Source organism: Prosopis cineraria, unplaced genomic scaffold (assembly GCF_029017545.1).
Source record: "Prosopis cineraria cultivar Desert tree isolate PC_DT_omini unplaced genomic scaffold, ASM2901754v1 PC11, whole genome shotgun sequence".
Classification (NCBI taxonomy): domain Eukaryota; kingdom Viridiplantae; phylum Streptophyta; class Magnoliopsida; order Fabales; family Fabaceae; genus Prosopis; species Prosopis cineraria.
In genome coordinates this window covers 21311840-21383928 of record NW_026555342.1, presented here as the reverse complement: position 1 = coordinate 21383928, position 72089 = coordinate 21311840, and the positions used below count along the sequence as shown (strand labels likewise).

Here is a 72089-nt window from a genome sequence, read left to right as displayed (position 1 = left end):
GTTTGAATCTGTGCCTAAAGCTATTTAAACAACCTCATATCATTTCTCTGTTTCTTAGTGAGTTGAGATGGTTGGATTTTATTCATGACATGGGACATTAAAGTTGTTGCAGAAAACAAAAGAATGGATGAGGGATACTGGCCATGGTCTTGGTGGATGATCTTTGAGGTCGGAGATGACTTCGTGTGGAAGGAGAGAGAAAGTATGGAGGAGAGAAAGGGGAGAAGGAGATGGAGAAGAGAAGTGTGAGGAAGTAAAAACTGCTTAGGTGGATTAAATTTATTATTAAAAATGAAAGAAAAGGAGCTAGTTGTACAAATCACAAGACCCATTACACATTCAACGGTTAATAAACAGCAAGTTAACAACAGGGTTACTATAATATCCTCAAATTTCAAAATTTGAATTTAAAGTGTTATCAAGGACAAAATAGTAAATTTGAGTAATTACTGAATTAATGATAATTTCATATTACTAATGAGTTATTGGACCTTTGGATAGCTTTAGAAGTGAGCTAGTTTAGTATTCAGGTAGATTGAGCATCTTATAAGTCTCAAAATCTTCTTAGCGCACTGGACGTGCAAAAATATGTTTTTATCTGATACACTTGAATGTTATAATTAGAGGGAAAGGAAGAAGAAAACAAGGAAGGTGACAGAGATAGGGCATTTCTCTACTATGAATTCATTCTTTGGTCTTTTTGGAGGCAATCTATACTAGTTTAATACTTGGGTAAGTCTCTAAACTTTCCTCCTTCCTTCCTATCCAAATTTTGAGTTTTGGGTATGGTGGGATGATAAATTTGTCCTCCCTTAGGTTATAATCAAACTCATTGTGTTCTTTAGATTTATGAGGAGTACAATAAGTTTCTAAACCTAGGCTAGATGATTTTATAGTGATTTGGAATTTTGAGCTAAGGTTTGGACAAAACCTAGGTGCAAATTTGAGTTTTAGGAGCAATGTAGGTAGAAACTTTAGGTTATCTAAGTTTATGGATGCTAGTTAAAGTTAATAAAATATGTTGAGAGTATTGATTATGTTAAAGAGGTGATGACTTCTAATATTTTATTGAATTTATTAGTATTTTAAATGTAATTAGAAGTCATTTATTTGAAGTTTGTTAGCAAAAATATGATTAAGTGGATGAATTTGTGTGAAATGGGTTTGGAAATATGTTAAAAGTTAGTAAACTAATTCTATTATTTATTTTGGATTTTATACATGTAAGGAGGCCCAATTTAGGGGCCCAAAGAAGAAAATTTTAGAGCTCAAGTCAAAGGAATTAAATTTAAAAAGAACATCTGAACAGGTCATATTCGCTGTAGTGAAAATGCGTTTTGCTGCAGCGAAGCGCGATTTTAGTAAAACACATAGTTTTGACTCTTAGCGAATTTTTAAGGCTTGGGCACCTCATTTTCGACCATTCTTCACCTCCAGCAGCTACAAAACATCCAGAAAGAAGGAAAAGAGCCAAAGAAGGGTTGGAGAAGCTTGGGTTTAGTGGAAAATCAAGGGTTTTGCTCAAGATTTCTCCGATTATGCTTTTCTTCTCCTTCTTCTCTTTACTTTATTGTATATATTGTTGATTTTGCCATCATGAAAGCCATGTGTGGCTGATTTTCTCTTAATCTAGGGTGGTTGATTTTCTCTTAATCTAGGGTAGCTGAACTGATTCTTGGATTAGAGCATGTTTGAACCATTTATTTGAGCTTAATATTAGTTTTGTTTACTTAATCTTGTGCTTATTTGTCTACTTAATGCTTGGCCACCATTAAGTGTGAATTTGAGGGCTTGGGTTTTGCCTTGGAAGAGGAAAATCTGAACTTGACCATTAGATTGAGTAATGTGGGATTAGAATTTATTCTAATTTTTCAATAGGATAGAAATATACCTATTGGACCCATATAATCACATTAGAGTGAATTTGTACCATTTTGCCTCTTGGGTAATTGTTAGAAATAGCAAAATTAATTCAAGAGAGGGGTATAATTAATCGGAAGATAATTATTCCTATTAATACTCTAGATTAACATATTAATGTTAAGTAAATTTATTTAAATAATTACATGCTCTATGAATTGAAGAAGGGATTAGCCACCCTAGGTTGCCTTGATTGTTTGTGGTTGTTGGAATCTTAATTTCAATGCATTTTTCTAAGTTCAATCCTTATTTTGCAAAAATCAAATTCATATCTTGCTTTACTCAACTTAAATAAAAATGGAAACTTTATTGCTTAATTACTAATTAATTTGATTTCTTGTGGGATTGACCTTGATTTGCCACTTATAATTACGAACAATACACTTACGGTAAAACATAACTGTGTGCATCAAGAGAAAATTGGGGTAGTGTGGGTACCCACATTTAGGCTAAAGGGTGTTTATTAGAGTTGTCAATTAATGATTAGTACTTAATCTTATAGATTAAATCTTGATTGGACCCTTTTGTGCTAGTAAAGGAAAAAGGAGTTAGTAATTGCCATGGTAACCCTTTTAATGATAAAAGGGTTAAGGTAACAGGATAATCTAATCCATTTACTTATACATTTGGATAGTTATGAATTTGCAAAAATATATATATATTTACTCTATGGTTTAAAATTAGCATTTTGCATTGATTAATGTTATTTAGCGTTTGGATATTCTATGTGAAGTAGAGTATGCATTTAAAATATTTTTTAAGTTAACACTTATATATATAACTATAAATATTTGCAAAATTGATTATGAACTTTGATATACTGGTGATTGGTTTAGGAAACCTTGTGACTGGTTGTGACTATGCATGATTGAAATGTATGAGCATGATCATTGTGAAAGGTTGAGAGTTCACCCTAAGGTAGCTTTTATTTGAAATCCATATGGTACTCACTGGCACCATGGAGGCCCTAGTGCCCAGTTATATTTGTTTGAAAGTCTCAGTACTATCCTTGTGATAGATTGGATATACGACACCCTAGAAAATTAAAAAGGGGGAATCTATGGTTCGAGAATGGGTAAAGATGCCTTGATCGGGCTGCCTCCCATAATTGGAGAGCTTTGGCTGGTTTAGTCACTTAGACTTAGTCTTGTTTAATTGTTAGCTCACAGATTCGGTCAGAGGAAATAAGGATATAAGGTAAAGTGTTGATTATCCATTGCTTCATATGTGAATATATTTATATTTTGGATGTGAATCTGTATAACTTATTTTCTTACCACCTCACATGCTCATGTACTATTTTAGTGAGACTTTGTTCTCACTCCCGTGGTTATATTTTATAAGTGAATGCTCTAATAAGAGCAAAGGAAAAGATGATACTACTAGGAATTAGAGGAGCTATTGACTATATAGCTCTATTCTTTTAGTACTTATGTAACTATATGTGTGTGTGCGCGCCAATCTAAGACATATTTTACTTAGGTGCACTTACATGATAATATGCTATTTTAGTGTATTTCGGCCTAGGTTGTTATGTTATGATGGAAATTGTTGTAGGAGGCTAAAATACTAGTACAAGTGTCATTATTACAATAATCATATGTTTATGGACAACCATAGAATTGTTGTATTGAATTATGCTCTTATCCCTTTGATGAATGTAAATTTGGGGTTTTTATAGCCAATTTGTGCATGAGTTTGAATGCTTTATTTGGTGCATTGTGGTCCATATGAGTTGGTTTAAGTAAATTTTAGGTTATTGGCATTTGGTTTGTAGTTTTGGACACCTTTGGGCATGTTTTGAAAAGAAAAGGTATCTTTCTGCGCCAAGTGTCCAATTTTTAAATGGAATTGTATTTTGCAGTGAAACTGGTGCCAATAGTTAGATGGCTAAATTAGCTATGCATGGACTGTTAAATTGTTCAAATCAGATGTCTGATGGTGAAACAATGCTATTTGAAAGTTGGTTTTAAAGTATTATCATGATAGCAAAAGTGTACACGGCGCAAGTCACAAGCTCCCCCCTCCATGCCATCTACCACAACAGATGACATACGCATTGCGGTGGATGGAGCAAGTTGGACCTTGTCTAATTTTCCCTTATTTGATGCTTAATTGATGTTCTCCTTATTGCCATGCTTCTATAACCTCTATTTTGATAATTTAAAACTATTGTTTGAGCCAAAACATTTTCTAAAAAGGGTTTTCTTAAGTACTTTCAAATCTAAACCATTGTCTACTTTTATTAGGATTTTCTTGGTCCTGGTTATCATGATATTATTGTGTGGTGTGTTTTAGTAATATCAAGGCAAACATTACAGTTACAAGGTGATAAATTTTAAACATTTAAGGGCAAAAATGACCCTTCTTTGAATTCAAGGTGTCTAGTGAACTTTAGAGTAAAGTTGAGAGGAAAAAATGACCCTTAACTTAACAAATATATATTATATAATAGTTTTTCTTAATAATTATATGTTTATAAATAACCATAGAATTTTTGTGTTGAATTATGCTCTTATCCTTTTGATGAATGTAAATCTAGGGTTTTTATAGCCAATTTATGTATGAATTTGAATGCTTTATTTGTTCATTGTGGTCCATATAAGTTGGTTTAAGTGAATTTTAGGTTATTGGCATTTAGTTTGTGGTTTTGGACACCTTCGAGCATGTTTTGAAAAGAAAAGGTATTTTCTACACCAAGTGTCCAATTTTTAAATGGTAATATATTTTGCAGTGAAACTGGTGCCAATAGTTAGGTGGCTAAATTAGCTATGCATGGACATTTAAATTGCTCAAATCAAATGTCGAATGGAGAAATAGTGCTCTTTGAAAGTTGGTTTTAAAGTGCTGTTATGATAGTAAAAGTGCACTCGACACAAGTCACAAGCTCCCCCCTCTATGCCATCCATCGTAATGGATGACATATGCATTACGGTGGATGGAGCAAGTTGGGCCTTGTCTAATTTTCCCTTGTTTAATGCTTAATTGAAGTTCTCTCTATTGCCTTGCTTTTGTAACCTCTATTTTGATAATTTAAAACTATTGTTTGAGCCCAAACATTTTCTAAAAAGGGTTTTCTTAGGTACTTTCAAATCTAAACCCTTGTCTACTTTTATTAGGATTTTCTTAGTCCTGGTTATCATGATATTATTGTGCGGTGTGTTTTGATAATATCAAGGCAAACATTACAATTATAAAGTGATGAATTTTAAACATTTAGGGGCAAAAATGACCCTTCATTGAATTCAAGGTGTCTAGTGAACTTTAAAGTAAAGTTGAGAGGTAAAAATGACCATTAACTCAACAAATAAATATTATATAATAGTTTGTCTTAGTAATCACTATATATGTAACATCCTCAATTTTAAATCCAGATTAATTAATCTTAAATAGATTAGTAAAGTGAATCTTTGAGGTGTGTGGCCAGAGAGGCCTAACAGGCATGTTTGATCTCAATTTCAGTACTAAACGCGAGTCCGAAGGAGAATCGGGTCGCCCAGGGATAGAAGAGGAAGAATTTTTGAAGGGAGTAGTTCTATGCCACACACTGCGGCGTGGGGTTGGTCCGCCATGGTACATGCATGCCAACACACCTGGGAGAAGCTCTCTGTGCCATGAGCCACGATATATTGTGCATCCGTCGCGGTGCATAGCCAGAATTTTGCAGTATTAAGTCGCGAATTTGAAGTGAAAATGAAGAGAAAACAAAAGAGACTGAAGGAGTGGCGAAAAAGCTGAGCTAGGGTTTGAAAAAACTGATTATTGGGAGTAATTTGGAGCTCATAAACACCCAAAGTAAGCTTCCTAGCTTAAATCTTCCTCTCTTCTTTCATTTTCTTGATGGTAGATGTTATGGTTTAATTTCTAATGGTGATTTTCGATCTATAAAGGTTATAGATTTGAACCTATTGACTTAAATAGAGTTTATGGGGGTAAATTGAGCTAAGTAAACATGATATTTATGATTTTATGAAGATTGATGGTTGGAAGACATTAAATGTCCGAAATTCCCATAAATTTGGTGGTTGAGAATAATGTGGCTTCATTAATACCCATTTAAGAGCTTAATGTTATAGTAAGAGTTAAAGGAAGCTAAAAAACTTTATAGATACTTCTACATGAGTTTAGAATAAAGCTTGAGTATTAAGAAATGATGAAAATACTAGTGAAAAATAGTTCAAAATAGATATTGATGTTTTGCATGGTAAATGCTTGTAGTGTAATTACCATTGGTACCATTCAAGCTTCTTAGAAGCTTCAGGAGCGAATAGTTGAGAGGTGAAACCTTTGACTTTTCAAAGGTTTGAGGTAACCGAGGGAATTATCTCTTATGCTTATGTGTCTATTAGTTTATTGATTTATGAATTATTATTGAAATGTATAAACTAGAGAAAATGCAAGTGTGGCTTAATTTGTAAATAATTGTGAAGAAATCCATTAGATTAAATTTGTAAGTTTTATGTCTTAAAATGCAAAATTTTCCTTGAGAAGAATAGTGGTGGATTTTCGTATTAATATTTATTGAGAGTACAATGATTTTTACAAATTGAGAAGCAAAATGAATATTTGTTTATGAGGAGTTCAATGATGTTTGAAAATAAAAAAGTTCACTAATTTTGAAAGTGTGAGGTACAATGATTGTGATTTGGGGAGTTCAACAACTTGTTTGGCTTTGAAGTTCCATGAAATATGTTGAGAAGTTCAATGATTGTGTAATGATGAAGTTTAATGATTTTAAAAATGTGAAGTATAATGATTGTGATTTGGGAGTTCAATGACTTATTGGGTTTTGAAGTTCCATAAAATGTGTTTGAGAAGTCCAATGATTGTGTAATGATGAAGTTCAATGAAAAATGATAATGTGAAGTTCTATGAATTGTATATATGTGAGTTATGGCATGAATGTCTATTGCATGATCTTGAGAGGCAGGAGTTCGCCTAGGAAGCAAAGTAGATGAGAAATCCACGTGGTAAGGCCCCATCCATGTGATGGACTGCCTAGATTAATTCTATCCTTACTGTCCCACTGGTTCAATGATGGACTCGAACCTAACTAGCTATCCACCGATTCAATGAGAAAGTTAGTCTAGGGTGTATGACACCCTATAGTGTGAGAAATGGGGAAAACTGTGATCCATAAGTGAGTTGGATACACTTTGGTCGGGTAATCCCCTCACAAGTGTTTAGGCTAGGGAATTCAAAGAATATAAACTATCCCATTGAGTTATAGCCCACGGTTTCGTGTCAAAGGAATAAGGAGGTGATAAGTGAGGTGTGATCATGCATATAGTAAGTAAAGGAACTTGTTGTCTATATTGAGTCCATAATGATGGAATTTTGAGTTGAGTATTAATTTCTGCTATTATGCTTGTCAATAATTTGCTTGATCAACTTTATCTCTACGAAAATTGCTAAAAGCAATATTTTCCTAATAGTTGCTATTATGTGAGCTGAACTGTGAATATTAAGTTTTCAAATGTCTCACATGGGTTAGAGTATTAATATTAATAGCCACTTGCATTTAAACTAGATGTCATGCATTAGCATGGGCTAGTTGGACCTTGGTTACTGAGTAGTTATACTCACCCCGTTATCTTCAAAATTTCAGGAAATAGCTCAAAAAGTGTGCACAAAGGAAAATAACCTGAGGCTTAGGATCATGATCATTTTTAATAGGCCTCTTTATTTTGGGTAATTTATGTATATGACAATTTTGATTGCCAACTAGGATTTTCCTTTTTGTTTCTTACTTGTATTAAGAGAAAAGTAAATTGTAATGGTATTTTAGGCCCTAGGGAGAGAGTTGATTATTATGTGTTATGTTGATAGGGCCAAAATACTAATGCAAGTAAAGGTAGTGCATATTATGTGATAATTTAGGAAATCTTGATGAAAATTGTGGTAAACTCGCCCTTCCTATAATTTTGAGTTAAGGGGTTGAGTAGTGAAAATTTGATTTAGAAATATTTCTTGTGTTTTGGTGCTTTGCACGAGTTAATTTTGTTGAGTTGTATGTGGTCATTTGGTGTCGGTGGCCATTGGTCCTTAATTTTGGGATATGACACTTGAAATTTGTGAAAGTTGAGGTAAATGAGTAAGTTTTGAAAAGAGTATCCAATTCTTGTTTTTAAAAATAATTTGAGCCTGAGACCAATGCCATTAGTTAGAGCCTGGAAAGAGCTTTTCGTAAACTCCTAGTTCACGACATTCAGACGTCGAACGGAAATTTAGGGAGCGTCGGAAGTTGGCCCTCAAACTGTCAAATTGACAGCAGAACTCACTATCAAAGTTCATGCATTTGCACCACAGAGGCGAACACGCTGTGGCACATGTCCAACGAGCCACGGCGTATGCCTTAAAATTTTTCAGAATTTTTCTTATTTCAAATTCTTACACAAATGCACTCACTTATGAAATGATCACTTGTTTCCGCGTATTTGTGAACTTTGATTTTCCTCTTTGCAAGACTTGATTTGACTTTAAATTTATAATCTTGGGGTTCCCAATTTGTTAACCAATGAGAATTTTATATTTGATATTTACTATTGTCTCATTTCCCTAATTACTTAGGATTCGAGTCTAATTATGAGACTAAAAGGAGGAGGATATTGCAATATAAAACCAAAGACTATATAAATATAATAGTTATATTCTCCGGACCCCAATCCTACCTCACCCATATAATAGTTTTTGTAATAACAATTATATAGAGGATGATACGCTATTTTTTAGTAGTGGTGGCAATAATTAAAAATTCATGCGTGAAGCCCATTTGACCAAATCAACATGGTTAAGTCCTTTTATTAATTGATGATTCTCTATATTTTCATGTATTTTGAGGAGTTTTATTGGTTAATTAGAGAGTCATCTAGTCTTTTTTTGTTAATTGTCTTGTGTTTAGAGTTTATTTTAGTGTTAGTTAGTTTATCTTGTAAATATGGTGTTTTGTTTTATTTTACAATAATTTCTTTCATTAATTTGAGTCATTTTAATTTTAAGAACCCTTGTAAAAGCTTAGAAGATGTGGAGGAAGGAAAATATAATGATTTTAACAAAGAAATTAGACTTTAATGATCACCCATTACAGCAACTGTTACACAGCAGGTCAATATTATAAGGCAAATTCTAAACTAAAAATAGAGCTCGCTATAGTGGGCACTACAACGAATTTGCACCAGAACGCACTGTTTCAGTTTTTCTATTTGATAAAAGAGGGAAACTAGGGTTTTTGAAGGGAGATTTGTTTTTATGTTCTCTGAAGGTCCAGAGGTGATTTTGGAGTGCTTGGAATGATTTTGGAGCTTGGAATCAAGATAACTCATCACAATTCACGCTTTCATTGAGTTTTTCTTCACTCTTATCCTTCTTTTTCCTATGTATTTGATTTAGTCCCATTATTCTGTTGTTTTGAGATTGTTTTTAGCTATGTGTGGCTGAATCTTGATGCTCTAGAGTCCTATGAACTCATTTGCTCTGATTGTATCTTGATTTATCTATTACTTTGTGATTAATGAATGTTTTATGTTTTAATTCTAGTTTTTATTTGTGTTGCTTGATGATTGGCCACTAGTAAGTGATAATTTGGAGGAATAGAATGAATTTGGGAAAGGAATTTCTGTTTGGACTATTGGAATTAAATGCTTAGGATTAATTATAGTTAATTTGCCTCTAGAACAAAAATATACCTAAATGACCTAAGTAGTTAGAAAGCATTTGAAATTAATGCTCTTAATCTAATTTTGGTAAAGAATTGTTGGGTTAGAATTAAGAAGGATTTTGGATAATCAGAAGATATTCAAAATTAATTTTTGTATTCCAACCCTTAAAACTAAAATTATAATCAATTTAATCGATAAGTTGAGTGTAATGAAGCAAATGAGGGATTAGAACATTAAAATGCTTTCCCAATCATTTATTGACTTTTGAGTGCTTCAAAATCTTAGTTGCTTTCTTTACATTTTTTTTATTTTAAATTTGAATCATTCACTATTATAGTTTGCTTGCTTAATGTGAATAAAATTGAAAATTTAATGCCTATTTATCAATTTACTTAATTCACTAAAGGATTGTCCTTGATTTGTTATTAGCTATAATTGCAATTCGTACACTTGCCATGTTCCTTTGATTTTTGTGTGCATCATTAGTCTACAGCAAAATTGTACCAATTTTAAAAAAAATATTAAAGTGACATTACACTTTTTAAAACGTTAGGATGTCAAATGCACTTTCTTGGAAATGTCCGAGGCATATTTGCACTCTAATCCTTTTTTTAATAAAATCATCAGGTTAACTTGAGGGTTTTTTAAAAAAAATAAATAAATACCATCAAGTAGTGTGTCCAGAAGCATTAATATTGATTTGAAATCCAATAAATGCTTTATCATGCAAGCACCTAAATATGACAAATAGAGACTTTAATTCACATGAAATGAGAAACAAAATCCTTAATATATGAACGCAAAGCAGAGAACAACTTCGCTCTTTTCATGTGTACGTACTACATTGAATTATAGTCAAACATGTATACTACAATCTCTCCTCTTCTCTCCATGCTTTTTCCCTCTCTTCACCTTCACTAAACTCATTCTCTCCATTGCACTCGCAAAAGCTTGGAAAAACTTCTGCTTATCTTTTGCCAAAGCTTCGACCAACAGCTTCGTTCTCGGATCTGAAAACAAAGCTTGATCTGAGGCTAGCAAGCCCATCTTCTTCTGCAAGTTCCCATAGTAGGCATGGTCGAACAGGAATGGAGTAGTGGCATCAAAAGGAACCACAGCATCTGAACCTCCATAGCTGGGGCAATACATCCTCAATGCATACATGAGTTTCGGATCCATGTTTGGGTCGGGTTGGCCCCTGGCCTGGTAGTTATAGAGCCGGGTCACGAAGTGGTTACAATGGGCAAACCCAATCGTGTGGGCACCCGAGAGAGCAACCATCTCTTCTAGGGTTAGGCCTTTGGAGGTGAAGAGCTTGATTAGTTGATCAACGGTGGAATTAGCATGAGGAAGATTGTTTCCAACCCTTGAAGCCATTGATATTTTTCCATCCCATCGACCCTTTTTTACTTGGTAATATGGCCCTCCTGCCTGTAATTACATTACGAAAATTAGTATTATTAATTTGTGGGTTTTTTGTTTGTATAATGGAGCATTTGAGTGCAATTACTAATTGGAAATGAAATTTGATTATTCAATGTGGTTCAAATTTTACATAACATCATTAGCATTACTAGTTGAAAGAAGGGAAATAAGAGGGTGTTGAGAGGTAATAATTCTTATTATATAATTGTTTTTAATCGAAGGTTTCTATGTGTTATAAAAGATATACATAATATGTATATTATTTATTTGTTGCTTTTAAAATAACGTGACTTCTTTTGAATTTAATATATTAATTACTCCCTCCATTAAAAAATATAAGATATTTTTTAAGAAGTTTGATATTTAAAAATGTAAGACATTTTTAGTCTTTTGAGGTGTAATTATTGTTTTTTTTTTAAACTGCCCTTATTGATGAATGACTTTATATTTATTGTAAAATATTTAATAGAAATAAATATAAAAAAATAGGATTAGTTTAAAAGTAGGTAACTATTTTATTGAGATAAAATTTGATTAAAAATATCTTTTATTTTTAGACGAAAAGAGTATATGATTTCAAATAAATTATATGATGTAAAAAATATACTATTTTTAATTCATAAATAATACAATTTCAAATAAATTTTATATTATATTTTATTATAATATATATATATACATGAGTCAATATATGCATTGACGTATAAAACATAGATCTCAAGACACGTGTTCACTTATCCCAAGATCTAAACTGAAACATAATAATAGTTGGTTAGATTGATAATAAAATAAAAGTGATTTAAATGATGATCAATATTTAATATATTATACTTCCTCCATTTAAAAATATAAATTATTTTTAATAGAATCTTATCCCTTAATAAATTAAATTTTATTTTTAAAATAATCTTATCTTTTTATATTTATCCTTATTAAACACTCTATAATAAATATAAAATTATTATTAACATGGATACTTTTAGAAAAAATAATAATTATATCTTAAAAGATTAAAAATGTCTTATATTTTTAAATATTTAACTTTTTAAAAAATATCTTATATTTTAAACGAAGAAAGTATAAAGTTTAGAACAACTCAAAGCTACTTTTTTTTTTTTTGGATACAATCAACCTATATTATACTATATACTAGTAATGAATACTACAATTTTGTATAAAATATTGGGGGAGGGACAAAATAAACAATGATGAATGTTTGATGGTTGTGCCAAAATAATCCAAAAGTAAAACAAGAATAGGGCTGATTTGGAGGAAACTTTAGCTAAGAGCCTAAGGCCCCAATTAATCATTGTTTATGACAATAAGTTACTGTGAACAATATTAATAAATAAAATCCACTAGTATTATTTTATGACACAATCCGCTCTCTGCTGCAACTGAAGTTTAATATTAATTAGTAATTAGTACATTAAGGCCAAGTTGCCTTTTAATATGAAGTTAAATTATCATAGGATTATTTAGAAGGGGCATAAATTAAAGAATTAATTTTTCCTTTTAATATGAAGTCAAATTATCATAGTCTTATTTAGAGGGGCATAAAGAACTAATTTATGACCTAAATTGACATAAGTGATTTTGATTTTTGAACAATCTAGAATCCTGACCAACCTTGACCAATGTGGAACATATTGTCTTTTTGTGTTGTTTTCCCCAGACAGCGAGCACATAGAAGGACTAAATAAGTAATTATATACCAGAAGCCTAACTGTTTTTTTAGTTATTTGTCTTGGTTCAACTAAAACTTTTTACTGTCTCTTTGGTTTTGTTTCCACTTATTTACTACTCTCATATTTTTATTTGTAACTTTTAGCAAATTTATAGACTAATTCACTATAAAATTTTTTTCCCTTATTTTATATTTTCCAAATGTTTTGATACTTTTAAATTTAATTCAATCTTTTTAGTCTTTTAATTCTCCCTTGTAAGATTAAGAACGGAGAATGCATGAGACTGGCAAATAAAAGTTTCTCATGAGATTAATTTGTAAGAATAATCCTTACAAACATGGTTAAAGTCATGAATTCTGCTCTAACAATCATGATGAGTTTTTTGGACTAATTGGTTAAACTTTTTAATTATATTGAATAAGTTTTTTAAAGTACTTGTACATTTTGGCTAAAAAAAAGTAGTAATTAAACGCAAATTAAGAAATAAAATTAATAAATATAAGAGTATTAGTCATTTTGCCAATTTTACCCTTAAATCTTAATAAATGTTGTTAAATAATAATGAGCATTTTGTAGATATAACAGACCAAACCAAACAAACAGCTTAACGTTTATTATATTTTACATTATAGTTAATTTATTATATTTGTTAATAATTATATCATTATATGTCAATGATAAATTCATTGTAAATTTTTTAATTTTAATAACAAATTCTTTGCATATCAATAATAAATTTTTTATATGTTGATATGAACCAGCTACACTCTCAAATTTTAAAAAATTTGGTTCATATTTTCTAAGCACAAATTTTTTTCAACTAACAGTCCAATTTATCCAGTAATAAATAAGGATATAACAAAAAACTTTGATAAATACTATTTTGTACTTCCTTCGTCCAAATTTATTAGACATTTTTTATTAAAATTATGCATACTAATAAAGTTTATTAAATTCACTTTAAGATCTTTTTTATTTAAAACACCAATATAAATTTTTAAAAAATACTTTTCATTTAATATAATTTTATGTGTGAAATATTAAAAAAGAGAGAAAATATAATAAAGAGGAATTGAAAAAGTATAATTAATGAAACTTTATTTTTATCAAAATATCTTATATTTTAAAATTTTTAAATCATATAAAAGAGTAGTTCTACTAAAATACATATTAATTTTGATAAGCGAGTAATAAAGAGATAGATGGATAGATTACTAACCAAATGAACAAAATCTCTGGCAGCGATGGCAAGAATATCAGCACAAGACACAACGCCTGGGCACTTACTCTCCACTAATTCCTTCGCCTTCCTCACTGTCTCGAACCCTTCTTCTCTCAGATCTCTGTTCTGCTCCGCCTCCTTCTCCGCCTTCCCTCCGCCCTTCGACGCCACCAATATCGACGCATCACAACCCTACATATACACACACATGTACATAGCCAACCCCATTATTCAACAATCCTTCACTACTACTTCATCGATCAATCCACATTACCAGCAACATCGAATATTGAGATCAATATTAGCTTACCTCCACGAAGCAGTCATGGAAGAAGAGGTTGATGGTGGCCGGAGCAGAGACCGGAGTGAGCTTGAACTGCTGAGAGGTGACGGCGCCGACGAGGTTTTCAATGTCAGGGCAGGACTTGGAGTAGTAGTCGACTGAGAGCTGGCGATGATTACTACTACGACGGCGGGGATGGCCGGAGGAGGAAGAGTTGGTCAGTGATTGGGAGGAGCAGAGAGGCTCTGTGAAAATGGAGAGAAGGAAGAGACAAACGAATAGAAACAACAAGGACGAAGGAGGAGGAGGAGAGAGAGACATGGGTCTGGATTGTGGTGTGTGTATGGTTGGTGAGAATGTTGAAGAAGACGACGAGGTTGAGACTGAGTTGTGAATGTTTGTTAAGAGTGATGGGTTTGGAAATATGCAGCTAAGAAAAAAATTTGAGGTAAGAGAGACCCGTGAGTGTCAGAGAATATAATTCGAAGAAGCGAGGGGGCCAAAAACAAAAAAAACAAAAGAGAAAATAAAGAACTCAATGAAAGGAAAAAGAAGAGTCGCTTTTGCTTTCACGTGTACTGATGAGTGTTGATTGAAATGGTCAAGTTGCTAGTTAAAAGGTTCATGATCTATAGTTAAATTAATTATGAACAAAATAATTTTTTTTAAACTAGTAAATACATTAATTCAATAACATACCAGTTCAATTGATTGGGTTGGCTCAATCTTCGCTACAATGTTCCTATCTATATGTATACTCCTCTGATTTTATTCATAAAGCAGAGAAAGAATATTTATTTTGATCATATTTATAAAACATTTCAATGATTATTATATTTATTTTTACTCTTTTGTTCCTATTCAATGTTAAAAAGATTATTAAATATTAGAGTATTTTATTTTTAGAGTAAGTATATTTAATAAAAATAAAGATGAAAACTTGTTGAATTTTTAGACAAAATTAATGAGGTTTAATATTTTTTTTATTCTGATGAAAATATTAAAAGTGACTTATAAATAGAATAAGAAAAAATACATCAGTACTCATTAGAGAAAATTGATCTTCTTATAAATTACTATGTAAAAAAGTTATTTTCTTTCAATTTTACCTTTTTATAATTTTTCATGAAGAGGGTAAAGGATTGCATGTGGAAGATAAAATGTTTGGACAGATAGATAACAGGAGGAAGTATTACTGCCGATCAAAAATATAAATACAATATATTTAATTTTTTTAATGAGTTAGATGTTTAAAAATATAAAATATCTTTAAATCTATCAAAATATAATTAATGTGTTTTTTTTAAATTATTCATAATAAATAAATTATTTTATATTTATTTCAAAGTAAAATACCTTTATTTAATAATTACAAAAATGATATTGATTTAAAAACAATTAATTAGTTTATGGGACAAGATTTGATTAAAATGTTTAATGAGAGAGTAATTTTTTATACTCCTCCTATCTCAAATTATAAAATAATTTTAAAAAAGTTTTTTTATTTTAAAATATAAGAAACTTTAAGTAAATTAAAAATTCATTAAATGCTTCAATTTTGATATTATTCTTCCTTTTTTATAATTAATTTTTATTTTTTAATATATTAAATGATAAATATTTTTAAAAATTTATATTTTTATTTTAAAAATATAAGATTATTAAATTTATTTAATAAAATTTATTGATATGTAAATTTTTATTTAAAAATATTTTATAATTTAAAATAAAAAAATTATTTTATTTATTTATTTATTGTGAAAGTAAGGGGCTTTGAAGTTCGAGGACATTGAAATTAGACATGTAACAGCATAGTGCATCCACCTGAGTCAGCTCTCTGACATATCGTTGTTCATAGATCAGAGATGTCATGCGCGGTTGACTATTGTCTGCCTCTTCGGATTGTTATTCAACAAAATACAAGCCAAGTTTAGAGCCGGTAATTCAGGCGGGCCGGACTTATTTGAATCGGGCTTAATTCAGATCAGGCTTATTCGGATCGGGCTTAAAGTATCCTACCCCTTCTAAAAAGCCCATATAGCCAAGCCCGGCCCTAACACCTTTGGGCTTCGGGCTTATTCGGGCTGGCCCGAATACCCAAAACTTTTTAAAAATATTTTTTCTGCATTTTTGAACCAATTTTAATTTTTAAATAATTCTATTAATCGTAAAATATTATCTTAATTTTAAAAGAATAAAATAAAAAATAATTTATCAACTTTGTATTTAAGTAGCTCTGTTATTATTTTATTGTATTATGTATAATTTATTCATGAATGTTTCCTTTACTTGTAAATTAATGTCTTAATTGTTTAAATATTGCTCTTATCATAGTCATATATAAATATTTTATATATTTTAATTAAATTATATTATTTTAATTATGATTAAGCTGATCCCAATTCAATCACAGTTAGACTACTAACTTAAAATTATTATTTCAATTAGTTCAAAGTTTTAAATAACTTTTAGGTAAATTATACTTTTCATTTTTATGAATATAAAAAAATTGCCATCATTATATTATATAAAAAATTATTTAATTATGAGTAAAATATTATTTTTTTTGAAATCACTTTTCTTTAACTTTTTATATTGTTTAACTCTTATATAAAAGGAATTCTTACTCTAGTTTACTCTTAATTTTTAACCAAATCTAGCATGGACAATAACCAAGTAATTATTCAAGAATATTATTCTATTTATTATGTTTATCTAGTAGTAGAGTCAGAAATTCGTGCATGCCTAAATTTTATTTTTAAAATTATTTTCAATTTTATTTTTACTTTAAAATTAATTCTCTTAATTTATAAAAAATATAAAATTATTTTTTCACATGCAAATGATTTATAGGACTCAAAATTTTTTTTAACAAAAACTGGGTCTTAAAATATTAAAATCAATATTAAAATATATTTTAAATATTATTTTGAGATATTTTATTGATTAAAAATAATAAAAATATGAAATATAACTATTTTAATTTTTTTAAAAAAATAACTACATTAAAACACTTATATATATAGTATTTTGATATAAAATGATATAAAATTTTAAAAATTAATTAATTTTTATCATATTTTATATATTTTTTTAAAAAATTATTTTTTTTCGGGTATTCGGGCCAAGCCCGAACCCGATCGGGCTTGGCCCGAATTTCCTCGGGCCTATTCGGGCCGCCCGAATAGGCCCGAACAATAAAAAAATAATTTTTTTTCGGGCTTGGCCCTAAATTTTTCGGGTGGTTTCGGGCTGGCCCGTCGGGCTCGGCCCAAATTACCGGCTCTAGCCAAGTTATTATGAGGCAAAATAATATAGACAAATAATCATGGTTCAGCTTCAAATATCTTAGACACAAAATGATAAAAAAAAATATAATAAGAAAGAAGGGTTTAGAAAATCTAAGCCCCAAAAAAACATAAATGCAAGTTACGAAACATACTCCCTCCATTTAAAAATATAAGTATTTTTAATCAAATCTCACCTTCCAATAAAGTAGTTATCTATTTTTTAACTAACTATATCTTTTTATATTTAATTCTATTAAACACCTTATAATAAATATAAAGTCATTATCAATAGAGACACTTTTTAAAAAAAAGATAATGATTACACCTAAAAAAACTAAAAAAGTCTTACATTTTTTAACATATAATTCCTCAAAAAATGCCTTACATTTTTAAATAAAGAGAATATTTAAATGATATAAATAAATAATTTAAAAAATTGATTAATTATAATAATTATCGGTTAAATATGAAAATTTTGACTAAAATTCCCTAATAATTAATCCTTAATTTTTTAAAAAAATTAATGAAATTATCATTAAATGAAAAATGGAAAATTTTTTTGGCCAAGAAAAAATATTATTTTACTTTAAACAAAAAAATAAATCAAAGTTTTGATTGTATTAATGAAAGGGATTCCAAATCATTGAGGTATGAAGTACTGTATTTTTCAAAGTAAAATAATAAATGAATAATATCCATTTGATTTAATTAAATTTTTATATTTACATTGTACAAATTAAATTTAAGAAATCATATTAGTAATAATTTATAAATAACACAAATTATTACTCCCAATAGTCTTTAATATAAATTAAAATCTTTTTACTTGATCCTAAGCACGACCTATTTGAGAAATACCTCTATTTTTTTTTTATACAAATACTTCCATTTAATTTATCTCAAACTACAGAAAATTGACCCCACTTACACTTCTAGGAAAGTAATTTTTCAAATATATTGCCATTTTTTTAAAATTTTCAGATTGTTAACTATTTTAACTATTTCCACCTTAATTAATTCACATAAACTCTATTAAAAAGTATTATTTTAAAATACGAGTATTATAGATTAACACATTGATGTTGATAAAGTTGCCATAAAAAAAAGGAAAGTATTCAACCTTGCAAATCAAATTGCATTGAGCCTGTTTGTTTTGTTGGCAATTGTGAGAGTAAAATCATAATCTGAATCGTGTTCAAAAATATTATTCTTAAAAATTATTCCTTCACATCGGATTGATTGCAAGGCAACTTCTTATAATTAAATAGATTATTCCTGCAAAAAGTAGAGACACAAAGCAACAAAAATTTCCTAAATAGACTTAAGCATTACCAGCATTGAAGCAATGTTATAGAGGAGGAGAGAGAGCCTATCTTAAACGTTCATTTAAAACATGTGGCAAATACTGTCTTTTATATCCAATATCTCAAAATTGGGTAATAAAAAGACATTATAGGTTACAACATAAATTTATTTAAAAAATAATTAATATTATTAATTTATAATAATTTTTTTGAAATATTCATTAATATTTTATAATATCCAACATTTTTTGTTTTCAAATTTTTTTCTATTTTTAAAATAAAAAAACTCATTTTAGTAAGTTTTTGAATTTAAATATTTCTAAAATCATCTTTATTTCTTGTTTTTAAAACCAAAAAATTGAAAATATATTATAGTTGTTTTCATTTTTTTTCTAAAGCACACTACATTCAACTATTAGATATTGCCTTCAATTGTGACTATTATAAGCCATCATTATTAACTACTAGTGACTATCACTATCACTCAATTTTTTTTAACTATTTTCAAATTAATATAATCAAACATATTTTCCTTTTGCTTTAATTTGTTCTACATAAACAATTCTAAAGACTACACTACAAAACTGCATTTAAAAAAAAAATTGGAACACTATCAAACAATCCCTAGATGTGTGTAGTGGTAAATATTCGAAACAAAATCCATAATGATCCTAAATTTTCAATTTTTTTTGAAAAACTTTTGGCTGTTCATTGTACAGAGATTTAAGACTCACTGGAGAGTTTTTTTTTTTTTTTGGGAGTGGTCCCGACGTAAAGAGAGATTTTTGTTTGAAATTAAACCTCATTAGGTGTAAACAATTAAATTAGTTATTTGTGAAAAACAAAAGAGGAAAAGGGTAGAGTCCAATGATGCAATCGGCGCTACATTGATATTGTGTTAAAAAATATGAGTTTGTGCTGATTATGAGAATCATTCACATGGGGTTTTAATTACACGTAATCTTCTAGTACATACGATTCGATTTGACGTTTGACTATTATTAACGTGTCTCTCTATAAACAAACACAGTAATAATTACCGTCGTTCATTTCAATAGGACTGTATGAATGATTAAATGCAATTGTTGTCTCGATTGTATTAAGATTTAACTTTAGTGGTTAAGTTGATCGAAATAAAACCTATCTTTTGTTTGATTTGCAACTGAATGATATTAATTGCATGTCAGATAATTTAATATGGTTAGTGTTATATCATCATCTCCATGGGCATAGTTACAAATAAAAGGACTAATATTGCAAGTAGGAAAGACTATGGGGACCTGAAGCAATGAAAGTAAATGCAGAAATTAATAACAAAATATAATAAAATTATAGGGATCATTTATTACGTTTTATCTATTTGTAATTATACTTTCATTAAATATTATATATAAATATTTTAATAATAATAATTAAAATTTTAATGTATTCTTTTTTAAAAAAATAATAAATGAAATAGGGATGTATTGAAAAAAATAATTATGAAAACTATCTAATATTACCCTATACTTCTTCCGTTTTTAAATATAGAAGAGAATAACAAATTCGCACAGTTTAAAAATTTTTTTTAAATATAATAATATATTTAAAATTTAAAAAATTGGATTAAAATATCCCTATAATTAATTAAAAAAATTTATTTAGTAAAAATAAATATTAACTTTATGAAGGATAATTTGAGAAAAAAAATGTGATTAATGCTTTTAGAAATTTGTAATTTCTCTTGTAAATAAAAACAAATAGAACAAGTTAGTTTCTCTTATATTCAAAAATGAAGGAAGTATTTTAGACCAAATAAATTTTTTAAAAAACATTATATATTGTGATATGAAGTTTTTTTTTTTTAAAATAATTGGTGAAAAGAATCATAGGTAACATTGCCAAATTCATCAGTGTCCACATGTGTGTTGCTTAAACTTCACAAAATGAATGCCCATAAAGTCCCTGTCACGTAAAATTAAAGAAAGCAACCAAAGCTTGAGAAGAGAATGAATAAGACAAGAGGTGGGTCCTCCACAATTTTAAGCTTCACACAAATTTAACACAAGAGAGTCAGTGACCTGAAAAGTGATTAGTAACAATGCTTCCAAGGACATACGAGGATGATAAACAAATGATAAGTGGTTCCTGATTTGAGGCTAAATGCCTGAAGGCTCTCATTCATTCATTTGCTTAGTCACGTATTTATTTATGGCTAGTGGGGCCTTTTACCTTGCTGCACATGCACCGCATTTAAGAATTCATGCAATAGGCCTTGCACTATTCACTATGTTGGGCCCACTCATTCAATTCAACCTGGCTCCTTCAAGTTTTGTATGTACACGTGTCTCATTACTTGTCTCAATTAAATGCAGTAATTTGTAAAATTGAAGTTCAAATCTCATTGTTTATGTATGATTTTGTTGACGAAGAATTTATAAGTATTTTTAAAAGTATTTTTTGAGTCTCAAAGCTTATTCGTAAATTTTTTATATATACTCCATTCGTCTCTATATATAAAAAATTTTGTAAATTTTTTTTATTATTAAATATAAGAGATTGTTAACATATTTTTAATGAATGAATTATTATACCTTTATTAAATTGAAAAGATAAAAAGATAAATACTCTCATTAATTTACTTTTAAAAAATATTTATTTTTTATTTATAATAATTAGGGGCAAAATTTAAATGTTTTTATACTTTTAATTAGATAACTAATTTTTATTAATTTACATAATTTAATTAAAAATATTTTATTTATAGAGATGGAGGGAGTATATATAAAGAGCAAAGTGATATTAAATAAAGGGCAAAAGTGAAAGCCAAACTAATTCTAACATTATGTACAGGTTCTTTATATATATATATATATATATATATATAACATAAGGAGTAGGCTTTGCCCATAATAAAAATTATCTCACCTAAGATTCCAAGAGTAAACGGTAAACAAATCCCAACTAAATTGCGATACATGCAAGGATCAAATTTATTTATCCTCATGTTGTATTTATGAAGATAGTTAAAAAGAAATTTTTAATTAGTACAATTAAAGTTTTGAAATGACCAATAAAATACACAACTAATTCAAAGATGGAAAAAAGATAATTTAGCCTGGAATAAGAATAATAATGATAATGAATCAAATTCTAAGTAAGATATGTAAATTTTGTAACTTTATACCCCTACTTTTGATATTTTTCCCTCTCTGAACTAAATATATAATATTTGGAGTAAAAACCTTATTAGATATATAATATTTTAATCACAATCATATAAAGATCATATTAACATGTTTAATATAATTTTCTAAAAGAAAAATGATTATTAATCTACTTATATTATTACAATTTTAGTCTTAGCATAATTATTCTTTTTAATTATTTAAATTGTGATTTTTAAAAAAATATTAATTTTTAAATTAAGTTATTTTGCACCCCTTGATTCTAGGTTCTAATGCTGCCACTGATACAATATATGTACACATATTGACTACCATGTTCTTCTAAAACAATCAAGGCACTAAATTTTATATTAGCCATTAAACCAATTGAAATAATAATTTAATGGTCAATAGTTCAACTGTAGTTGAACCAATGTCAATCCATTCTCGATTAAGATAACATGATTTAAATAAAATATATAAAAAATAGTCATATAAGTTTGAAAGGAGTAAAATTTAAATAAAAGGGTGTAATTTCATAAATAAATGAAGCATTTATCTATAAATCACTCATATCCAACAAAACCTTACTAAATCACGAATCTGATGGGCCGCTAGTTTTTCTTTGTTTTTTTTTTTTTAACTCAAAATGATGTGATATCAAGTTCAACAAGGAAAAATATAAAATCCAACCCCATTAATTCGTCCAAGATTTTTAAATGGACCAATGACATTGAACTCGTCTCCTCACCTCTGCTTTCTTTCACTTTGTTTGCCACACCAAGCTACTTTGTTTTTTTTTTTTTCTTTTTTTTTCCCCGATTTTGAAGTCACTTATTGTTATTTATGTTTAATGTTGATGTTGGGGCTTTTTTCCCCCACCTTCATGCAGAGTAGCCAACTTTATCAATATCGGTCATATTCTTTAGTGCCTTCTACCTGATCTTTATTATACTATATCTTGTGATTCACTAATACAAAAATATGAATTAGAGAGTTAAATATCATTTATTCCTCTCTAAAATATAAAATTAGAAAAAACAATTAGCGAGTGATATTAATTTTATAGTTTGACTTAACATTAAAATAGAGAGAAACTGTTAATTTCTCTATAAAATAAAATAAATAGTGATAAAAATAATGAAACATCTTTATACCTTTCTAAAAAATCATAATTAAAAAGAAAATATCAATGCATTTTCATACCTTTCTAAAAATAAGATAATTATTGAAATATTAAAAGTGTTAGAGAGGGATTCTTTCCGAGCCAATCAATACAAAAAAAAAAACAAAATTACTTTTCATAATAACTTTCAATCATATACATAATTATTTTCATTTAAAAAATAAAAATCAAATTTAAAAATTAACTAAAATATTTATAATAAAATAAGTTTACCAAAAAAAATAAAATACCATAATTTTGGGTTCTTAAAAAAATGATTTTGACCGATTTTTCACAGGATTTAATTTAGTTCTGACTAGTCTTGACTTGATCACTTTTCTCCATTTTTGTACCCTGATCTGATCATATCTGTTTTTCTTGGCTAGATTGATTGAACCCGCTAGTCTAGTCTGATTTTAACAACATTTTGAACTAAAATATGACAACATCAAAAGATGACAACCCTATTCCTCAGACACCTTGATGAAAATTAGAATACAATATTACATTATATATATATATATATATATATGAATAATTGTTGCTTGTTTGACCTTTTTAATTCGGCTGTTTAAAGATATACCAAGATTATACGTATCAAAGATGATATCCCTTTTCTTTTTCCTTTTTTTTTTAAACCCAAAATTTTCGATTCATTGTAAGATGGTGATATGAGCACAGAAATAAAGAAAGTAAGATCAGAATTCCGTAATAATTGATTATATATACCGTATATGATTATGTGAAATAATAATGGATTTAAAATTTTCTCTCTTCATTAGTTATAGAACTCCTTCCCATTTTTCTCATTAATTACATTATATGATGTGGGACTATTCTCCTCTCATCTTCCCACTTCTCTTCCTTTTCGTTTCCTTAAGGTCTATCTTTTCATCAAATCCACTTCCCATGTCAAGATCCTCAAAGCATTTAATCATTATCCAATATATAACATCTGAATCTCAACTAGGCAACTGTATTATATAGCTGAAAAGAAAATCCATATTGCCCCACATTGTCATCTGAAGCTTAGCTGCCGAAAAGTTTCTCTCTCTAGAAATGCACTCTTTAATCCTTATTATAAAGCTCTTTTTAAAAGGATTCTTTGATTTTTAATATAAGGTAGTTGATAAAGTATTACGTTTTTTCAATATTATTTTTATTTAGACTCATTAACTATAAGAAAGAACATAATATAAATTTTAAAATTTTCATTTAAGTAGGGGTAAAATCATAAGTTTATTATATTTTTAGAAAAAATTAAAATTAATAATTTAACCACCTCTTCTTAGTTTCGGTGGAGTAGTAGTAGAGATGCCTTATGATAAGTATTGGAACAATCAATAACCTATATGTGCTTACCCTTGTCCCATTTCCACTTCCAATTATCCTTTGCCTCATCTTGACATTCTCTTCCCCTTATCAATAAATCACCAAAACTTTAACCTATGCTAACAGGGGAACATATCCCATGGAAAATGGTACAGTGGCTAGGAAGTGAGCAATTCTCACCATGCATTTTATCTAAGGCTAGAAAGAGAGGAGTGCATAAAAAGACTTCTTGTAAGCAAAGCACACAATCATGTTTATTATAATTATGACATAATACATGTTATGTGTACACTTTGCATGCTTTATAATCAATTGATTCACATTTGCATAGATTATGTGTATCTTGGTTATACTAAGTAATTGTATTCACCCTTATCTTAATATTTTATATGCACTAGCTCAAATTAGGATAAAGGAAAAGCTCTGGAGGCTTAGGAACATTGAGTCCTACCATAGGCCTTTGTTATTATGAGTTACATATGTAATTATTTATGATATTGCCAACTAGCAGCATGATTTTAATTATACCTACACCATTTGCATTATGTAATGATTAATTGTATTTTGGGCCCTTAGATGCATCCATTGTGATTTGATTATTAATTTAAGTACGGCTGAAAATATAGTGCAAGTGTGATAAATGTTATTTGTAAAAGAATGGTTGTTGATATATGCAATACTGAGAACCTCCCTTTGTTATTTTTGAGATTAAGGAGTTGAGGGTTGATTTTGAGGTATATGTGCAGTATGATTGCTACGGTATATTATACAAGTTTTCTTGAATTTATTGATCATGATCTAGGCGTTGGTGAGAGCTTTTGGCCATTGTTTGCAAAACCAAATTAGACTGGACCCACCAGTTAAACCGGTGAACTGGCAACTCAGCTATGTGTTCAGTCTGGTTTCTATATTAAGATGGCATTGGCTAACTCGAGTGACTTAGGATCAACATGGATCAACCCCACATGTCAAGTGGGCTGGGCAAGTTGAATGTTTTATATTCTTCCCCTAAAAAATGACATGGTTTTAAGGTCATAAAAAAAAAAAAATAAAAAAAAACACAGACAAAGCTCAGACTGCCTTCTATCCTTCAATCTTGTGTTCTCTTCTCCAGTTTTGCTTCCTTCAACTTGCAGACCCAAGTGACCTCGAGTCTCAAACATTCAGACCTTAGACTTAGACCATCTCACCTTTACTCTTATTTCAGCGTTCTCTTCAACCTTCTCCTGCATTTGTGTTCTCAGTGTTCATACCTTAGTGTTTTTGATGTTATCTGTCACTAGAGAAAGAAAGAAAAGATGGAACCAAATAAAAGAAAGAGAAATAGGGGCTAAAATAGTTTTATTGGACCTTTTATTCAAACAAGGTGTCAAGTGTATCATTTCATCCCATCTCCCTGTACAGTATATAAGTTTTTGCCTGTCACTATACTAACTACTCCTTATTCACCTCACTTTTTTTTATTAATTGAAATTATATATTTATATGTTTTTTTTACTTATAAAATTTTTATTTCTATTTTATTTTTGATTCTATCTTTATATCTCATTTTCATTAGTAGTAGCAGTAACAGTAGCAGTAGCAGTAGCAGTAGCAGTAGAATTAGATTAGAATTATTGTTGCATGTTGTATGAGATATTGAGTTTTGGATATGAATGAATGTATTAAGAATTAATGAGTTTTTATTTAAAATATATTATTTTATTATGACCAATCTGACTTCGGTTTGACCTTGTTTTAACTCTTGACCCTTGACCTCGACTAGTTTAATAAATGGTCTGATTTTTAGTACCTTGCTTTTGGCACATTGGTTGAGTTTTAGACACCTTTGATTGTTGTGAAATGTGAAAAAATGGTGTATTTATGCTTAGGTTTCCATCTTGTTAGTATGAAATAAACTAGAGTTGAATCCTATTCCATTAACTAGTTTGTGAAAGAAGTTTTCTAGGGACATCTAGATTTCCTTGTTTAGATGTCGGACGAAGATTTGAGACATGTTAGAAGTCAACTCCCAAACTTGTCAATTATTAGTATCATGTTCTAATTCCATGCAATGTATTGTAGCACATGGTGCTTGTGCCACAACACATGATATAGTGAGGAGTTGATAGTAGCAACTGACTCTAACTGTGAGTTTTAAGTGGTTTCAAATTGAGTTTTCAAATCTTAATACAATATTGTAGCCATGCTTCTATTATAGTTATTTTAGTATGAATTCACTTTATTTGGTTTGAAAGTATTTTGAATTAATTAAAAATTGGGATCCCATACTTGTTATTATGTCGTTTAAACTTGGTTATTGCTATGTAACAAGGGCAATAAGGGCGTTCTTACATAATATACTTATAGTCTTTCAAAAGCCATCTTCTTGCTTTCCATAGATTTCCAAAACAATACATTTGTATAGATATATACATATAAGTTAACATTTATTTCACAAAGACTTGTAAACAATCTAACATGCAGACAAACAAGATAGATTATCTAGTTACCTTAACCTTTTTGTCACTAAAAGGGTTACCCTTGAATTATTACCCTTTACTAGCTTTAATTTCTCAAAGAGCACTTGAGCAATAATGATATACAAGATCAAGCACTATTTGTTAATTCCCAACTTAACGTAAGCTAACCTAAATCCCTAACTTCTATTGTTGGGTAAATCCAAGTTCTCATGATCTTTTATTAGTTTTATTTAACTTTCACTAAACTTAATCATACCTGTTTAGGGTGAAATTCACTTCCAAAACCCTTATCTAAAGCTAAGGTTCATTAAACCCTAAATTTGTAACCTTTAAACTCCATAAATCTAATAATCTTAGGTGTAGAAACTTAACTCTCAAAAACTTCATTTAAGTTATTAGGTTCATGCCAAACCCTCCACTAATTCAGAAATCATTTTCTCACATCTTGAAACCAAGATAAATTAGAGTAGATTGAAAGAGGAGGGAGATATGAAGCTTGTAATATCCTGAGTTTTTAACTTAAAAAATTGAGTATTTAAGAAGGGTAATTTATTCAAAATCAAAGATTTATGAATTAATATTGTTTATGGGACTCTAATAAAATTTTTGGACCTTTGGATAGCTTGGGAAAGGAGCTAAGATAGTGAAGGAGTCAATCAAGCTAGAGTGGGAGGTCAAAATAGTATATGGCACTTGCTGTGTCATGTGTTGTGGTGCATGCACCTTGTGTGGTGGGGCACGACCACTTTTTAGGTTAAATTAGATGCAAAATGTATCTGATTTAGAGAGGAAAAAGAAAAAGAATGAGAGACAAGTGATAAAGGAGATATTGGGGCTACTTGGGCATCATATTGGGAGCTATTTGGAGGCATTTTGAATAAGATTCATCATTAGGTAAGCTCCATTTCCCCTCTCCTTTCCCATTATGCAAAATTTATGTGATTTTCGAATTATGTGTGTTTTGATTCGTGTTTCCTTAGGTTTAGATTGAACCCATTTCCTTAGTTAAGGTCTTGGAGAGTTAAATCAAGCTTTTAAACTTAGGTTTATAGGTTTTGTAGTGATTTGAAATTTTTGGTTAGGGTTTGAACGAATTCTAAGTAAAATTTAAGAGTTTTGAAATAATGTGGGTAAAGGATTGGTGTGTTTGGGTGTTAAATAGAATTAATAGAGTATGTTGGAGGTATTTATGATATTAAAATGGGATTTTGGGTATAATGGGTACTTAAAATTTAGTAATTTTAAGGGTTTAATTAGAGTGATAATTGACGATTATCATTAAATCATGTAGATAATATATTGCTTGATTGTTGTTATGCTAATGGATTTTGTGGAGCACATATTTAAACCACGATAATCTTTTTTTTTGATAAAAGGGTTGAGGTAACGGAATAATTTACTCTATTTGATTAAGCATTTAACTGTTTGTAAGTAAATATGTAATTTTGCATACATGTATTTGGAAGTGTTGCATATTGTGAAATGAGGATTTTGTACATAGAAAATAAATTTTAAAAATAATAAATTTATAAAAGTATTGTTATATGTGTAATTGATAGTTTGGGTGTAAATATGTGAATTTCGTGAAGAGAAGCATGATCATCATAAGGGGTGGGAGTTCATCCATAGAAAGGAGTAGTGGAAGCTTATATAGAATCTATTTCCTTTATGCCTAGTAAGATATGGTGTTAGAAATTATCTCTTTAGTGCCCATGTATGGTACAGTGTTAGAGATTTATGCTCCTTAGCATCAGTGTGATGTAGAGTTAAAGTAATGACATCCTGAAACTTATGTGATAAGGGAAAACCATAGTCTAAAAGTTGAATAGGACATCTTTGGTAGGGTGATTTTACCACTGAAGCTTGAAGGTATGCTCGAGTTATTGTGTATGTGCGCTTGGTCCAATAGAGCCTTTGGTTTCAATCAGGGTGATATGGAGGCTCGGATGATAGAATGATTATGCTAGAGTGAAAATGACCTTTGATTATGGAAATGTTTATGTTTGAATATGCTAAATTAGTGTGTTTATATATATATATATATAAGCTTTACTTGCTTATAGTTGTGCATATTAATTGATAGTTATGAATTATTTTATTACTGAAATTTTTATCTCACCTCGTGGTTACATTTTATAAGTGACGGCTTTAGTAAGGGCAAAAGGGAGGGAGGACTACTAAGGATTGAGAGTTTTGTTTATATATATCTTTCCTTTTGTTATTTTGGTATTGTAATGAATGAGTTATGAATTCTGTGCCAACTTAAGATATCATGCATATTTTGGGTCACTTGCATGAGAATTTGTGTAATGTGTGTATCTCAACCTAAAATGATGTATGTATGATGAAATGATGAGAGGTCAGGATATTAGTGTAAGTGATGATTTTGTAAAGTTTTGCATTTGTGGTTGGTCAAAGTATATTGTTTGAGATTATATTATTACCCATTTGGTATTGCTATGAAATCAGGGTTTTCATGGCCAAAATGTGTATAAACTTTTGTTGTTGTGATATAATTGATATAATTAGCTTATATGATGGTATGTGGTTCATTTGAATTAGTTCAAGTGGTTTTCAAGGCTATTGGCACTAGATAATGGGTTTTAGATACCCTTGTGTGTGTTTTAGATTGAAAATGAACTAGTTTGGGTTTAGGTGTCTGACTTCTAAATGATGGAGTGTTTAAGCATGTGATTGGTGCCCATAGCTAAATGGCTCTAAGAACTACGTGTAGACGCTTGAATAATTTAAATTGAATATCAGATGGTGAAACGATGTACTCTGAAAGTTGGCTGAAGGAGCTATCATGACAGCAAATCTATTATGACAGTAGGAACGTGCTGAGTGTACTACACAATGGTTTCTTTATGCCATCAGTCGTGGTGGACGAGGCATTTTTTGAAAATTTCCAAAATGCCTATTTGTTGTATTAAAGTGTTGAAATTGGTTTCTATGCTTCTGCTACCTTATTTAACTTGTTTTAAACCATGATTTGAGTTCAAATGTCTTTTCAAAAAGGATTTCTTGAGATCCTAATCTTTAAACTAAATTTTATTAAAATTCTGTGTTATGATAACCTTATTTAGAGAATTTTATTATTTCTGGTTAGTACAACAGTGTGTTTAGAGTGTTGTTTTAGTAATGTCAAGGCGAACGTTACAAAGCTCACTCAGAAGATTGGTGCTCCAAACTAACTCCTAAGAGCCCAAAATTTGAAGCCTTATCATAGGTTTCTCTTCTCTTCTTCATGTTTCTTGCTTTCCCTCCTTTCTTTTCTATTTCACTTGTGTCTCTCGTCAAATTTAACTAATTTCAATGTTGTCCATCATGGTGGATAAGGCCTTTGTGGCTTAGAAACTGAATGGGAAATAAAAGAACAAGCAACAGAAGGCCAATCATGAGATTAAATAGAGTACAATAAAACTCTTGTAACCTCTCCTTAACTCTTGTAATTGCCCTTTTATTTTGTTGCTTCAGTTTAAGACTCATAGTATTATAAATAGGACCATCATTTTCTTTGTAAAGCATCTTAGATTGAAAGCAATACACAAGAGTTTATTTCCCATTCATCTACCGTCATGTGCTTCCTAAATTATGGCCTTTCTTAAGGAACCCTGTAGAATGCATAGGTTTTACCTCGAAATAGAAACCTATCATGTCTGTAGAACTAGTAGAAAGATTGATTTGTAGTTGCTTCCCACGCTCCTCAAAAATCAAAATCATCTTGGTACAGCTCTTTGACAAGTTCAAACCCAATAACTTTGGCTTGCAATGTTATAAACAAAACATGTCGATAGCTAAGGGCATCAGTTATAAAGTTCAAAGTTCTAGTCTTATGCTTGATAAGGAACGGATAAGACTATAAGAGTTTACTCTATTAGGCATGTCTATGGATAATCTTCTGGTGAGAATTTAAATACTTGGGGGCCTCATAATAAAAAAGGAGTATGAACTCTTTGTTCAGGAGATAGTGACTTCAATGTTGGAGAGCTTAAATAACGACATAAAATTTTTTGTCATAAGTAGAATACCTAGCTTAGCATCGTTAATCTTCTAATTGAAAAAGGCGATGGGATAACCCTCCTGACTTAAGACGGCACCAATGCCGGTGTTAGAAGCATCACAACTAACTTTAAAAACTTGGTCAAAATTAGGAAGAGCTAGGACTGAAGCTTCTGTCAACTTCTTCTTAAGCTCCTTGAAACTTTTCTGAGCTTGATTTACCCACTAAAATTTGTCTCCTTTAGTATAATCTGTAAGTGGTGCAGTAATATAGCTAAAATTATGGATGAACCTCCTATAGAAATAAGCTAATTCGTGAAAGCTTCAAACTTCCTAAATAGATTTTAGAATTGGCCAGCTATCAATGGCTGTAACTTTGCTTAGATCAACTTGAACACCATCTACAGTAATGATATATCCCAAGAACACAACTTTACTGGTGAGGAAAGTGTACTTCTTAAGATTTGCATAAAGCTTCTGTTCTCGTAAGGCTTGTAAGACTTGCTGTAAGTGCTTTAAGTGTTCTTCTTGACTCTTGCTGTAAATAAGAATGTTGTTAAAGTACATGATAACAAATTTACCAATGAAGGGTCTCAATATCTGATTTATCAGGTGCATAAACGTGCTAGGGGAATTTGTTAACTAAAAAGGCATTATATTCCACTCATACAAGCCATCTCTGGTCTTGAAAGTAGTCTTCCACTCATCTCTTGGCCAAATTTTGATTTGGTAGTATCCACTATGAAGGTCAATTTTGGAAAAAGTAGTGGCACCATGCAACTAGTCTAACATATCATCGAGTCGAGGTATCGAAAACTAATACTTAATAGTCATATTGTGACAACTCGGTAGTCAATGCACATTCTCCAACTCTCATCCTTCTTAGGTACTAGGAGAATAGGTACAGTATAAGGGCTAACACTTTCTCCAACCAACCCTTGTTAGGAATGATTGCTCCCAGAACGAAGTCTATAGCATGCTATATGTCTCGCATAGGAGGCAACCCTAATGGTATCTCATTAGATATCACATCTAGAAATTCAGACAATAATGAAATGACTCCTAGTAGATTAACAGACTCATCGTTTACCTCAAGCACCAGAATAAAGCTCATCATTTAGGCTTTAGACTTTGTCACCTTGAATTTCTTCTTAGTAATCAAAGATACCAATGGCTTAGAGGCACTAGATTCCTTTAAAGATTGGCTAATCTCGCTGGGTGGTAGAGGTGCTAGTGTGAACTTGACATAATCTTTCATAAAAGAATAGGGGTTTGCATGCCTATTGTGCATAACATGTTGATCACATTACCATGGCCTCCTCAAGAGAAGGTTACATGCATTCGTGAGAATAACATCACATAAAACTTTATTACAATATCTATTCCTAATAGAAAAGATCACAAGGCATTATTTAGAAACTTTTACCTCATTCTACTTGTTGAGCTAGTGAAGCTTGTGAGGATGTGGATGATCTTATGTTAGCAACTTTAATTTCTCCACCATATAGTCAGATAGTATGTTTTCATAGCTTCCATTGTCAATTATGACATTACAAACTTTTCCTTGGGCCGTGCAACGAGTATGAAAAATATTATATCGTAGCCAAGGTTCTTCCTTAACTATAGTTGTATGCAAACTTCATCTAAGTACTAATGCTTCTTCCTAATTAGCAGGTGTGACCTCCTCATCATATACTGGATCAGTTTTATAAAACTTAGTCTCCTCCTCATCTTCTTCAGGTTCTTTATACACTTGCCCTCCCCTAATGGTGACAACCCTTTAGGTAGGACAATCTGCAGTAATATGCCAAATCCTTGGCATTTAAAGCATTTGATTGCTTTAGAGCTAAATTCCTTATCGACATTTAGTGATGGTTTGTTCATGGCAATAGATTGTGGCTTGCTTGAGGGGTTGGTTTGTTGAAATTCTGCCTTACGAGCTTCTGAATAACCCCTAGAGGAAGAAACTTGGAAAGAGGATCTTTTGGGCGTCTGCTCCTCAACACGCATGGCTAGACAGATTAATCATCCAAGGTCTAATATTACTGAAGCTGGACTGGATGACTGATTTTTGTGTTTAAGCCTGCAAGATACCAGGCTATTGTTTGCTCCTCCTTCTCCTAAATGTCACACTTCATCATAAGTTGATCAAATACTCTGGTATATTCTTCTACAGATAAAGACCTCTATTGAAGATTTTACAGCTAGAGAAAGTTATCCTGATGGTAATGATCTAGTAGAAATTTCTTAGTGAGCTGACGTCTTATTTTCTTTCAGGTCTCAATCTTGAATTTTCCCTCACGTTCTCGCTTCTATATAAGGTTTTCCCAATAAATGGAACCATGTTTTTAAGTTTGAGGGTGACAATCTTGATTTTCTACACATCTGGAATCTTCTTATATTCAAATACTCATTCAACAATTTAAAGCCAGTCTACAAACTCGTCTGGCTAGAGTTTTCCCTTAAATTCAAGAATGTCTACCTTAATGTCATTAGGATGAAATTATTGTTGTCGAGGACGGTGGTAGTTGTTAGTAGATGATGAACTGCTTTTTTCCTTATCTTCTTCTGGGTTTTCTCTATTATAATGTAACAAAGTTCGTTGCATTTCCATAGTAGTTTCAACTTTCGTATCCTACGTCTCATTTCTTCCATCTCAACCTCGTGCACATTCTTGTGTCTTGGAGGAATTTTAGGGTAATTAGGGTAAATGAGAATTTTGATAAATTTAAGGGTGGGTAGGAGTATTGGAAAGATTTAGGAACAAAATGGGAATGTTGAAAGGATATATGGGTAGAATGAGAATTTTGAAAAGTACAGGGGTAAAAATGAAAATGTTGGAAAGTATAGGGTCAAAGAGTAATTTTGGAAAACTATAAGGGGTCAAAATGAAATTTATGTAAAGTTAAGGGGTTAAAATGTAATTTCAAAAAGATTTTGGGTCAAAATGGAATTTTAGAAAGTTTAAGGGGACAAAATGGGAATACTGACAGTCTAAGGCTAAATTGCAATTTTAAAAAAATGGGCTAACTGGCAGGATAATGTGGCGAATATGACACGTGGCAGAATATGGGTAGTCTGACATATCGTTGATTGGTTAGAAGAGGTGACGTGGTGGATGACGTGGCTGATTACGTTAGCATCTTCAACCTCTAGTAGGCGCGTGACACCATTTTTAATGATGAGCAACCTCCTGTTCCACATTTTTAAACCTCCTAAACACTATGGTGATGTCAGTTTCTATAAAAAAATGCATGGAACGCAAGGTTCGAGCAAGTCAGGGACTCCTCCTTTGAGCTTCTCTCCTCTTCAACGTAGTTCCTCAACTCTACCTCACTCTTTCGCTTTTTGGACCTGCTCTAATACAAAAATGACTTAGAAACTAAATGGGAAACAAACTCTTGTTTATTGCTTTCAATCTGAGATGCTTTACAAAGGAAATGAAGGTCCTATTTATAGTAATGTGAGTCTTAAACTGAAGTAGCAAAATAAAGGGATGGTTACAAGAGTTAAGAAGAGGTTAAAAGAGTTTTATTGTGCTCCATTTAATCTTATTACTGCCCTTTTATCACTTGTTCTTTTATTTCCTATTCAGTTTCTGAGCTACTCTACTATAATAGATGTCTCATTTTTACCTACATGCGATTGGGCCTCCACTTAGGCTCGGTTGGCGTAATCACTGTCCTAGCCAATTTCTAAGCTATCTAAACCACCCAAAAGGTCCATTAGTAACCCAATAATACACTTAACTTGATTAATTCATTAATTTACCCTTAAGTAGTTCAAAATTACATAATCAAAAATTTCAAATGTTGCATTTTTTCCCTCACTCCTTTTCTCTATACATGAATAAACATAACCCAATATATGGTGAATTTGCAAGGTAGTTGTGGCAAATTTTATTTCTAAAGCAAATAGATTAAGTCGTGAACTAATAAGGGAAGGGCTAGAGGCCGAGCCAAGGAATTCCTTAGCAAGCTTCTAAGTGACAAGAGTAGTGATGGCTTCTTCAGCATAAACTATTATCCATTTTACAATTTAAGGGAATTAAGACTAAAAAAAGGATTGCTAGGGTTTGGAGAACATATAGCCCTCACATGATGTCTGTTATGAGATCAAACAACATAGCCGGTATGTATTTTACAATTCCATTTAACAATACCTCCTTGTTCATTATTGTTGGGGATATGCTAGAGGTATGTATTTGCTTTTCATCAATGGTTGTTTGTCTCTATTATTATATATAACCTTGTGTGAGATGGTAATAGGCTTGCCATACTGTCATAATGACTTATTATAGTATATATATAGGAATGGATGGAAATTATGGGGAGAATGTTAATATGTAACCTTTATATATATATATATAGGAAGGGAGAGAAGTTTAAGGGCAATTTGAACGTGGTTCCTTGTTATGTATAGTAGTCAAAGATGGAGTAATAGCATGTGCTGTAGCAGATTTTATTTATTCATATTATGTCAATCAATTTCCTTGCATGTTTTATTTGGTCATAGAAATGTCCATCACTAAATTAGAAATTAATGATGTATTTTGCTGTTAAGTAATGAATTTAGCCATCACTAATATCAATTTTTCTTGTACTGTTTGTAACAAAATCATTTTGTCATTTAAGAACAATTTAGAGAGCTTTGATAAAAAGTGAAATAAAAAGATCTTTTTTTTTAAATTTTGAAAAATAGTATAAGAGCTTAGCAACTGGTATCAAAACTTAAAAAGGCAGACAAAATATAACTCAATTAGTGATATCAAAGTTTATCTAACTCATTTTCTTTAGATGTATTTCAATACATTTTTGTAACAAAATCATTTCTATGAATAATAGAAGAAAGTTCTTTTTAAATTTGTAAAATTATATCAAACCTCAACAAATGGTATTAGAATTCAACAAGTGGTATTGAGAATTATCCTCTTAATGAAAAAAGGGGACATCAAACCATTATTTTTATTTATATGCATTTTAAAATGCACATACAATTTGTATAAGTGATATGGAGGAATAGTTAAAAATAGAGAAATATAAAGGTCCCAAAACATTTCACACACCCAAAAGAAAATCATACCCTAAGCAATAACATACAGAAATGGAAAATCACCCAAAACATAGGAGAATTGTTTGAGCTTGTGAAAGCTAGGAGAGCTGTCTAAGCCTGTGAAATATGGGAGAGTTGTCTAATATTCTGTAACATGGATATTTTTGTAGCTTTTTAGCTTAATAAGTTTTTTTCTTTCTAACCCCTTTAAGCCAAGAAAAACACTAAATAATATTGTTGAAATTGACTTGACTGACCTTCAACCCGAGTCAATTATTAAAGCTTGCCAAGACTTCAACATCTTTAAGCTCATTAACCACAACATCTCATTCAAACTCATCTCTAAGCTCAAAACCCTAGCTCTTGAATTCTTTACACTTCCTCAACATGAAAAAAAAACAATCCTCCTAACTCCTTTAACTATGGCAATAAGAAAAATCTGCGACCATAACAATATTAGTTGGATCGAGTATCTTATGCTCCTATCTCTTCTCATTTCCTTAGAAAACTCAATCCCTGTTCGATATAACATTTGTTTTCCTTACTCTTTTTCTCTTTACCTGAATAAACATGACTTGATATATGGTGAACTTGTAGGTTAGTTGTGGCAAAGTATATTTCTAAAGCAAATAAAATAAGTTTTGAAGTTTTATGACTAATGTGGGAAGGTCTAGGAGCCAAGGAATGCCCTCAGCAATCTTCTAAGCGACAAGAGGAGTGATGGCAACTTCAAAATAAACTATTATCCCTCTTGTGAAGAGTTTAAGGGCATTAAAATTAAAAAAAAGACTACTTATGTTTGGAGACCATATAGACCTATACATCATGTTTGTCATGAGATTAAACAACATATGGGGTCTAAAAATTATGATTGATGAAACCTAATTTGTAATTCTACCTAATAAAACTTCCATGTTCATTATCATTGCTGACACGTTAAAGGTGCATATATGTTTTTCATCACAGGTTGTTTATCTCTATTATTGTATAGTTATTGCATAATTGTTGCATATCTTGTGCATTTTAAAAAAAAGATAGTAAATGTCTTTGTCATTGCTTGTCACAATACTCATACAGGTTAATAGTCAAAGATGAAGAAATAGGGTACTGTGATAGGCCTCTTTCTTTTTGTTTATAGATATTATAATATAATGGTTTGCTAATCTTATGGCCAAATCAGCATATAATTTAGCTCATGATATTTTTATTTTTAATCATCCAACTCCTTCTTGTCTTGGAGGAGAAATAGGGCTGTTGTGGAATTTCTATTTAAGTTATTATAATCTTTAGGGAAAATAGTGATGAAGGATAGCTGGAGAGAATTTATGTCAATCGAGGATCAATTGTTGTCAAAATTTGAATAAAAAAAGCTCAAATGAATTGTTACTATTTTAGAATAAGTTGTTATTAAAATATGAATGGATACTTATTGATAAAAAACTAATTCAAATTAACAAATATTCATTTAAGTTTTGACAACAAGTAATCCTTAACTGATATAAATTTTCTCCAACGATCCTTGATTAATATTTTCCATAGCCTTTATCCCAATACATGACCAAACCTTATCTAATATTCAACATCTTAGCAATGCTATTAGGATAATAATCTAATTTCTTTTATAATTCAATTAAGCTCAATGAGGATGCATTCATTTACTTTAATTAACAACAAATACACCTTCCATCTAAACTCTAAAGCCAATATATTATGGCTTAAGTGCACATTTTGTTTATAATTTATGTATAATTGGTGTATATCTTGTGCATTTAAAAAAAACCAAAAATATCCGCCCTTACTTCTCATGTATAGAAATAAATGCTCATACAGGTCAATGGTTAAAGATAGAGAAGTAAGAGCATTGTGGCAAGTCTCTTTCTTTTTTTTATTTATAGAGATTACAATAAGGGTACTGATATTTTAGCCAAATTAGCATATGATTTAGCTAAGGATAGTTTTATTTTTAATCATCCACCTCCTTTCTTGTCTTGGAGGAGAAATAAGGGTTCTATGCTAGGTTTCTTTATGTTATTGTAATCATCACTCTAAACTATTGTTTACAAATCCAGACTAGTTGATTGGACCGATGACCCGTCTGTGTGTCTGGTCTAGTTTTCTTATTTAAAGTAGACACAACTGACTTGATATTAACTTGGATCAACTTGCCTAACCCTGTGGGGTAACAAGTTAGGTGAGTTAGATTTTCAAAATTTCTAACCCCCATAAATTTAAAAGAAAAAAGAAAAAACAAAAGGCCTACTCCATCCTTTCTTTCTCCTTCATAGCTTCACTTCTCATCTCCAGTTCTCCACTTGGTCTTGAATCTCAGTTGAGCTCTCTTCATCCCTCAGTGTTCCTTAACATCTATCGTGGGTCTCATCTTTTTACTAGTCCCTCGATATTGTTAAAGTGCTCGATGTTGTTGCTGTGCATGTTCTCTTTAAGGCTTAAGCAAAGATACAGAAAGAAGAAGAGAGAAGCAGAGAAGAAAGAAGAAAAAAAGAGATAAAGAAAGAAGAAGGAAAGAGATGAACACCTGCATGACCTAATGCATGAAGGAAAAGTCAAAAAGGTGATGTGATTCTGCTACACATTGATCAGAGTGAAGGGATGGTGACGTTTGTCAGGCATCCAAGTTAAATACAAATAGATGGGAAGAAATATATATATATATATATATCATAAATTTTATATATCTGTATTATTTTTCAACAAAATATATATTATTTATGATATAATAAAAATATATTATTTTATTATAATTAGTTTAACTCTCAATTTGACCTCGGTTGAACCCTTAACCCCTAACCTTGGTCGGTTCAATGTCTGATTCAATTTTTAGTAACTTGCCCTACAACATACAACTTAGTCTTGGCTTGGATTAAGGCACTGGTTACCTTCACAATATGATTTAGAAGTAGACTAATATGATAAAAATAGCACAAATAAAATGTGTAAAGACGTCCATAATTATCCTAACTAACTAAACAACCATGCTTCATTATGTATCTATTTCAACAACACAACCATATTCATAGGATCCCAAGATTTATTTTATGGAAGTAAATATCTTTCTTATCAAAACATCATAGTACCTTTAATGTGTGGAAACATGGAAAAGTGGAAATCATTTAGAGGGAAAAGATAAAAAGGGTAGAATTAGGAATAGGAGATTTATGCTGGTTCGCCACAGCTAAGTGCACTCTTGCCAGAGCCTATGATACTTTGACACCCCCACCGTGGCCAAGCTAATACTCACCGTGGCTACCACACCTTAGGTTACTCACTGCAACCAAGTATAGTATCCACTACAGCAAATGCTGTCTTACAACACAAGGATAATAGCAAATGCAATCAATCCCTCTCATATTCATTATTAAACTTAAGTTACCTTAATAAATATACCTTAACTATAACATCTTTACCACAGTCAATTATGTTATAACCTACTATCTATTTGATAATACAAAAAACCTAATATTATAGCGCACAATCGTGAGCCCAACATGTGGTGATAATGAGTAAATGAAAATAAAAATGTGAAAATGAATGAGTATTGATTATGGCATGATCAGTGGTAGGAGTTTGCCTAGGGATTGGGAGTAGAGAAAAATTTATATGGTATTTAGGCTACCCTCTGATGCATGGGGGTATAGCCTTCTCCCATAGTTTGTCGAGGGACTAGAACCTAGCTATCTCCACTAATGAGGAGAATAGCCTAGGGTATGAGACACCCTAGGGATTCAAGAATGGGGAAAGCCGTGGTTCGAGAGTGAGTCCTGTGATCTTTGGCCAGGTCACACCTCACGATTGGTGAGTTTGGATAGTCTAGTCATATAGACGAAGCCCTATTTAGTATTATAGCCCACAGTTTCAGTCTGAGGAAATGAGGAAGATATAAGGTTAGTTGATCATTGTCTAAGTAAATATATAATGTGTCACACGTGTTGAGTTGTGGCAAGTTGTGTAAATGAGGGAATATGTCATATATCTAAGAATATGGTGACAATGTACCTAGTATTTGTGAGACAAGGATGTTATTAAATGATAAATGATAAATTATGATACGTGTGAGTATGTTTTAAGTGGTTGGCTCCATATGCATGTACTTGTCATATAATTGATATATAACTGCATAGGGTAGGTTTTACCTTGGTTACTGAGTGGCTAGACTCACCCCTTTCATTTAACGCTTTTCAGGCTCTAGCTTTTATGCAGAGAAAGAGAAGGCTCAAGAGGCTAGAAATTAGCATGTTTCTATTGTATGCCTCTGGCTTAGATTTATTTTGTGTAATAGTATATAAATGTTAATTCTAGGTTGCATGCCATCACACTTGCACTATTTCATTGTTAAAAATATTTGATTTATATTTTGGGCCCTGAATATTTATGTATGTTGAGATATATATGTTTGTAAGGCTAAAATACTAGTGCAAGTGTAGATTTGATGATTTCAACATATTTTGATTGATTTGGGTGAAATATAATGCCAGTTTACCTCCCCCTTTGTTTTTGGTAAAAAGGGGTTGAGGAATGAATTTTTGTTACAATATTGTTTTAGTGCTTGTGACATGTTGTACTGATAGTCCTAGGTCAAATGGACATGGTCCAGGTGTTAGAAAAAAGCTTTTGGCACTTGTTGAGGGTTTTGGACACCCATTTTGTGTGAAAGTTGTGAAAAGTGGTTAAAATATATTTGGGTGTCTAACTTTCAAGTGTGACTTGTTTTGGAAGTAAAACCCATGCCATTAGCTAGTTTATGTAAAGAGCTTTCTGTAGACACTTAGATCACATCATTCGGATGTCAGACGGAAAATCGGGGTGTGCCGAAAGTTCCTTAATTCTGCTCTCAAATGATAGCAGAATCAATTGAATTTTTATGCAACATGCCATGGCGCATGGCACCTAAGCCACAGCGTATGGCACAGAGAGTAACACGCCGTGGCGCAGCATGCACGAGCCACGGTGCATTACCCTGTATCACAACACATGTTTTGCTTTTCAACTATTTTTGACTTCTTTCGTTCCTCTAAGGTATCTCATGCTTTCGAAACTTATTTTTATTCTGATATAAAGGATTTTGATTGATTTAAACTCATTGTTGTTTAAAAAACTTGGGATCCCTTACTCTTGAATTAAATCTTAATAATCACTCTTTGAGGTAATCCTTTGATGACTATGAGTTTTATTGGTTAATTGGGTGCAGTGGAGTGAGAATATTACACGTTCACTCTTAGACTATGAGTTTTCCTTACTTGAATTTCAGGGTGTCATGTGTTGCCCAACCCACATCATCTAGTTTAGGATTAGTGATATTGAGTATTGTGCCTAACTCATACCACACCCATAAGTTATTGACATTACTAATCACATTGGTAATGGAAATGCCAACTACCGTATGCAAACTTAATAAAGGCTACACCATGTATATTTTACTATGTCAGCCCTTGGCTATTCTAGGGTGAACTCCTACCCATCATGTCTATGCCCCATTCAATTATCTATATGCAAATTTGCTTATGTATAATTAAAAATAAGCATGCATGCACTTAAACAATATAACTTGCATTCTACAACATTTCATGTCAATATAATCATTACATAATATCATGTACTCTTCATTATATCAATGCTAGCATGCATTCCAAAACATGGTCAACATTATTAATTCACAATCAACCCAAACTCACAATTTACATATCAAATTTACATGAAAGCTCTATTAACATAACCATTAATTAATCCCTACCATTAGACATACCAAATTATTCAACATTCAACTCACGTTCTCAGTTACATAGCAAGTCCATGCCACTCATTTCATATTATTCATGATAGATCAATTTAATCACAATTGCATGCAATAATAAGAATCCTAGTTACATAATTGTATATGTTTAATCCCAATTCAATTGTTAACAAAAGGAAGTACTAGCAACAATTGAGATCCATATAATTTCAACCAATAAACACTGAATTTATCGGCCTCAAGCAACATGGATAATGTCATGATTTCCAAATCAATCAACAAGAATTCCTACAACTAAATCCTTTCATTTACCATACTAATTTCGAAAGGAATTTATGAATGTAGTAATGTTGTATTTGAATATAACAACATACTTCTTTGGCTTTATAAGCCAAAAATATAATTAGGATGAACATGAAATTCTTATCCTTCGTATTCAATCTTGTATTCCACCCAAATGCTCTCCATATAGTTAAATAACTCAACACATGCTTATTTTGCAACTAAACTTATGATGATATTTCTCATTTATTCACTACAGTAGAATATTGCGTTTGGTTACAGGTACACTAAAGTCCTTATCATTCTTAAGAGTAGAAAGTCCTTCCCCTCGAGAAGCTTTCCATCTATTCAATAAGATTTAATTTATATCTACATGTAAAGGTTAATAAGTTATCATTAATGACTAATTATCCTTAATTAATCCTAAATTGTGATTAAGGCCTAAATCTTTTATTACACATGCTTAAGCATATTTAATCCCAAAACTAATTTCCATTAGTGTATTTAACTCTCACCAAACTCCACTATCATTGTTGGCTACCTTTATAAATTTTACTTTAATTAGTTAGTATTAGGGTTAACACTTTAACCCTTATTAATGACACTTAATGATAGCAACTATCAAAACCCGTTCATTGATGATATTTATGAGCACTCTAAGGCTCTCATAGTCATTGAATGTCTCGTTATTATGGTAATTTTAATATAGCCCTTATCATACCTGAAAAACTAGCTAAATATTTAGGAACAAGTAAGAATATTGAAGTAGAAGACTTACCCAAGGTATAAGAACCTTAAAATGCCTCCAGAACTTCATTAAAGTTAACCCTAGCAGAGCTTAGGCACCTCCCTTCAGATCTCTATCAAGAACACCTTAAATCTATCATTTAAAATGACATATTTGAGTTTTAAAGTTTTGTCACACTTGCCACAATGAGTTGCTATATTTGCTGTGGTGAATAGCCTAAAATAAGCAGTTTCACTTAAGCTTAAAATTTCTAAGCCTAACTTGGCCCAATAGCCTTCTAAACCTTATTTTAACCCTTTAGAGGGCCCAATTAGCCTAAACAGCCATCCAAACCAAATTTTTAACTCTTAATCAATTTGACTACTTAATTAAACTACCTAATTAGTTAATTTAATCTTAAAATTAATTTTGGGATGTTACATAAAGGCTTCAAGTGTGTTAATCTTTGTTATTTGTTTAAGAATTCTCTAACAGCAAGCATGAGAGATGGATAAGCATGTTTAACATTCTTCATTAAAACATAAAAAATGACTTGGTAAGAAGACAAATTTCACTACCACAAACACAGCATATAGAAATTTCAAATATCACTATCTTCCTTTATAATATAATTCAAGTTAATTATAAAGTTAGTGAATAGCAAAATATCCCTTACTCACATGCCTATACATTATTCAGATGGAAAGGCTTGGGTAACACAGGTAGCCGCAAAATATTTTGGGCACTAAAATATATAGATCGATGAAAAATACTTATTGATCAATTTAGCCACCAAACCATAGACACTGCAAAAAATAATGGACTAGTGACGAAAAATTTCTTGGCTAATCAATACAAATTCCGTTGCTAAATGGGTTCGATGAAATTAGTGACAAAATAAGTTTGTCAGTAAAAACATCGTCACTAATTCATTAGCAACGAAAAATTTTATTGCTAATTAGCCATAAAATTAGCGACGGAATTGTTAGTGACAGAAAATTTTCATCCCTAAATAAGGATAATCTATTCCAATTCTTTGATGGAATGCATTTTGTCACTAATCCGTTGCAAATGAAAATTCCATAAAAATATCATTGCCATGTCACATAATGGGCTAGTACCACCTCATCACCATGTTACTGCTACCTCATCGCCACCTCCCTGCCATGTCATCTCCACATCATATATTAACTTCAAATGTGCCTTACCAAGTTCAAACCCATAACTTCACACCTTCGTAAATCTTTATGTCCAGCCTTATCGCCAGTTGAGCTTAAGGAGATCTTTAGTATGTAATTGATAAATTAAATATGTAATATTTAATTGCCCGTACATATGTATCAATAAAATAAATTAATTTTTATATAATACTTAGTTATATTATATTATATTTTTAAAAAATTGTTTTTGATAGAAAATTTAATAATAAAATGATCAAATATTTTATTATCACTATATATTATATTATAATTTTATAATATTTATATTTTAAAATTATTTTTTAAAGTTTTATTTTTAAATAACAATAATTAGGTCTGTTACTATGTTATCAAAAAAATATTAAATATATAATTTAAATTATTATAATTATTATTAATATCTAAATAATTTAAAATAATAAATTATACTTATTAAATTATTTATTTATAGCATAATAATAAATTATTAAATAAATTATATATAAATATATATTATAAATCATATAATAAAATTTAAAACAATTTTTGATAGAATTTTCCGTTGCACATGTTGTCAAAAAATATGAATAACATATCTTGAAAAATAGCAATGGACTTTTCCATCAAAAAATTCCATCACTAAATTATTTCTGATGGCTTAACGACCAAATAGTAACAAAATTTTAGTGATGGAACATTTCGTCGCTAAATTTCATTAGTAAAATTATTTCTGATGGTTTATCAATGAAATAGCAATTGATTTTTTAGTAACAGAATGTTCTGTCAGTAAATTAGTGACAGAATTAATGATGGATTTGTGATGGAAATTTATTTTGTTGCTAAATTCTGTTTTTTGTAGTGAAATTTTGTTATAGATGGTAGCTTGCAAAATGGTAATAGCAAGATCGAGCTAAAGTCACAAAGGACAATGAGCTCGAGATTAACGATGAAGTGGTCTAATGGCAAGCGAGAAGAAGAGAGAAATCACAATCAAAAGTGAAGTGAGAGAGAACACATGATTTGGAGTTGTACGATGACATGGAGAAGAAGAGGAGAGAACTTTTGATGAAGCTGAGATTGGGTGGTTTTTTATTTTATTCTAAATTTTCAATAACAAATATTTGACAGTTGATAATAGTATATATGTTAGTTTTATTTTAAAAGTTTTGTTATCAACTTGTTTAATATTAAGTATAAAATGCAAAATGGACATTTTCTAATTAAGTGATTATATATTTTAATGATCATACTTAGTAGAATTAAACTTATTAGATATGGAGATCATCTTATTACTAATGGTAGTTATTGCAACCAAAAGACCCTCTCTGCATAGCCTTTTAATAAGTGTTAGCATTTTTTTGTAAGTGATAGTTGACATTTTGGAATGCTCATACAAGTTGTAAAGGTCATATAGAGGAATATGTCAAAGATAGAGGAATATGAAAGTCCCAAAACATTTTGTATATTAAAAGGAAAACATGCCCTAAGCAGTAATGTGTATAGAAATTGAATATCATCTAAACTTCAACCCCTTCAAGTTGTTCACCATGTGAAAGAGATTGACAAAGTCTGATCAAAGGAATAATATATGTCTCTGTTTATACTCTATCTATCTCTCTCAATAAAAATAAAGGAAAAAATGATGAACTCATTTAAGTAGTCGGCTAAGGTATTCGATTTCTTAAGTACATAAGAACGGATATGCAAGAGTTATGTAACATCGTCACTACTACAGAAAACCTTTACCAAACAAGCACTCTTGTAGGGTCTGCTTATTGGAGTGCTTGCTTTTTCTATCAATAGGAAGGAGAAACTTCTATCAGTAGGGAGCATAACTCAATAAGGTGGGTTTCTTACTTGAGTTCTCAATCCTTTACTTTATTCTATAATAAGGGGCCTTTATCTGCTGAAGGTGAGTCCTTGCTACCCAGTATGGTCTTCCCCATGCTCATAGTACTGCATTCTAAGGTAGTATGATCATTTTGTCTATGAATTTGATACATTTGTTAACTATTAGTCATATCAACAATAAATAAGAAGTGTTAATTAATGTCACAAAAGATCATAAAGACAAACGCCTCAAATGTTTAAATTTGCAGGGATTTGATTTAAAAATTTTAAACTATAGGACTTAATTCGAGTGAAACTATAAGGATTAAGAGGTTAAAGGCATGCTTGTTTTCTATTTACAAAACAATTTTTTGTTTTTAAAAATGAAAAATTAAAAAACTTGTTTGGAGATGTGTTTTAATATCCCCACAACTAGTTACCATAAGAAATCCGAATGCTATTTAAGGGGTTGTCTTCTTTCAAGCAATATTGTCCATATATACCTTCAATAATCAAACTTTAGAATATGCGATTTAAGGTTTCTGTTCTCATTTTTTTGTTTTTAAAAGGATTAAGGTGTAATTTTGCCCCTAAACTATTTTCAAAAGAGTAATGTTGCCCTTAAACTACTTATTATAGTAATGTTGCCCCTAAACTAATTAAATCAGAGAAATGTTGCTCTCACTATTTAAAAATCATAAATGTTCGTTAATGTGACCCACTTTTCATGGGTTAATGAATAATTTTACCTCTAAACTATTCTCAAAGGAGCAGTGTCACTCCTAAACTAATTAAATTAGAGCAATGTTGCCCATGCCATTTAAAAATCATAAATGTTCATTAACTAAAGAGAGATAATGAAAATTACTTTTTGTACTAATGCCATTCCATTCATATCCTTTCTAACATCCAATATTTATGTGAAAGCATTTATCTTTATCATGATATTCTCCAACAACATTCCAACGCATCATGAACTGTACATTGAGAAGAAGCTCATTTTTTGTACTAATTTTTTTCAATGTCAAATATGAAAATAGTTGAAGTATAAATTCACATTGATAACACTAAAAGAGGAACTCTTGATCCAACAAAAAACATACAAACAACATTTTCAGGATAAAAGGTCACTTTTTATTATCTTGAGTGGATCAGCCTATAAAATTGACTATTATAAATAAATACACTCTCTCATATGCATTATAACTAGAGAGAGATAATCTTAACAGTTTAGTTGAAATATTAACTTGATTCAACGATAATTATAAAGAGATAAGGAAAAGTGGGTCCCATTAGCTTCAATTAATGAATGTTTATGATTTTTAAACAACGAGGCCAATATTACTCATTTGAGAATATTTTAGGAGTAAAATTGCATCTTAACCCATGAAAAATGGGTCCTACTAATAAATGTTTTAAATGATGGGAGCAACATTGCTCTGATTTAATTAGTTTAGGGGCAACATTACTATGATGAGTAGTTTAGAGACAACACTGTTCTTCTAAAAATAGTTTAAGAACAAAATTATACCTTAACCTTTTTAAAAACTATTTTGTAATACAATTTTTAAAATTTTTTTTCAAGACAAAACAAAGAGAATATATGTTTGGTTGTGTTAATTTGAAAACATTTTTAAAATTTAAAAATTGATCAATAGTAATGGTCATTGATAGTTAATGACGACGACTTATTATAATCATTAGTCACATGGACTATAGTTTTAATAATTAAATGTAATATATTTTGAAAATAAGAAAAATAAAATAAAAACATCTTTATGATGCTTCTTTTTGTTTAAATAAAAAATAAGAACAGTTTTAAAAACAATTAGATTCAAAACAATTTTCCAAACAACTTTTTAATTTTTTTTTTGAAAAACCAAAAACTATTTTTGAAAATAGAAACCAAGGGCCTATTTGGTTTTTATTTTCATTTTTTGTTTTTTAAAATTATTTTGAAATATAGTTTTTAAAATTTATTTTCAAAAAAAATAAAAAAATGCGTTTAATTGTGTTAATTCAAAAATTAATTTTATAATTAAAAATTCACAGAGATGGTTGCTAATAATTAATGTTGGTGGTTTATGATAATAATTAGTCAATACGATTGTAGTTTGCATCAATAATCAAATATAATGTATTTTTGAAAATAAAAAAATAAAATATTTTTATTTTTTAAATAGAATATTTTTGAAAATAATTAAAATCAAAACACTTCTTCAAACAAATTTTTTAATTTTTTAAATGAAAAACTGTTGTTTTAAATACATACCAAACAAGGCCCAAGTTTCTTCTTCTTCTTCTTGTTTTTTCTTTTTTTAAAAATACAATGACGCGGAAAATTTCATGCAAAATGATGAGAAGGCCCAAGGTTCTTAGTTCACAGCCTTTGGTAAAGTCTTCCTGATTCGAGTTTTGAACTGTTGATCAGTCAATCTCCCATTACCTTCGTCTTCGTGTTCCTTCCTCATTGCCCACACTAACTTCAAGCTCTTCAGGTACTCTCTTTGCTGCACTCCTTTTTGTTCTTTTTCTCCTGCGTCATTTTAACTACTCAGTCAGTACCGAGTTCAAGCACCCTGCTTCACTCCACGTAGGAACTCCCAGCAAAAGCCCTTTTATTTTCATTTCTTCATGCTGATTTTATACTAATTGTTATTCAGTTTCAATCAGCTTTTGATACCCCAATGACTGAGCCTTCTGATGAGGCTGCTTTCATCGAGAGACTCTATGAATACGGCGAGCAACTCAATAATGCCAAAGACAAGTCTCAGGTCCTCCATTTTTGTTTTAACGCGCTTGAATTCAATCATTTAGGGATTGTTTTTATTTGCTCTAGGGTTTTAGTTCGTAAATGGAGTTTTTAGTTGTGTTTTTTTTTTTTTCCGGATTTCATGTGTAGTGGGATTTTACAGAATGTGAAGGACTACCAGGGAATTATTGATGCCGCCAAGACTAGTAATAAGGCGAAGCAGCTGGCTGCTCAACTCATTCCCAGGTTCTTCAAGTTCTTCCCTGACCTTTCTGGTCCTGCCCTTTATGCCCATCTTGATTTGGTTGAGGAAGAAGAGCTTGGGTAAGTACCCTATTCGCACGAAACACAAGCATATGTCATAGTAATATTTATAGCTTCCTACTTGGCAGTGAAGAAGCGTTATACTGAAGGAAAGAAATCAAGTTACCCTTTGGTAAAAACAGCTTCTTTTAGTAGTTTTGTTATGCCATGACATCATTACTTTTATACCACTTACTAAATATAAATTCAGTGCCTTGTCTCTCTTTGAATAATTGAAGCAAGACAATGTATATGTGTAGGCTTTGTTATGACAGGTTGAAAATAAAATGATTGTTTAAGAGTATTGCATTAACCATTTTCTTCGCCCTGTGGATCATTGGTCAATTCAGTATCTGCTGTTACTTATTTTCTTTCTTTTGTGTTCTTTTCCTGATATACAGGTCCGGGTGCAAGCAATAAGAGGATTACCCCTTTTCTGCTCAGATACACCAGATAATATAGGGAAGATAGTTGATATTCTTGTGCAAATTCTTGGATCTGGTAATTGATGATTGATGAAGTTTTTTGTTCATCAGAACTTGATCATCTGCTATGATTCTGATCTTTTTCACTTGGTGCTCTTAGAGGAATTTGTGGAGCGGGATGCTGTACACAAGGCTCTTATGTCTTTACTGAGGCAAGATGTTAAAGGTATTTTTATACTCTTCTATGTTAAGCAAGAATACTCTTAATGGAATAATATGGTAGTTAGAATTGAAGCTAATCTTGGACGTATCATTCCAGCTAGGATTTTATGGTTAGGATTACAATAACTTTTCTGACTTGGTTATCATCTCTTGGTTTAAATTCCTGAAGGGCCCTTATCTGAATCCATATTAACACACTATCATAGTAATTTCATAAAAAATCAGCTTGTAGGTTTTCCATAAAGAATCTCTGGAATAAATTTGTACAGATTTTTTACTTGTTTGTTTGCAATACCTTGTTGCTAGATATTTACTTCAAATCATAAACCAGTTATACCTTAATTACTTTGTTAGAAAACTACAGACCAATACAGATGCACAATACATGATTTACACGTGCATAAATAATCAGAAATGTATGTGATAAATATGAGAGCTATTATGAATCAACTTATCAATATGATGGTGAGCTTATGCAACATGTCATTTCTAAAATTTCTACAAAAATGAATCGAATGCTTAATATATATATATATATATTTTATTAGCAAAAGTTGCTTCATATTTTTAAAAATTCTGAACATATGTGATTACACTGGCATCTTTAGCTGTCTTATGGAATAGATGGTCATGCAGCTTCCTTGACAACCTTGTTCAAGCACATTGGGAGCGTTGAAGAGCTAAGTACAGATGATGTTATTCGTGAAAAAGTTATAAACTTTGTTAGAGATAAGGTGAAAAGCCAAATGAATGATTCTATTGGACCCTTTTTCATTTCATCTTTTGAGTAGAAAGGAATACTAATTATCATTGTTTCAGGTTTTTCCTATTAAATCCGAACTGTTGAAGCCCCAGGAGGAAATGGAAAGACACATAACTGATCTGATAAAAAAGGTATCAGTATTTGGCTAACTGAATAGTATTATCGGTATAATTTTGTGTTTAAAATATATCATATCAAATTAAAAGTAAGTCACTTCTATTTGGAAACCATGGTCAATATAACTCACGTTAGATTTTGTGCAAAACATGGGCCCACAGTCTAATTAGTTAGTATTTATTTATTTTTTAACGTTATAGAAAGTTCATTATTGTTGTTGAATTCCATTGTAGAGTTTAGAAGATGTATCTGGCACAGAATTTCGAATGTTTATGGATTTCTTGAAGAGTTTGAGCCTGTTTGGAGAAAAAGCTCCACCTGAGCGAATGAAAGAACTGATTGGAATTGTTGAGGGGCAAGCTGATTTAGATGCACAATTCAATGTAAGTGTCCCCTTTTGTTAAACAAGCTCATTTTATATGTAAAATAAGTTTCTGGGGAGTTATTCATATTTTAGGGTTTAATCATTGCAAAAAGTAAAATGGGTTTAGCATTTTGATTTACACTGTTGAGAGTCTCTTTTGTGATGATTATTTTAGATTTTCTCATCACAATGCTGCTTTTTGAAATACTAGTCTGACTTACATTGGTTTTGGTAATGATGACTGCATTTTTCTCTTTGTTGTTGAGTAAATTTATTTTTCCATCAGGTCTCATTTCTCTTCTTTCCTCTCTCTTTCTCTAATCCTTAAAAATGTCATCGGGAAACTATCCTAATCTTGCATCAAGTAGGCAGTAATTTTTACTTGTTAGGCTTCATGCTGAAAGTGTGAAGGATGTGGAATTGGGCATGTGCATGGGATTCAATTATGAAAGTAAGATAAATTTGTCTTCATTTTGGAAATATAATGATAGCACATAGAAGTTCATCCCATGCAACTATTATGTTTTTGTCTCATTCTTATGTTTCCTTAATGAACAATTGCAGGCTTTAGATGCTGATCATATTGACAGATTGATATCATGCCTTCACATGGCACTTCCATTTGTTGTGGTAAGGAGTGTTTAATTTTCATCTTACCTATTTGGTTTCCCCTTGAGTTTTCTGAAAACGGCTGAAATTCTCAGAGGGGTGCATCTAGCAGCAAATTTCTTACCTATGTAAACAAGTTCATCATTCCTGTTTTTGACCAGGTAATACCTTTGAACTTTTAGTTTCAAAGAACAAACATGTAATTCAATGTATTGTTTCTGGGACCAATATATATGAGGAGGGGGATTGACACCGATGCAAGAATTGAAATACATGTACCCTTGAATATATTATTGTAGGAAGTGATTTGCATTGATCTGACCATGGAATTAGAGGCAATTGTAATGTTGACATTGATTATCAATCTTAGAAAAAGCATATTGCTGAGAAAAAGAAAAGAAAAAATAGATAACCTAAATGTGTAATTAGATAGGTTCCATAGGACAAGACAAATCAATAAAATCTACTAATTATGGAGATATTACAGCCTTTTGCATGATAAATTTAATATAATCTAACATTTCAATAACATTGGAATGCTAATCTTGACACTAGTTATGTGGAGGTTGGTAGTTGACAACTGTTATCAAAACTGGTCCAACTGGTTTTCGGTTACACCTAAAAACTGCTTTTCCTACAAACCGCTCGTGAACCGGTTGAACCAGCCATGTTTCTTTTTTATTTTTTTTATTTTTTAATTCATATTTCTAAAATATAATTTATACATATTTATACCCAATAAGCATGATGAAATGAAAAGATGCAAGAAATATGTATGAATTATGTATATATGTATATATTTTAAAGTTATAAATTATAAATTATGAACAATTATATATATATTTTGGATGAAAATGATGTTATAAATTACAAATTATCTTGTTTGAAATTTACATATTCATTTTTCTTACTATATATGATTATTTCTTTCTACTTTAAATATATAATATTTAAAATATATCAATTTATTTATGACCTTTTGGACCCCGGTTTAGACCGCTATCCGACCATTGAACCGTGAACCGGTACTTCAACTGGTTCAATGACTGGTCTTGTTTTCATAACATTGGTTGACATATGTGTGGTTTCACTAAAGCTCTGACCTTTCTGTATTCAGTAACATGCTTTATTCCTGCAATATACTTTAGCGATAGAGAATCCTGTTTCTTTTGCTATTGTTTTTTTTCTTTAATTAATTTTTTTTTGTTTACGATAATGCAATGATATGATATTGGAAAATATGCAAATCCTTATTTGTTGCATAATACTTGACTTGGCCACTATGTTAGATTAAAATTTGTATTTGTAATCTGATGTGTAAATTGTAATTAATAGAAGAGGGCAGTTATTAGTCAGTAACTGTTAGTGGTACAGGGAGTTAGTAAGTCAGCAACTATATAAAGTGGGGGAGTTTGTAAATCAAGAATTATGTTTTTGGAGTAATCTCAGAAGTATTATTTCTCCCCCCACCCTTCTCTCCCTATTCTTTCTACCACTATCTAACATAATCACTTAAAGTTTCTGGGGGCTTGTGTTTAGTCAAATATGGGCGATACAAAATTTCAATACATAGAACCGGTGCTTTTTGATCAGACATTTTAAAGGACATTTCCCTCCTAAAAAGAATTGGCCCCCCACACCCCCAAGGGGGCAGGGCTTTTGCTTTCTTTGGACCTTACATCAAAAGAAAAGGGCAGGTGCTTGATTTTCTGAGCTTGTTTATTTAATCTCCCTTGTTAGGGTGTACAAAGGTCTTATTTCTTTCATTTGCGCTTCTTTTATACAAAATTGGAGTTATATTTTGATACTATTGATATAATAATATCTTGTATTCAGGGAATGGGAACAAAGGCAATTTAGAAAACAAATATTCTGATTTTGATACGTGAATTATAACACTGAGATTCTGTGTTTTTAATTATTACATTCAAGACCTTCAACAAAATTCTAGCTGCCTGTTGGTTTAATATATGAAATAATGCATGGCATAATTTTCTCCTTGTAGGTTAACAAATCTTTTATTTTCTACTTATTCCATGAACCTTTTGATTGTTAACTTTCTTAAACTAAATGTACTGTTTACCAACCTTGATGCAACTCTGCTCATCTTTATGCTATAGTGATTGTCAAATTGATAGGAATTGTAAACGTCTTGAATTTTTTTTTTTTTAATATGGAGGAAGAACAGTTCAGAAAACTTAATCCCTTCTGAACTTACTCTGTCTTCATGTTATTTTATTTCTAAAGAGTGGTCAGCTTTGTGATTTTTAGTTGCTTGCGTTATTCTGGTAAAAATTATAATAAGAAAATATATTTTGATATTTCAACTAGGCAGCTTACCAAATGTTATAGTACTTTGGGGTTAGTTGAAGCTGGTTCCTAATTAGTAGTGACACCTGAGTGGAGTTTGTTTGTGGAAATCTTTCAACTGAGATTTTTATTTCCATATGGGGAGACTTACATAATGATTTTCCCCCCCTCTCTTTTCAGCTTCCTGAAGAACGAAAAGTAGATCTACTTAAAGACCTTGCAGAATTTTCACCTTACACTACACCACAAGATTCACGCCAAATTCTTCCTTCTATTGTTCAGTTGCTAAAAGTATGTTGAAAATGCAATATCAATAAATAGTTTATATGAATAATCAATAATGTACTACATCTTAACCATGCTTCCTGCTAAAATTAATATTATGTTTTCTGGTTTATGTTCTGCTAAATATCCCAGCACATCTTTGATGTGCTAAAAGAGATGGCTAGCTTAAGTTTCACACAATTTTTGGCAACTTTTATGGGCCATTGTATCATATAAATTTGAGCGTAGAACTCTATCTTTTATAAATTTATATATAAGTTTGATAATTGTCTGTTCTAGCTTATTATTTTCAACATCATAATCATGTATGGTGATTTAACATTGCCTATTTCCTTGATCTCTTCATCTTCTAAAATCGTTTTTCATTCATTCTGTCAGAAATACATGTCTTGGAGGAAGACTGGAGAAGAGATGAACTTCACTTATGTTGAGTGCTTGTTATACACATTTCATCACCTAGCTCACAAGGTAATTGTATCAGCCTTGCAGAAATGTTACACCGTTGAGTAAGTTACTGCTGAGGTATTGTTAATTGATTTCAGCTATTATGTAGGTTCCTAATGCCACAAATAGTTTATGTGGTTACAAGATTGTTACTGGCCAGCCATCTGATAGGCTTGGAGAGGACTTTTCAGAGCATTATCAGGATTTTACTGAGAGGTATTATCTTTCTTATAAAAACTGTACATAATACATAACCAACCTATCTTTTAATTTTGCATTATGAAAACGATTCATTCTTGGTTAACATTATTATTTTAGGGGAAATTGTTGTCAGTTTATGGAGCTAAGCAGAGTTAAAAACTTTTAGTTAATTAGTTGGGTTGTGAAGAGGGTGAGAGCTGGTAAATGATTCATACTTCAATGCAGCTTCATATATTAGCTTCTTCCTTGGGAGAATTACCAATTTGGTCCCACTCTAAACTAGTATCTTTGGAGCAGAGTGATTGAACTGAAATTCTATTTGAAAGGTTCAACTATGATTGTCTTAAACTGAGTAACTAGAACAACAATAAGCCTTATCCTACTAACTGAGGTTGCCCAAAAAATCCAAATCAAACCCCCAACCACTAGAGCATGGCAAGAACCCAAAAAAAAAAAACAAAGAAAGAAAAAGAAAAACTGGACTACGGAAAATTAGGCTATCTTTTGGTAATGTTCGGTTGATACTCAATATTGATGCAACACACACACACACTGCCACAGATTCAAACTGAGGAAGAGTAGAGAGAAAAACAGAAACAGAGAAGGGAGAATTGGAGAAAAGAGAAACGAAGAATAGAGTAGGGAAGGGGGGTGGAGAAAGAGACAGAACGAAGGGACTGGAGGAGAAACTTTCAGAACATCACTGCGAAACATTTCATTCATCAAATCCGATTCAAAGTACATGAAAGCAACCTATTTATAAGCTCAAGGTTTCCTTTCCTTTAAGGAAACCTCCTACCCACTTGCTGTTATAATAATAGGAAAAAAAAAAATCCCAGTTGCAGGTTTCCTTCTCACTGAGAAAGCTTACAAAAAAGTATTTGAATAACAAAAGCCACACAAAAGCAACTTATTCTTTCTAGAGTAATATTTTCCGTAATTCCTATCAAATATTCTTTTACCTTTCTGTATCCTGGGGTAGCATCAAATTTGCTTGAAGTGTCAGTATCAGTATGGCTTGATTGTAAACTCTTGGGTTGATTAGACTCCATTATTAATATTCAGTTTGGTATGTCTGTTGATCTATATGATTTAGAGGAGTCAACGTATCATTTCCTATACTGTGCCCCTAATCAGCGTGTTTTCTCAATTATTTATGCTTGCTGTTTCTATTGTCTGTTTATAGTATTCTGCTGTTTCTATTGTCTGTTTATAGTATTCTGCCGTGTGGTTACTGGATATCTTCCCCCCCCCCCCGCCCCGGGCAGATGAGGTTTCTGTTATTTCTATGCCTTGTCTTTTTTACTAGAGTATTTGTAGGCTTGGAAGTTGTTGACCGAGACTTCTTAGTTAATAACATTAATAAAAGCTTGATAAATGATAGAGCAAAATGGCGTCGTGCAATTTATGTAACCAATCTTATCTAGTGAGATGAGGCTGCTTGTTGTTGTAGTATAAGTAGGCTTGGTATAGTAACAGTAACAGCTCTTTTAATAGTGAGGGCTGGGTGAATACCATAGACTTAGGCTATGTTTGGTTCAAAGTATTGGAAGGGTGGGATTGGGACTGGTATTAGGCAATCCTACCTTTTCATGTTTGGTATGGAGGAATGAAAAATTTAATCCCAATACCAATCCTTCCAAGGTGGGATTACTCAATACTACCCACCCCCTTAGTATTAGAAAATCAATCCTAGGATTGATTATTTTTTGGCCAAAATGCCTTCCCCCACCCCTCTGTCGTCTCTCCCTCTACCCTCCACCCCCTATCTCTCGTCCCTTCCTCTACCCTTTAGCCTCCACCCCACCTCACAGCCATAACAAGGACTGCGACAGCGATGGCGACGACACACAGGCACAATATTGATGCTTGAATCAGGATGAAGAACATCAACAACGATGACGCAAGGAAAGAGTTGAGCAACAATGGACAAACGATTGCATAACGGCTAATGAACGACGTCTTTGTTCCCACGCCGATGATCGAAAAGAGAGAAGAGGAAGGTCTCACTCTGTCGATCTCCATCACTTCATCGATCTACATCACCAATGTATAAGTGGCCTTCATGCATCGAAAACCAGAAAGCCATTTGCGTCGCCGTTCACTAGTAAGCAGACCTTTATCACTCTGTCTATCTACATGAAAACCAGAAAAGGAACAGTAAGAAGACAAAGAAGAAGAACATTGAGCTTGGTAAAGAGAGTAGAGGGAATGGCCATGTGTGCTGCTGTGCTCTTTGGGGGAGAAGGATAGTAATCATAGATGTGCCGTTGTGCTTTCTGGTGGAGAAGGAGAGTGAGAGCAAATGCGCCGTTGTGCTTTCTGGAGGAGGAGGAGAGTGATTTTTGGGGGAGGAGCAGCAGAAGCTACGTCACAGCTTTTTTCTTTTTATTAATTTGAGGGCATTATGGTTTTTTTTATGATTTATATTTAATTATAAAATAAAATATAGGTAAGTATTCCTTCTAAATATTACTCCATACCAAACATAATTTTAACACCTCATTCCTACTCTCAATCCCAATCCCAATCCCAATACCAGCCCCAATCCTAACCCCTTTAAATTGAAGCCTGTGTACCAAACAGGGCCTTAGAGTTATGTGATTCTATTTGTATTGGGAAGAAGGCTGGCTGAAATATAATGCTTGTGGATACATTCCACGCAGCTAACTTTTTGATTGAAGTTGTGGGAAGCATGCATGATATTAATATAAATCAATTTGTAACAGTTGTCAAGTCAAGGGATTATACTCAAGTAAAAGGTTGGAATATTTAAAGGCAATTATTTTATTTTAGTATTATTTTTCTCATAAAATATGAAGGGAATGATAGATGACAACAACATGGAAAACAAGCGGTAAAAAGTAAGCCCTGTGATTGGTCAAAGGTGGCAAAAAAGATAACAGTGCTTGGGTTTTCCTGCTGTGTCTAATCTTGTCTTCCTAGAGTTTGGGTTCCCATCAGATGCTTACTAGATGTCTTACTGGCTACTTCAAGAAGATGCTCACCAGAGGATGTATATGCTCTGGGAGTGAGCTTATTAACATCTTTGGCGGGACAATTCTATATCTTTTGTCTTAGCAATACAGTCTTATAAGAACCACTTTGTCGTCGAATTGCAAGCTTTCCTAGTCATCAAGACATACGGGTCTGATGCAAGAATAGAATTACATGGATTTAGCTACCACATTAAACGAACTTAGCATCATAAGAATCTGATTGCACTCGAAAATTGGCCACTTGTGTTCTTGTTAGCAATGATTCATGCTCGAATACTGATTTTGTCCTTCATCTTGTTACAAACTTGCAATAACTTTGGGAAAGTGAAAATTCTGAATAGTTGCAACTAAGCAATTCTGTTGTTGAATTATTGATTTTGCAAAAATTGTGTGCCTTCTCTACACTCTTACTGTGGGCTTGTGTAACATTCTTTGTTCTGGTCATTTTTTTTCTTAGATTAAATAACATTCAGGAGTTAACCCGGGCTACCGTGAGGAAGTTAAATCAGGTCATGGCTGTGCACAATGAATCAATGGCAGCTGCTAAAACAGATGAAGCAAAGGAAAAAATTGTGAGCCTTATTGTTTGGTAGTTCTGTCTTTACCTTCTCTTATTGTGCACCATGCTTACATTTTTCACACTATGTTGCAGAAAACACAAAAGCAGAACACTACAACTGGGTTGCGCACCTGCAATAACATTTTGGTAATGACAAAGGTAAGATGGATGCAACCTAGCAGGACTTTAAAATATATGCTCAAGCGTAAAGTATTTTATTCGCTGATATTTTATTCTACCTTTTCTTCCTTTCAAATTTACCTGGTTAGCCATTACACTCTAAGGCGCCTTCTTTTATTGGAGATGAGAGCATCAACCTTTCTTGGAAAGAAGCAACTAAAACTGCATCTTCTTCAACAGAGGCAGCTGGGTATGATTTTTATTTTTTTGTAAATATAACATATTATGAGTGACTTTTCTCATCATCTTTTGTACGTGTCTGCTTCCATGACTCTAAACTCTGTTTACTTTCAAAGTCAGACTGACTAAACTTTCGTGCAATTTTAGGTATTTGCTATTAGATTTTTCAATAAAAAAAATGACAAGTAAATATTTTTGTAGCTTAGAACCACAATTGAATGTTTTGAAAAACTCTACAGTTGTCTTGTGTTTGGTGAAGAACTTGGTTGTCAACACCTCTGAAACTTTATATGATCCAAGTCAGACTTATTAAAGATCTCATATGAATGAGAACAGCAGAAATAACTGAAATTGAGAAATTATGTTATTTTCCATTCATCTTGCAGAGCAAAACGGCCTGCTACTCCCTCTAAGGGATCCAACAATGTTGCATCAAAGAAGGGCCGAGGTGTTGGTGGTGGTGGTTTACAAAATCAACTTGTTAATAGATCACTGCAAGGATTACCCAGTGGTGGGAGAAGTGGTGGTTCACGGGGTAGAGGCAGGGGCTGGGGTGGAAGAAGGAGAGGGAGAGGGAGAGGATATCGGTAAATTTGATTCATTTGCTTGATTGTAGAAAGCATCAGATTTTATTTTACCGATCTGGATAACATAGAGTAGGGGATGTTGATGTCTTGGAATTCTTTTGTCAGAGGAAGTTTTGATTATAAATGATTATGATACGTTTGTATTCGTTGTGGACCAAGTTCACTGTTACACTATCTCCCAGAGTAGAGAAAATTTCAAAGTAGATCTAAGGTCGGATGAATTTTCTCTAGGCTGTCATTATAATTTTTAAGGTTATGTACTCTGTAAGCTCTCACTGACTAATTACGGGAAAGTTACTCCCAAAAACCAGGAAATTTTAGTAAAGAATAGTGGCTTCTAATGTAAAATATAAATAAACAAATGGAAGATTTGATGTAACAAAAAGAACTGTGATCCTAGTGAAAATTCCAACAGGTGTTTTCCACAATCAGTAAGGGCAAAAGGAGATTGTGCAGCTGCTCATGGATGTCATTAAATTCAGGACTGTTCTTTCTGATTTATTTACACCTCCTAATTGGGCATTTCAACAAGAGACTAGTCATTGAAGAAGTCACTAGGAGAGCACAGAAATAAGCGTGCTAGTGAACTTAATTACACAGGTATAAAAAAACTTCTAACTCAAGTACAAACTTGTACATTATCTTGAACTCAACTTTGGATTTATTCTGTCTCTCAATATTGAAAATTCCTTCCCTCATCACCTTGTCGTTAACTTGCCATTTTTTTCACCATTAGTGAGCCTCAGATTGCTTTTTTTTTAAAAAAATTTTATTATAAAATATTGAGTTAAGGATCATTCTTGCCCCTCAAATTTACCCACAAGGGTTAGTGGGCACCCCAAACTCAAATATTTTATAACAAAAAAATATTAAAAAAATGTAATGTAGGGCACACTAATGATGAATAGATGACGAGTTAACGACAGAATAACGAAGAAGGGAATCTTTAATGTCAAAGAATAGAATTGACCCATTGTTGAATTACGAGTGCCTAGTGATCCTTCGAGTAAAGTTGAAGGGAAAAAATAACCCTTAACCTAACAATTAATTTCCTATAATTAGATCATGAACTAGCCAACTAGGACTATAATAGTTAGATATACGTTCTTTCTGGTAAGTCATCTATTATCTGGGGTTTCCATTGGTGTCTCTGGCGGTGGTGAAGAGAGCACAATAACTGTTGATACAGGGGATGCAGTATCTTGTTGATGCATAGTTGAATCTGTGGTGCTGACGTAGTCCCATCTGGAAGAGCAGTTAGTTAAATCTTGTTGTGCCCCGATTGTGTGCCCATACAACTGAGTTTCCTGAATAAGCGTTCTGCTATATACTCGCTTAGCCAATTCAACTGCTCTTATCCAAACTGTTATATCACTTGTGAGTCCATTGCCTTCTCGAGACCCATTTTGAGTTAGCTGACAAAATCCTTGCGACTGAATGATAGAAAATAGTAAACAGATGGTAGATGTGACCCCAGAAATGACAAAGAGAACCCAGAAATTTTCAAGCTTCAGACTTTGTGTATCATTGGAGGTTGAGTTGTTGGTGCACTCGTTTGAGTGATACAACCATTTTGCTTCCAAGTTGGTTAGTTCTCCCTTCTCTGAAAGCTGCAATATTGCTTTTGAAACATCTTTGGCCACTGGGGATCCTTTTTGGAACATCTGCATAATGTGATTGATAAAGAAAATCCAAGTTAAATACTTAACTGTGTAAAGGTAGATGAACAATGTTTATTATTACATGACAGAAAACATATCACTTCCAAGTCTTATTCCTAATTTTGAGACAAAGGAAGTTATTGAAGATATGGAGTTCTATTATTACTTACAAAGCCTAGTCCTCCAAATCTGGTTGTTGGTGTGGAGCCAGAATATACCTTGCAGTATGTACTTATGTACACTTTCTCATAAGGGAGTTCAAGAAAAGCTGCGGCTATTGAATTGTTTTTGAATTCACCATCATAATAGTACTCACTACTTATGTTGATGATGTTTTTTGGGCTGAACCTTTCAACTTTCTCGAGGTATGTTCTAACAAACGAGTCACCATCACAGCCAATTTTCATGTTGTTCATCTTCAGCCACTCGATGCTTGTAACATTTGGCTGCAGTTGTTGAACTGTTAGCATTGAAGAAAGGCTAGCTGTGTAGCTTGAGGTCAGAACCATAACTAGAAGAAGCCATGCTCCCATCACCACACGAGATAAGTTGCCGTGCATTTGCTCCCCTGTGAGATTAATCAAAGCAGTTCAATTGACATTTTTTAGCCTAAGAAGTGCTGTTATGGGCACATAATACTGACTATGAGACATGACAAAATTGGCAATGAATCCTCATGCAGTATTGCCCTGGGTCTTGTAACAAAGAATTAAAGATTTTTTTTTTGGGGGGGGGTTTGACTTATAGTCTTGCAAGGGATCCAAATCTTTCAAGATTTTTAATCTCCAAGTGCAATCTAACGTGTTAGATGGTTTCTCATATGAGTACACTTTAACATGCACTTAAGCTTATTCATGGCAGCAAATAATGCTATTCATTGAAGTTTAGCAAAAATGCTTACTATGAGCAAAGAATAAGGAGGAGAAGGTAAACCAAAGAGCAGTGCCAAATTGTCTCTTCCAATTGCCTTGAAACTCTGGATTAGGTTCTTGTTCAAGGTACCAAACTACTGACATTGTGTAAATCAAGATTGCACCAGTAACTGCCCACATTTGCCAGGTGAATGGCTTCAGAAACATCCATGTTGAGTCTTCAGACTTCACTGGAACTATCATGGACAATCCTGATTCTGCATATGGCACAGTAAAATCCACATATTGCAGTCTCTCTGCTAGTAGGGTCATGTCACCAACCACTGCATCATAAGTCTTCCACCACCATTATAAGACAAAAAGGAAGTAATTTAGTTCGGTGAGGTAGAACCAAAATGGTACATAAAATTCAGAAGTTAACAAGACATAATGCCCTGTATGAAAAATTGAAGGTTTTCTCTGCCAAGCATGCACATGCACACGCACCCATGTGCATGCTTCGACGTAAAGACAAAAATGATTGTGAAGAAAAATATTCAGTGGTGGCTAGATTGAGAGAATCATGCTTTAGAAAACAAAGTTAAGATGTTTGTTATCTTCTAGAAATGGAAACAATAATGAAGTCTAAGGCATAGTTGAACTTGGTCACGACCATCACGTTCCCTTCAACAAAAATACTAGATTCCCTGAAAAAAATTTAATTCTGTCAAGTCTTGAATTGAATTCAGAGTTTTCTTATAGCATGTGCCATGGGGAAAGGAGTGATTGCTAGTTAAGGAAGGAAAACAACGTACATTTGGCTGCTTAAAATTCATGAAGAATGATGTCATTGTTTTTAACAGCACTCTGATAAATGATGTGTAATATAACTTCTACTTTTCTATTTCTGAAAAAGATAGAAAAGGTTGAATGAAGAAGAATTGCTACCTTGTTGTACACAAGTTGAACGAGATCAGGATAGGTTACATTGAGGGGATAAAACTCATAGGGTAGATCATATTCCAAAAGCTCTAGCACCTTGTTGAAAATCTCAATACAGAATCCACTGTATTGATTCTGATCTGGACTTTTTCCATATTCAACCTTGACAAACTTTGAAAATGAAGTTCTTCCTGGAACTGCAATTTTCAATGGGTTTCGCTTAATAGGCATATTCCAACCTTTTGGAGTTCTCTGCAAATTCCCTGGCCATTGTACTACACCGGCCAAACTTTGTGTATTAGCAGTAGCATTTTCTTCACTTTTTCCTGTAGGCAGGCTTGCGGTGAACCCATTTTCTTGAGTCCAAAAGTCTATTTCTTTATAACTCTTCCCAACTACATTTACCATCCTTAGGATAGGATTCTGCAAGAGCTGACCTGCTTCAAAATGAATTTCCCCACTTAGACCTAGAAAACTGCTAGACAATATTTCTCTTAGCAAAGCCTCTGTGCTGCTACTATTGTTCCTTTCCATTCTCTCTACTGCTTGAATGACAACTTTGATGCTATCATATGCTTGCAAAGCATAAAATCCTGGGTTACTATTATCTTCCTCTGGATTTTTTGCACGAAATTTTTTCCTGAACTGAGCTCGAAAATCTTGATACTCACCGCTATTTTCTGAATAGTGTGTCTTGATTCCTAAAGACCCTCCCATATAGGAGGAAATAACGGACTTATCCAGAGAGTCAAGCAAATTAGTTATGCTCTCTGAGATTATCCAAGCTGAATCTCTATCCACAAGTCCCATCTTTGAACTTTCTCTGAAAAAATGAGTCACCATTTCTAAGGATGAGTGCAAAACAATGAAAACACGAGACTGACTTTGCTTTACCAACTTAATCAGCTCCTCATTGATTAGCACTCCTGGATCTGGTAAAATAGATATTGGTGGAAGAGCTAAACGGTACTCTATTAGCGAACCAAAGTCTCGGAGGGCCTCAGAAAGGAGTGATAACATCCCGTCGTCTCCACCACCATAGCCGTCATCTTCATATACGACTACTACTCTTTGCCAACTGAAAGCATTCACTATGCCTGCAATGCATTTTACTTGTGCAGTCACATTGTTCGCTAGCCTTACCAGATAAGGCCATCGTTTCGGTGTCAATGGCGGGGTAATTGCAGGTGATGCAAAGGATATGATTGGAACTTGAGCTTGACTTCCAATTTCAGCCACTAGAGCAGCTTCCTGCCACGTATGCATCCCTATAATTACTTCTACTTGCTTCATTTCAATTAACTCTTCAGCTGCAACCAGGTTTAGCACAGTTAAGGGGGAACCGTATAAACTAAACCAAAAGCTGCAAGATGTTCAAATCCGTTCAGAAATCCCCTAATTTGGTATCTAACACATCAATTTGATCTCCCACCAAATCATCTTAAAAAAAAAATAATTCATTCAATTGTTACATTGTAGCAATGTTTCCCTGATATTTTATCATTGTTTGAAATTTGCTGGCCAATGTTTTCATACTCTGTTGATTTGGATTCCAAATTTGAGATGTGAGTTTACAGTGATGGGTAAACAAATAACAGATGTCAGAAGTTTACAGTGATCGGTAGAAATTCCAAGCAATTTAATGAGTGAGGAACCAAATTATTAGAAACGATACTTGAAAGACCAAGTTAAAAGTTTGAGTAGTTGTTGGTTTTTCTGAAATAGTTTTCTTTGCAAATGCTAGAGATTGCTTACCGAGAGATGTGACTCTGAAGGCTTCCTTAGTGGCGTTCTGGAAATAGAGAGCCAGCTTGTGAGTCTTCGATGTCTTATTGTAGTTTTGAGCTTCAATTTCCATGGCTAGTTGCTGTTCTTTACCAATACGAGAATTAACATCAATAATTGCACCAATACGTATAACTTTAGTGTCTCCTTTTGCAGACTCATCATCTCCATAGCCTTGTAAGAGAACACAAGAGATGAGCAGAAGAAAGAATAGCCAAAATCTTGGAAGTGCTTTAGGAATAGTAAAAAAGATATTCATTTTAGATTCTGAATCTTTGTCTAATAATCTGAAAACAAAAACTTGGAAAGTTGGTTTATGGACAAGCTAGCTTTATATCATGGCATATATAAATACAGTTAGCACTCACAGAAAGAAATCCAGGGATTCTAGGGCAGGCATTGAACTTGGAATTTTGACTGTGTCAATTATCAAGTTGCTGACTTTGCAGTTGATGACAAAGGAGCTAGCTAGCAAACAAATTATTTGCAGACATTTTTGGATACTAAGAATTCTGAGTTGAATAAGAAAAAGAAATTGTGAATGGGAAGCAGTGAAGCTGTTTTTCTTGAAATTGAGAAGAGAAAATTTGGTTTTGCGTATGAAATTTCAACAAAATGGCGCCTCAGCATTACACGAAACTTGTGGAATAAGTTGGTATGGATAGTGCAGCCTATGATAAATTTTATATTGAATATTGATGATTACTGAGTCTTACCTGTGGGTATTTTATGGTGTACACAAGATTTGCTGAGTTGTTATAGAATGAATTCACAAGTATTTTTAAAGATCTTCTGAGACTTTTACTGGTAAGTTGAGTGAGGATGACGCAGGCTTGTTTGTTTCTGTGGTCTATTTGTAATTGAAGCAAATTGATGAAAGAAAGAATTATGTGGTGAAGGAAAGATGCAGATCAGGCATGGGACCAGTGTTTTAAATTGAATTGGATCTAAGATTGCATTCATTATTAAATTAAATTTGTAAAATTCCTTTGGCAAAAATAAATAAATAAATAAATTTGTAAAAAATATTGTTTTATGATATATTGTCTAATTGTGGTTGAATTAGTGATAATTAAACGTGTATTTTTAATATTTTGTATTGAAATCGGTCAAAAAAATATATTGCGTTGAAAGAAAGGGGTAAAAAATGCAGAGATCCGCAATATTCATAAACTATAAATGCATGGAACTTTCTCCTGTTGGAGAAAGAACATTAAAAATATATAGATTAATTTTCTATCTTATATTTTTCTTTTTCTTTTTCTTTTTCTCATTTTGCCAACACTTTTTGATCATTTCAGGAAAGTTAATTTCGTGAATGGATGGATTAATCAAATGTTTTTTTATTGAAATTTGTGGGGCAAATTAAAAAAAGTAAGATTTATAAGTTCATGAGGCTTTTTATTTATTTGGCTAATTTTTTTAAGATGAGTTCTTCTTTTAAACTTGTATTTGTAAAAATGCAATTTTTTAAAATAAAATAGAAAGTTGTTTTATTAGTATGAAACTGTGAACGACCATTTAAAAAGAAAAAAGGAAAGTACCTCGAAATTTAACACAGGCAAATTCAACATACGTTAGCCTTAATTATTGGGAAATTATTGTTTAATCTAGGAAAAAACCACTTTTGTATGTGGCTGTAAAACAAAGATTGTGCCTATAGATAGAAAGCATTTGTTTAGAATTATTTTTATTTATTATTTTAAAAATTAACCTTTTATATAATGTGTTCTAAGAACAAAATAAAAAATAAAAAACTATTTTTTTTATATTTTCTTTATTTTTTAAAAAAATAATTTCAAAATACTTAAAAGATATTTTTATTTTTCTGTTGTCCAAAATAATATTTAAATTTTTTATTTTTTAAATTATTTTTTAAAAACAAATTATTAAACAGATTTTTTTTAAGAACAGAAAACTAGTTGCTAAACAAGCCCTTGCTTGTTATATTTTTTTTTTTACTGACATGTTTATTTTATTTTCTTTGGCCAAATTATTCTATGTATATATCTTTGTCACACAGAATTCAGTCTTGAACTATGACTTTCATAAGTTATCTTAATTCATTTAATATAAAAATAGAATTCAATAAAAAAATGGGATTTATAGCCCGTCCGAATTGGTTAAGATTAATTTCATTTCTTGTATTGTTTTTTTGTAATGCTCAAAATTTAAATTAAATTACCGTCTCATTTTTGTTGTCGTAGTGACTTTTTTGTTTGAGTTGAAAATGAAATATTAGAAGTATTACTCACAATGATTAAGTAGTGAAGAATCTCGAAGAAAAGGTCGCCGCGTGGAATCTTGTGTCTCCTGTACGCGTTTCGCTTGTCTCTTCCAGACTTTTTTGAGAAAATTACACCTACATCTCACAAAAAAGATTTCATTGCCAATAGGTCTATAAATTTTAAAAATATTTTTAAATTTCAAATCTTGAGTGTTTTCAAGCTGACAAAAAACATTTATAATTGAGCAATGCACATTACAACTTTTTACTACAAGATTTTATTTTTTTTAAATTGTAAATGTTTGTTGTTCAATTATAAATGTCTTTTATCAAGTTGTAAACACATAAGATTTGAAACATGAGAGTATTTTATAAATTTTATGAAACCATTTAATAATTAAACCTTTTTTATAAGATCTAGGTATAATTTTCCTTTTTTGCTTCATGCCACAACATTGTTTACGCGGTTTGCAAGTTCCAAAAAATTAGGATTCTGATTTTTTTAAATTGAAAATCAATGAATTTTATGAGGTTTTGTGAAAAATAAATAGAAGATTTTAATGGGTAAGATATAGAAAAATAAAATTTTACAAAAATATAAGAAACTCAATTTTAGAGGACTTTCTTAAGAATGATGTGTGATGAGTGGTGAGGAGGCAGTTTTGGAACTACTCTCTCCAGTCTTATTCATAAAATAAATAGAAAAAAAAAGTCTAATACAAGAAAAGAAATTTTTGAGTCATATTTATAAGTCACATTATTAAATGTTGATCACAAATTTTTTCTTTTATTTTTTATTAAATATTTTACAAAATAAATTATTAAAATATGTATATTTAAAAGGAATAAAATTTAAAATTTATTAAATTTTTATATAAATTTAATAAAATTTAATGTTTGTCTTGATATAAAAAAACATGTTAAAAGTAACGTGTAAATAAGATTAAACTGAAATGCTAAAAACTGAGTCCCATTCCCTCGCAGGCCCCCTCATGCACGCACAGATGCAGAATCCCCAACGGCATGGGTGGGACCCATCTTATGGAATAGGTAAAATTGCAAATGATATCTCCAAAGATATGTTTTTGACCAGTTCAATTATACAAAATTCCATTTGCGGCCCATTACAAAATTCCATTTGCGGGTATAATTTTCTGTCAAGTATATTCTCAAAGATTCTGTTGGGCTCCACAAGATCTTCTTTTCTTTGACTTTGAATGGTTATTCCTGTTTGGTATGAGCAAACGTTTTCAAAGAAGTAGAAATAAAGGTGTCTTTTGTCAGGCCTAATTGAATAACAATGACTTAATCAAGTTTCTCTCACATCATGAAGTGAGATTCACTGTATAAAAGTGGGTCCCACCCCCACATTTAGAAATGTTGTAATTTAATATATGTAAATCTCAAAAGAAACCTTTCTTTCATCATTTTTTTCTCACCTACTTATGAGTGTTCATGAGATGGAATAAAATTAAGATATTTTTATCTTGTGTTTCATTTTTTAAAAAAATTAAGACTACATTTTTATCTTGTCCTGTTAAAAATAAGGACAAAATTTGGATATTTTGCTATCTCAATAAATTGGATAATATAGAAAAAATGTTTGAATAATAACGTTTATTAAAATTTTAAATTACATAATTTATTAAGTTTAAAATCAAAACAACACAAGTATATAAATCATAACAATTTAAAGTAAATTACTGAATTACATTAATCACAACTACAATTGTATAACACATTATGATAACAATTATAAATTACATCTAAGCTATAATAGTAACAATAACAGACAAGCCATGCATAACATCAAGTCATTATTCTTCTTTTTTAGTTGAGATATGCTAAGCTAATTACTCTTTTAAAAATAAAGTAAGAAATACAATACAATACAAATTATCAAATAGATAGATATAAAAATAAATTATATCGTATTAATATATAGGAATAGATTACCATGTACTGCTTACTCTATATCATTAAAATTATCAATATAAAAAACTTAGTTTTAAATAAGAACTGCACTTATTTAAATTATAATTGATATAATTAATATAATTATAAATTATATTAATATAATTAATATATTTAATGTATATTTTGAAAATAAAAAATAAAATATATATATATATATATATATAATATTCAGGAGGAGATGGAGAGGGGACATGTCAAGAATAATCCCATGTTCTATCCCGTCCAATTGTTTTTGAGTTGGAACAAAACTCATCTTAATGTGACTGAAATAAAACCGGATCAATTGAAATAAGTATAAGTTGACTACCCCTAATCCTACCCCCACATTGTGAGGGTTGGAAGTGTTGTAATTTTATACATGTTCGTGTTAAAAGAAACCTTACATTTTCCAGACTCACAAGGTAAGGAAAAATGGTGGAAGAGCTAATTGGCACTTTATTAGTGAACCAAAGTCTTAGAAGGCCTCAGAAAGGAGTGACAACATGCCATAATCTCTACCACCATAGCCATCATCTTCGAAAATGGCTACTACTCTCTGCCAACTGAAAGCATTCACTATGAATGCAATGCATTTTAGTTGTGCAGTCACATTGTTAGCTAGCCTTACCAGATAAGGCCATCGTTTCTGTGTCAATGGTGTGATAATTGCAGGTGATTCCAACTTCAGCCACTAGAGCTGCTTCTTACCATGTGTGCATGCCAATAATTACTTAGCTTCTACTTTCTGCTTTTCAATTAACTCTTCAGCAGCAACTAGGTTTAGCACAATTAAGAGGGAACTGTATAATAAACTAACCCAAAAAGTCTGCAGAGAAGTTCAAATCCGTTCAGAAATCCCCCTAATTTGGTGTCTAACACAGGATGACTTTCAGTTTTGATCTCCAGCCAAATCATCTAAGAAAAGAATTATTCATTCAATCATGACAATGTAGCAATGTTTATTTTATCATTGTTTATTTGAAATTTGATGGCCAATGTTTTCATATTCGGTTGAGTTGGATTCTAAATTTGAGATGTGAGTTTACGGTGATGGGTAAATAAATAAATAACACTAAGGTCAGAAGTTTACAGTGATCGGTAGAATTTTCAAGAACTTCAATGAGTGAGAAACCAAATTAGTAGAAACGATACTTGAAAGACCAAGTTAAAAGGTTGAGTCAGGGTTTTTCTCAAGTAGTTTTCTTTGCTAATGCTAGAGATTGCTTACAAGAAGTGGCGTTCTGGAAATAGAGAGCCAACTTTGTGAGTCTTCGATGTCTTATTGTAGTTTTCTCAAATGTTTTTGATTGATATTTCAATGGCAAATTAAGAAAAGTTTAGTTCATAAGTACACGAAGTTTTTTTTTTTTTAATTTTTTTTCCTTAAAAAAAGGAGCTGTTTCTTTAAACTTGTATTTATAAATTAACTGCAATTTTTTAACATGAAATGGGACGTTATTTTATTAGCGTGACACTGTGAATGACCATTTAAAAAATAATCGTGAAAAAGAAAAAGGAAAGTACCTCGAAATTTAACACAGGCAAATTCAACATACGTTAGCCTTAATTATTGGGAAATTATTGTTTAATCAAAGAAACCACTTTTGTCTGTGGCTGTGAAACATAAATTGCGACGACAAATTACTTGTTATACTTTGTTTTTTTTTTCTTCTTATTGACATAATTATTTTTATTTTTTTATTTTTGGCTGAAATTATTCCATGTATCTTTATCACACATATTTCTGTCTTGACAGTCTAACTGTGATTTGGACAGCATAAGAATTAGGAAAAATAAAAATAAATTTTTTTAAAATTATATAAATTATAACTAATCTCTCAAAATATTATAATTTCATTGAAATTTTAAGGACTTTTTCTATTATTAGTAAATTTATGTAAATAATTAAATTGACCCTGTTAAAAATAAAAATTCTAATATTACTACAAGTGACGGAAATAACAAGTAATAATTATAAGTTTTATTTAAATAATCATAACTTTTATTTTTTATATTTGTAATAATGTAACAACAAATCACAAGTTCACATGTTAAATTCTTGATATTGCTACAAGTGTTAGAAATAATAAGTAGTGATCACAAGTTTTATTTAAATAATCACAATATTGCTTTTTATATTCACAATAATACAATAAAAATTATTACTTCGCATGTTAAATTCACAATATTGCTATAAGTATAAAAAATAATAAGTAATGATCATAAGTTTTTTTAAAACAATCATAATTTTTCTTTTTAATTTACAACAATACAATCATGAATCACAATTTCGCATGTCAAATTTATGATATTGCTACAAATATTAAAAATAACAAGTAATGATCACAAGTTGTGTTTAAATAATTATAATTTTATTTTTTATATTCACAACAATATAATATCAAATCACAACTTCGCATGTCAAATTCATAATATTGTTATAAGGACAATTTGATCATTTATATAAATTTATTAATAACCAAAAAGTTTCTAGAGACTTTAGCAAAATTATAATATTTTGAGAGATTAAATTGTCATTTATACAAGTTAGAAAAATTTTATTGTCATTTTCCTAAGAATTACTCCTCTCTTAAAAAATACATGATGTTTTTAATTAAATTACACCTCTCAATAAATTAATTAATTATCTTTAGACTAACATCATCTTTTAATATCTACCTTTATTTAATAAAATGCATTATTAAAAGGTTAATAGTTAAGTGATTTATTTATTTATTTAGTTGTTAATAGTAATTTTTGGAAAACACTCATTAATTAAACATTAAAAAAATTAAAAATGTCTTATATTTTTCACATCCAACCTAAAAAAATGTCTTATGTTTTTAAACGAAGAGAGTATAATTTTTTTTATTTAATGAATTGTTTCTTTTATAAGTTATCCTAATTCACTTAAATAGAATTCAGCTAGAAAAGGGCATGTTTTCTTCAGACCGTTCGAATCGTTAAGATGCGTATCAAATGTATTACTTGTAATTTTTTTTTGTAATACTCTAATTTTAATTGTTTTTGGGTCGTAGTATTTTGTTTTTTTTTTGTTTGACTAGCAATTGCATGCATTCTTAACGATTAAGTATGAAGGAATCTCAAAGAAAAGGACACCATGTGGAATCTTTTGCCTCCTATACGCGTTTAGCGATGTCTCTTCTAGACGATTTTTTCCTTTTTATTTTGTTTTTTTTTCGGCGACTTTTTGTTCGATGTCATGCGGTCAGTTACGCGGTTTGCAAGTTTCGACAACTAAGGATTCGTGATGGATTCTCCAAAATTAAAATCTGTAAATTTTATGAAAAACTTTAAGAAAGATATAAAAAAAGTGGATAAATAAACAAATTACATCAAACTTATGTCAGGTAATACTATATATTCTGAACTTATTTATTATTCTTTTAATTTTCAAAATGGCGTTAATTGTTTTATTTTTATTTTTAAGTTTTTTTATTTTATTTCAAGTATGTAAAAACTAAAAAGCAAAAACTTTAAATATTCCCATGTACTATGAGCACATGGTGCTCGATGTTCATCACCTTTGATATGATCTAAGCAATCTGAATTTAATCTCGCAATTCAAATTTAAAATTTTTTATTTTTATTAAAATAAAAAATTATAAAATTTTTAATAAATCCATTCTTC

At 31.2% G+C, this 72089-nt stretch overlaps 3 protein-coding genes across 5 annotated transcripts; 1 reads left to right on the top strand and 2 right to left on the bottom strand.

Moving 5' to 3' along the window:
- Nucleotides 1-10351: 10351 nt before the first annotated feature.
- Nucleotides 10352-14603, bottom strand: LOC129284779 (peroxidase 19-like). The gene is made up of 3 exons (XM_054920256.1): nt 14224-14603; nt 13911-14105; nt 10352-11009 (listed from the first exon to the last, which is right to left on the bottom strand). The coding sequence occupies exons 1-3, from the start codon at nt 14515-14517 to the stop codon at nt 10434-10436; spliced, it is 1065 nt and encodes a 354-aa protein (XP_054776231.1). The 5' UTR covers nt 14518-14603; the 3' UTR covers nt 10352-10433.
- A 33514-nt stretch (nt 14604-48117) lies between these two features.
- Nucleotides 48118-64547, top strand: LOC129286755 (apoptosis inhibitor 5-like protein API5). Its single transcript, XM_054922768.1, has 19 exons — nt 48118-48213; nt 48379-48489; nt 48631-48792; nt 49172-49271; nt 49356-49421; nt 50054-50151; nt 50237-50311; nt 50531-50680; nt 51226-51291; nt 51366-51431; nt 53761-53871; nt 54244-54333; nt 54419-54525; nt 57967-58081; nt 58162-58227; nt 58338-58438; nt 58815-59015; nt 64214-64282; nt 64411-64547. Exons 2-18 carry the CDS (start codon nt 48403-48405, stop codon nt 64269-64271), a joined length of 1719 nt encoding a protein of 572 aa, XP_054778743.1. The 5' UTR covers nt 48118-48213; nt 48379-48402; the 3' UTR covers nt 64272-64282; nt 64411-64547.
- On the bottom strand, nt 59483-64745 carry LOC129286753 (glutamate receptor 2.7-like). Of its 3 annotated transcripts, XM_054922766.1 has the most exons (6): nt 64623-64745; nt 64225-64428; nt 62476-63779; nt 61578-61884; nt 60847-61244; nt 59483-60679 (listed from the first exon to the last, which is right to left on the bottom strand). In XM_054922766.1, the coding sequence occupies exons 2-6, from the start codon at nt 64325-64327 to the stop codon at nt 60134-60136; spliced, it is 2658 nt and encodes an 885-aa protein (XP_054778741.1). In that variant the 5' UTR covers nt 64328-64428; nt 64623-64745; the 3' UTR covers nt 59483-60133. The 3 variants fall into 3 exon arrangements, with proteins under 3 accessions (XP_054778741.1, XP_054778739.1, XP_054778740.1); XM_054922764.1 differs by lacking the exon at nt 64623-64745 and having other exon boundaries at nt 64225-64521; XM_054922765.1 differs by lacking the exon at nt 64623-64745 and having other exon boundaries at nt 60895-61244; nt 64225-64521.
- Between the last annotated feature and the right edge of the window lie 7344 nt (nt 64746-72089).

Coding starts and splice junctions, on each gene's coding strand:
- LOC129284779 (XM_054920256.1), bottom strand. CDS start 14,517: ATGTCTCTCTCTCCTCCTCCTCCTTCGTCCTTGTTGTTTCTATTCGTT. Junction 14,106..14,223: donor TCCATGACTGCTTCGTGGAG/GTAAGCTAATAT, acceptor GTGTATATGTAG/GGTTGTGATGCGTCGATATT. Junction 11,010..13,910: donor CCAGAGATTTTGTTCATTTG/GTTAGTAATCTA, acceptor ATGTAATTACAG/GCAGGAGGGCCATATTACCA.
- LOC129286755 (XM_054922768.1), top strand. CDS start 48,403: ATGACTGAGCCTTCTGATGAGGCTGCTTTCATCGAGAGACTCTATGAA. Junction 49,272..49,355: donor TGTGCAAATTCTTGGATCTG/GTAATTGATGAT, acceptor TGGTGCTCTTAG/AGGAATTTGTGGAGCGGGAT. Junction 50,312..50,530: donor TAACTGATCTGATAAAAAAG/GTATCAGTATTT, acceptor ATTCCATTGTAG/AGTTTAGAAGATGTATCTGG.
- LOC129286753 (XM_054922764.1), bottom strand. CDS start 64,513: ATGAATATCTTTTTTACTATTCCTAAAGCACTTCCAAGATTTTGGCTA. Junction 63,780..64,224: donor CTTCAGAGTCACATCTCTCG/GTAAGCAATCTC, acceptor ACCTGGTTGCAG/CTGAAGAGTTAATTGAAATG. Junction 61,245..61,577: donor CTCCTTATTCTTTGCTCATA/GTAAGCATTTTT, acceptor TTAATCTCACAG/GGGAGCAAATGCACGGCAAC.